Source organism: Muscardinus avellanarius (genome assembly GCF_963383645.1).
Source record: "Muscardinus avellanarius genome assembly, chromosome: 9".
NCBI lineage: Eukaryota > Metazoa > Chordata > Mammalia > Rodentia > Gliridae > Muscardinus > Muscardinus avellanarius.
The window spans coordinates 56,376,727-56,448,815 of NC_137795.1; the positions used below are offsets into that span (position 1 = coordinate 56,376,727).

Genomic DNA, 72,089 nt, shown 5'->3' on the forward strand with positions numbered 1-72,089 from the left:
TTATGCTTAGATTAAAACTATACCTTAAATTATTTGGCTTTAAACTGGTAGGGTCAGGCTTCCCGTTTAACTTTTCTGCTTTTTTTTTTTTTTTTTTTTTGGTGGTACTGGGGTTCCTGGAAGCCCTTCTACCTCCGGGCTACACTCCCAGACCTATTTTTGCATTTTTATTTGGAAACAGGGTCTCCTAAGCCAGCGCGCGGGGCTAGCTTCGAACCTGCGCGATCCTCCTGTCTCTGCCTCCCAAGCGCGGGGATTACAAGTGTGCGCCACCACGCCTGGCTAACTTTTCTGCTTTTAACAATTACATTTAATTGATTAACTAATGATTTCATTCAACAATATTTGTTGTGTATCTACTATGTGACACAGGGTTCTAAGAGGTTAAACTTTCAGAGGCACCTCTGTTTCAAAGACTGTACTAAAACGGAGCCAGGGGGATCAAAGCAAGAATGAAAAGATAAATGCTGCTAGGTTTAACTTATGATTTAGAGGATCGCAATATTGCAAGAAAGATAATTTTAAGTATATTTGTATCTATGCATGCAAGTATATATAGTCACTTTCAATTATGATGATAAATCCCACCCCAAATATTATACATTTTTACAGTTGAGCTCTACTTGCTTGGAATAGCAAATCCATTTCTTGGATTCTATCATCCAAGAAAGAACAATATCGTATGTAATTCCCTGTTTCAAGTTTTCTGAATAAATAAAGAGAAGATTGCTAGTTGAGAAAATATAAAGTGCTATAAAAATAATAAATTTATATGAGGCCAGAATTTGAACTTCTGAGAAAATTGGAAAATAAGGGAAATGATCTATGTGGAATGTACTTTTTTTCAGCTGCTAATTAGTGATGGTAGCACACAAATGGCTGTTACATGGGGAAGGAAATTTTTATGCCAATAATAAGTATATTTAGGAAGATCTGTGGCTGGGAAATATGCACTGGTGTGGAGAAGAAAGAAAAACAGTCTGCTATTACATGGGATGATGGCACTTGGGAAACAAAACTGCAACAGTGGCTACAGAACTATGGATATAAATATGTTCTGACCACTTGCCAGTTATTAAGAAGAATCTGGTGAATATGCATGGAAAATTAGGGGGTACTCTGGGATTCTGAGTCACAATATGAAAACCACATCTCTAATATTTGCTGGCACCATGACATTCCTACAACTCTTGTTTTTTTAAGACTTCCCAAATGAGAAACACTCATGGGCCCAGTAGCATGTTCTCCCACATATGTCAGCATGAGCTCCAGCTAAGTGAATATTACTTATCACTGCACTTTCTAATTCATCCAGGCCTCCGGGTGAGCAACACTTCCTATTTATTAATTTACTCATTTTGTGGTACTGAGAATTGAACCCATGGGCATTCTATCTCTGAGCTACACTCCCAGTCCTGTTTTCATTTTTATTCTGAAATAGAGTCTAAGTTTCTGAAGGCCTCACTTCGTTGCTGAGGCTGGCCTCAAACCTACAATCCTGTCTCAGCTCCCCAGGTCGTGTTATTGCAGGTGTACACCACCATGCCTGGCAACACTTTCAATATAAATGTTATGTAGGTATAAATCTGTTATAATTCACAAGATCCAATAAATAACATTTCTCTTTTCCTTATCTGAGTTTTGAAACAATTAGACCTACAGGAATAGGAAGAAGGGAAATTTGATTTTTTTTATTTTTTAACTCTTCACTTTTGGGAGCTTTTATTTATTTATTGGTGCATTATCGTCATACATCTTAATGGAGTACAAGATGGTAGAGGCATACGTGCACACATCACTCATTTAGCCCTTCCCCAATCCCCACCCCATTTCCTCCCTCCCCCCTCCTCCTGTTTGGCTTAGTGACTAACTTCTTGATATGGTTGCGAATGTTCCCATCCCCCTAAGTGAGTTCTTTATTCATCTAAGCTTTCTCCTTCTTTTTCTAGAGTCCCTCTTATGTCCCATGTTCTCTCTAGCTTCTGCACATTAGAGAGAACATCTGACTCTTCACTTTTTATGACTGGCTAATCTCACTTAGCATAATGTTCTCCAGTTCCATCCATCTCCCTGCAAATGACATAATTTTATTCAAGAAGGGAAAATTTAAATGTCTTCTTTCAGTATCCTAATCTGTAGGTGTGGACGTCTTCATCTTCACCCAAGAATTCAGCAGGTTCCTTAACATAGTTGCAGGCATATATGTAAAACCACAGGTGCTACTCAGGAGGCTTCTTACCTCCAAGCCACTAAGTGGCCAGGAACAGACCTGAGGCCCTAGCTCTACATTGAAAGAAAGATCCCAAATGGAGGTGAAAAGGGCTTGACAAAGCAAGTCCAGTTTCTACTTCCAGAGTGACAGGTCACTTACGACACTTCTTGGCTCCTGCGCATGCACAAACAGAGGCAGAGAGAGGCCAGGAGAGTTATCCTACTCGGTATTCCTCCACACAGAGGGAAACATCAGGACCAGGAATCACTATCTTATCAAGCAAAAGCAAAATAGGTGGTTTTTGATCACAGACCATGATGGATCATCTGTGCATGATAAATGATCAATTTTTCACTCATTCGGAAAATATTTACTGAGTATCTGTTTTCTGACAGGCACTATGATATTGTCTGAAGTATAGAGCATATAAAACATGGCATTTAATCTCAAATACTTTTCATTCTATAACTGCAATGTATTCACAATGAATATTTAAAAGAGAATTGTAAAATCATGTGAGGTATTCAGAATATAGTAGAGACTCACAATAGATTATCAGAATCTTTGAATATCACTTAAAATATGAAATAAAATAAAGATAACATCTACGTGATGTTACAGACAAAATATGGCCAGATAAAGTAAGCTGCTTTAAGTTAAACCAATTTTAATAATTTGATTTTTATCTGACATTTTATCTTCTCAATACTTTCAAGATAAAACTTCTAAATATTTGTCTTTATAATAATCTGGATTTTTTTCTCTCTACCTCCCAGACATGTGATGCCTCTTATCAATGCCTATCCTCCATCATTTAACATAAATACTTTAAGCATATTGCAAAAGTGAAAAACAATAGTATTTTGTTCCATTTTTCTTTTCAAGATGGACTTTATTAAAACATGATTCTTTGGGTTTTTGCCAAGCAACTGAGATATAGATAAAATAGTATAACAAGAACCTTCTGGTTCTTTCTGTAACAAGCACCAATCAATAGGATTATGCTAAATTTCATGCTATAGCAGGTCATATTTTATCAAGGTTCCACTGAATTTACAATGAACAATAGTCTACTATGTAGATCCCTTTATTAACCATCCGAGTATTTCTTTAGATCTGGAAACCTTTCTCCACAAAACTTTTAATGTAAGTGCTAAAAATAGTATGTATTTAAAAATGAAATAAAGGAAGAAACTGGAGTACAAAATGTTACCAAAATTTTAAGTATCTTAAATATATTTAGTTACTAACATAATACAAAAGCCTAATAATTGCCCAGAACCATATTTAATCAGTATGAGTAATCCTGGATATAAACTAGGATTTGTAGAATTCCAGGACCACAGTCTTAAAATATCCTGCTCCTAATATGCAAACAAATGAAAGGGTACCTATTTGCACAAAGTTTGTAACTTGCTTTTAAATTCCAATAAAACAATATTTTATGCATCATATTATATATTTGTATATATATATATATATGTATGTAAATTATAGGCATGTGTATAGACATACTTGAAATTATGTATAGATTTTTAGATACTTAGATTACATCATGCTTATTTATCCCAAATAAATTCAAGCAACTTCACTGCCACAAAAGCCCAAAACCTTAGATATTGAGATAAACAAGCCCAAGCATATTTGAAAGAAATTATATAATTAATAATGTATAAATAAATTTGACATATTTTATGTACTTCACATGCAGTCAGTACTATAATACAAAATACCTGTTGACTACAGTTCAGAAGAAGAAAGACTTATTTGATCACAGTTCAGGAGGTTTCAGAAGTATTGGTCCTTGTTAGGCCAGGTCACATCTGAGAAGCTCAGGGCATGGTGGCAGGAAGCACAGAGACAGAGCAAGGGAAGGGAGAGGCACAAATACAATCTCTAAGGCCACACTCTCAGTGATCTACCTCCTTCAGCCACACTCAGCCCATGTACCTTACCACCCATGATCCAAATCCATTAATCCACCGAATGGATTTTATCCACTGATGAGATTAAAACACTAATGATTCAATGATAGCACTTCTGAACATAATTGCCAATATATCACCTCTTCTGGGGGACATTTTATATCCAAACTATAACCATGCACATATATATTTTTTATTACCTGACTGATGGAATAAGTAAATAACAAAGCCTTACAATGAAATTGAGTCTGGAGGAATGAGCATATAATGTTAAATATATATGTATACATACATACATATACACACACATACACACATACACACACATATATATGTATATATAAACTTTTATAATATGATTCTAAAAAATAAACAGCAGTATTTTTGTGTGTTTTAAACTCCCAACTGAAAAGGAGGAAAAAGGTAGAAACATTTTTCTGGGCTTATGGTAACTGTTTTTCTTGGCTTATAGTAGCTCTCCAACTTTAGTGGGTATCAGATTCATCTGGAAGGCTGATTAAACTAAATTGCTGGACAACAACCCCTGAATTTCTTATTCAGTAGTTATGGACTGGGTTAAAATTAATTGTCTTACTTGTTTCTAGTCTGGACTATTCTCTGAGAAATATTACTGAGACCCTCAAAGGTACAACATCAAATCTGGGCCTCTCCCCTGCCCCTCATCTGATCAAATCTCGGGGCAGCAGCTGCTACATGAGGACATAAGCAGGTGAGGGATACGCCCATCAGCAAGTAGTTAGAGTTGTTCTCAAAATCCAAATTTATTAGAATCACCTGAGGAGGTTTAAAAAACCGTTACTTAGCCCTTTCCCAGATTAAATTGGATTCTCTGGGTGTGGCATACATATAGTCATTCATAATTTCAAACTACCACAAGTGATCCCAAGGTGTTTCCAAGTTTGTGACTAACAAGTGAGAATAAGCCAGCAACTTTGCTTATCCACAGCACTGGCAAACATATAGTCCCAGCTATGGCAGGCATATTATAGATCTCAAGGACCTAAGATTAGAGAAATATATTTTTAATTTGTATTTATTTTTGATATTAACCCTTTTTATAATTGCATTGTAATTATACATCTTAATGGGGTAAAAGATGGTAGAGCCATATACATGCACACATCACTCATTTAGCCTTCTCTAATTTCCCACTCTTTCCCTCCTCATGTTTGGAAGTATATACATTAAATCAGTTACTATATTTTGTTTCTCAAATGCATAAAGTATTAGTTATTTATAACTTTTTAAATTTTTTTAACTATTCAAAGAAGCTTCACTTTTTATTTAGCTTTCTGACTCTATGCTTCTGACTTCAACACTTTCACGATGTTCTGCTCCTCAGGAAGGAGAGCACTCTGGGTCTTGTCATGGACACATTTAGCTCACATGGAACCACCCTAGGCCCTGCTCATGTGTGTTTTTTTTTTTTTTTCATTTTAGACAACCTCATAAAAACCTTATGTCTCACAGCATGAAACCATGTAGCCAGCCTAGGTACATATCACATGCAGATTTTGGTGCTTTTCCAAGATTCTGGTGCTTTTTCCCTTGGTATAAAGGTAAACAATTCTGTTGCCAGGGATTTGGTACAGCCTAGATTTGTTAGAGGCTGTATTGTAGGGAAGTTTATGATGATATGTCAAACACTGACCCATTCTGAGTGCTTCTGGGTGCCGTCCCCAGAACAGGAAAAAGTATTTCTAATTTTAAAGTCATACTTACAGGTTTTTGTTTCATTGATACAAACAACATTTAGGATAAATTATTATTTCTCCATTAACCTCTCTCTCTCTCTTTTTCTCATGCTCTCTTGTTCCCACAATTTTTGGATTTGTTTTAATTCTTTTAATATGGATTAGAATGTTGGATAGTGTTTCCCTGGCCAGGGTGACAAAACAGGTAAATGAGAAGCCATGGATCATCACTGAACATATATAATTCAGTATCCTGAATTAGCAATTCAAACTTTGGATTCACACTTAGGTCTATGAATGAATAAAATATGTCAACTTTTAAGCTATACAAAGTGGCCGTGACAACATCTTCTTCAAGAATTATTGTGTAAACTAAACAACACCAAAAGGACATTATTACATAGCATGAACTCAAATATAAGCTGTTTCAGTTTATTTCATCTTTTTGAATTGGTGTGTAATACACCTTGGTAAAAATATTTTTCCATAGTTACACATCAAATCTACTACTGGTATATATCTGATTATTTCATTTGTTCTGAATTTTATCTATTTATTAACAATTATGAACAAAAATCATGTTTTTGCCTTTAATAAAATTAAACGAATCTAACAATTTGTCAGGAGTATTTTTGACTAAGAGAAATGAACTCGGCCTACAAGTCTTTTTTAGTATGTTTTATATCATTGTCCCATAATGTTTGGGAATGTCCTTTAAAATCTTTAAATATGTGTTAAAAATCAGAAAAGAAAGATGGGCGTGATGGTGCAGCCTTGTAATCCCAGCATTTGGGAGGCTGAAACATGAGGATCGCGGTTCATGGACATCCTCAGCTACTTAGTGAGGCCCTATGCAACCTAGTGAGACCCTGTTCCCAAATAAAGAATAAAAAATTGGGCTGGGGGTAGAGCTCAAAGGTAGAATGCCCTTGAGTTCCATCCCCAGTAACAAACACACACACACACACACACACACACACACACACACACACACACACTATATATATATATATATATATATATATATATATATATGTAATATCTTTTATTTTAAAAAAGTTAATAAATCTTAAATATATACTCTAATGAGTATTTATGAATACATCTTTTTCTTATAATATAAAAAAGAGTTAATTAACAAAACACTAAAATGAAAAGAATGAATAACCAACATATTTTGTTGAGTTATTATTATGATTAAGTTAGTGTAAAAGAATTGAATAATCATGATGTGATAATCTAAAAATAGGGGTTGCAAACTTACTATAAAGCAGTGAAATAGCATTGTAGAATCTATGATATTTCTTTCTTTTAAACTACCATTTACAAACATAAAAATCTTTTCTGGAATAAAAACAGTATCAAAACAGTATGTGAGCTGGACTTAGCCCATATGCTGCAGTTTGTAGAGTCGTGATTAAAAACACTTTTAGAACATATTATCATTCATACCGCATAGATTTTGAACCAAGATTTGAGTAACATTGTCAGAAAGTTTTAAGTTGTGTATATAGAACATTCATGAATGTGAGGAATTGAAAAATGATCTCAAATCAGCATAATTTGTATAGAATTTAAGAAACACAACAACTCAGTAAAACAAAATTACACAATAGTAAAACTACCACAGAACACCTAAGATAGAGACAGCTGAGCATGATTTGTTTTAGTTTTAGCTATAAAATTCAGTATTGAGTGCCAAGAATCTGAATTATGAAGCAAGGAATAAAAAGACACAGACTTCTAGTAATGAAGTGTCACCCACAGAAAGGAGAAAGGAATGCAAACATTACATATAATTCAATATGAACAATATTCAATAGCTAGGAAGCAATTAGTTTTTTATGAATTCATATCCAAAAACATATGAATAGTTTACTTTTAAAGTACACATAATTATTTCTATTTTTGCCTAAAAATAAACCTTATACCCTCAAAATAGACATCATCTGGAATATTCTTATATTTTCTACATAAATATTATTGTTATAATATAAATACAGATGATAATATTTCATTAATAATATTCTGGCTGGTCCAGTTATAAGTTAATAACTATATTTATATGCTTTTTGGTGTATTATAATTTCACATCATAATGTAGTCCATGTACATGTGTGAGAATACATTTCTGGGTTTTTTTAAGAGCTGTTTTCTATTATTGTTCTTTGAAAGACTTTTAAGACACTGATCATTTATATTACATCCATTCATATATTTTAAGAATCACAGGGCTTGAAATGGGATTTTTTTTTCATAAAAGACAGACTTTACTCTTGCCTGGAAGCTTTAGTAATCATTATCAGTCTTCCATCACAGGGAGGGGAAATATATACTAGAAGAACTATTTCAAGACCAATTGATTTTATTGCCTGCATACTGGTTTTGTAGAGTTGTTTGGGAAATGAAGCGGAAGGAGGCTGCTGAGAAAGCACCGTGAGGACCCGTACAAAAAGAATTAATAAGAACTAAATCACATCAGCTTGATATATCACACCAGGCTGTGAAAATGCTTGAAGGAGGAACCATTTTACACTGGGAAACAAAAAAGAAAAAAATAAGCCAGAGTTATACATATACACATTTATGAGAGACAGTTTATATTATATGCATAAATGGCATGTGTAATATGGTATGTTCATTACAGTAAATTATATCATGAAATAGTTTACATAGATATAAATGTAAAATGTATACTAAAATACATGTAGAAAAAATTGCTACTTCCTGCCTTTGAAAAGTTTTTTAAGCATTTTAGCTGTATTCTTTAGGCTGTTGAGTTAGAGACATTTACCTTACTAATTAAAAACTGATCAGTAGCCACAGCTTATTGTTTGGAATTCATTGATTCAATGTTCTATTGATGCTCCAGAGGAAATTCATTATAAATTCTATATAAAACTTCTGAGTCCCCCAAATAATCTGCAATTTTATTTGCTATTTTATTTGCTAAGTTATCTGAAGAAAGCTTTAAATACTTTCCCATCCAATAGTTTGGAAGAAATTAAAGTGAAATATTTGCTAGACATATACAAGAAAGACACTGATGGCAGAAGGAAGGGAATGGTAAATTTTATTCTTTTTTTTTTTTTTTTTTTGGTGGTACTGGGGTTCCTGGAAGCCGTTCTACCTCCTGTCTAAACTCCCAGACATCTATATTTTTATATTTTTATTTGGAAACAGGGTCTCTTAAGCCAGCGAGGCTGGCTTCGAACCTGTGCGATCCTCCTGTCTCTGCTTCCCAAGCTTTCTGGTTATTCTGATTTTATCTAATGAAGAAACAGGCAGGTGCTGAGTACCTCTAATCCATTGTCTTGCCATTTTAATTTTTAAATACATTTTGCAGGCAACTTTTGAATTATGCTACATTTTAGTGTTGGAGAAAATTCTTTATAATAAATGTAAATGTCCTACACAAGATTAATTTTACTCTAGTAGACTTCTGTAGAAATAATTTAATGTATTTATTGTGATTCTCTTATAAGTAACCTTTAATGAAAAATTTGTAATATTTAAATACCTGTGCTCTTTTCTAATATAAATTATGCTTTCTGGTCTTTGGCTACCATTTTTACAAAAACAAAATAACAGAACATATTAAAAAATCTCTATATAGTAATATTTTTACTGGCCAAATATATTGATCCTTTGATACTCTAAACCTTTATCTTTCTTTCAGGTCTCATTTTTCTATATCTCCTAAATATCTCCTATTTTTCTTAAATTACTTTCTAGCATCATCTTCTCTTTAAAGTTGGCACTAATCAGTAAGAGTAAAATTGCCGGGCGTGGTGGCGCAGGTTTGTAATCCCAGCATTCAGGAGCCTGAGACCAGAGGATTGTGGTTTGCAGACAGCCTCAGCTACTTAGTAAGGCCATCTGCAACTTAGTGAGACCCTGTTTCAAAATAAAGAAGAAAAAAATAGGGCAGGGGGTGTAGCTCAGAGGTAGAATGCCCTGGGTTCCATTCCCAGATCTGCAAGAAAGGGGAAAAAAGGAGTAGATAAGAGACTTGGAGAACCCGAGACTTTGAACAGTAGAATGGTGGGAGAAATGGAGTGTCCAACATGGGTCACATGGCAGTGTGGCAGAATGCTTGGGTAGAGGCGAAGGATGGAGAGTCCCAGTGCCTATCACGAGCACAGGAATCAGCACCTTGCAGAAGTACAGTCTAAAGAGACAACAGACTTAGGAACTGCGAAGCAAACTGTTTCTGAAGATGTAAGGTGACATCTCAAGAAAATCCTGTCTGAGATTAAGGCTCTAAGGAGCCAAAGGTCCCTGCATGTTCCTGTCTCCGTATCCACGTGACAATATTACTACATTGGCTCAGCAGGTGACTGCCATGACAGTCAGTCTGGCCCTTGGGGGAGAGTCTCTGACACAATCCCACTAGGAATACAATGGGAATGTAAAACTGAACTCCAAAGTGTAAGAGAATAAAGGATGCTTCCACTTTAAAACCAGAGACACAGGAAGCCAGCTGCCAAGAGTCCAAAGAAGAGCAGTTCCATGTGATTTCCAGCAAGAGAGAAGTCTCTGGACACCAGAGTCATGGATGGTGGATTGCAGGGTGGGGGCACCGCCACTACCAGCACAACGTGTGACTGTCTTCACACTCAGAGCACTCAGAACACAAAGGCATGGGAGTCTTTGATATGCTGCAACTTCAGGAGTGAACAGCCCAAATAACCCCAGAGTAAATCTTTGCCTGGGGAATTCTGTTCTGTCTGCCCCACCTGATTTTGGCACACAGGGCAACTTGAGCCGGATTTCAACTAATTCTGGCTGCAAACCATAAGTGCTTGTAGCCTGGCAAGAAAACAAAGGAAAGAAGGTGAATACCCTAAGTATTTCCAGGGACATACAGATAAAAGATGTGGAAACACTGATCAGTGTAGGGTGAGACCGTTGTCTTTCACCCACTCAATGGAGCATGCTGGTGGAAAGAACCTCACTTTTATTAATATTTTTGTTGTTGTTTTCATTCATATCCATTTCATTATTTTTTTCTCTCTTTATCCTATTTATTTTTGAGTACTAGAGATTAAAGCTAGGGCATTCTACCTCTGAGTTAAACTCCAAGCTTTTTTTCTTTTTCTTTTTTTGGTGGTAATGGGGATGGAACACTTCTACCTCCGGGCTACACTCCCAGACCAGTTTTATATTTTTTTATTTGGAAACAGGGTCTCTTAAGCCAGCCAGGCTGGCTTCAAACCTTTGTGATCCTCCTGTCTCTGCCTCCCAAGCTTGGGAATTACAAGCATGTGCCACCATTTTGTTTTTTGAAAAAGGGTTTAGGTAATTGGTGAGACTGACCTTGAACCTGAAATCATCCTGTCTCAGCCTCCCAAGTATTGGGGTTATAAGTATGTGCCACTATACCCCACTCTTATTTTTCAATACTTGATTTTCATTTTTTCCTTTCTTTTGATATATTTTTATTTTTCTCATGGCTCTTTTACTTTCCATTATTTTAAAATTTTTCTTCCTTTTTTATTATTTTTTGTCCTTTCTTTGTGGTACTACGGATTAAACCAAGGTTCATTCTACCTCCAAAGTACACCCACAGCCATATTTTATTTTTATTTTGATTCAGGGTAACACTACATTGATGAGAATCTCAATACTTGCTAAGGCTGTCCTCAAACCTTTGATCCTCCTGTCTCAGCCTCCCAAGTACTGAGATTACCAGCATGTACCACCACTCCCAGCTTACTTTTCTTTTTAGTTAGCTTGTTTATGTACTTATTTTCAGGTACTGTATATTGAACCCAGGAAAGTTAGCATGCTAGGCCAATGTTTTATCACCAACTATATTCCCAGATTTTTAAATTTAATTTAATTCATTTTGAGACAGGGTCTTGCTAAGTTGCCCAGGTTGGCCTCTAAATTGTGATCCTTTTATATCAGCCTTCTGGGTAGCCTGGATCACAAACATGTATAAAATTGTTAAATTTATTTTCTTAGTTTTATTTATCTTTTTGGCCTAATTCATATTATTTTTGCCCATTTCTGATTTTGTCAGTGGTGTGGTGGTTGTTTTTATTTGGTTATTACTTTATTTCTTTGTTTTTTGATATTGTTGTTGTTTGTTTCTTTCTTTCTTTGCAATGTGTGGCTCAAGCTTAGTACTTTAAACACATTGGGTAGATGCGTTACTGCTGAACTACACAACCTGGCCAGCTCAGAGAACCTGTACTTTACTCTAGCCATGACCAAGACCTTATCAAACCTTGAAGGATACTTCAACTTAAAGAATAGAGTAAATAAAAGCCCTCAGGTATTGCCCTAAGTAGGCATTTCTTGGGTGATCCTGAATTCGTGCTCCTGGGCATCCATCTCCATAAGAACAGCAGAGAAAAATAATATAACATTTTGGAAACCATTATCTGCAAGGGAACTCAATATAAGATGCTTCCTATCAAACTACAAACTACTTATTGCTAGTGAGACTGGAGGAGTTACCACAGAGGGTGCACCCATATATCCTGTGCTCTACTTCACACCTACCTGAATTACCAGAAGAATTACACTGTTGGACGAACTATAGAGAAAGTGAGTCCCTCAGGCTCTGACACAATATACTTTGTGTCCAAATCCTCTAATTACAGCCAAAGAAAACATAGGGAAACTACACTATGAAGTCTAATTTGACTTAAACTCAATACTATGCAACAACTCAATATCCTAGGACACATTGTCAAAAAAAGTTTACTTACTAAAAAGATTCCAACACAAAAATGACAGGATTGCCCATTCCAACAGATGCACAAATTTTAACATAGAAACTAAGAAAATATGAAAAAACAAGCAACATGATACCTCCTAACATTTGCAACTCTCTGGTAACTGTTCCAAAGATATTGAAATAGATGAAATGCCAAAACATTCAATGAACTATTTTTCAAAACCTCAATAAATTCCAAGAAGTTGCAAATAAACATCTGAATTAATTAAGAAAGACAATTCAGGATATTAATGATCAACTCAATAAACAGAAATTCTGAAAAAAGTACCAAACAGAAATCTTGGAAGTAAAAAGCTCAACACATTTGATTAAAAACTCAGTTGAAAGCCTGACCAATAAAATAGATCAAAAGGGAATATCAGGGTTTGAAAAGAGGGTCAATAAATTATGTTTAAAAAATAAGAATAAATATTACACTTGATCTCAGCAAGGTGTGATGGCCTGCAATCCCAGTACTTTGAGAGGCTGAGACAGGAGGACTGCAGGTTAAAGGACAGCCTCAACAAATAGTGAGACATTCATCAACCTTGTGAGACCCTGTTTCCAAATAAGTTATAAAAAATCAGGCTGAAGCTGGGCGCAGTAGCACAACCTTGTAATCCCAACGCTTGGGAGGCTGAGACAAGAGGATCACACAGTTCCAAAGGCAGCCTCAGCTACTTAGGCTTTCAGCAACTTAGCGAGACCTTGTTTCCAAATAAGAAATAAAATAGGTTCAGGAGTATATAGCCCAGAGGTAAAAAAAAAAAAAAAAAAAAAAAAAAAAAAAAAATCAGGCTGAGAAGGCAGTTGGAAGGTAGAATGCCTCTGGGTTCAATATCCAATACCATAAGAAAAAAAGAAAGAATTAAAGAAGAAAGGAGAGAGAGAAAGAGAAAGACAAGAGACATAGAAAGAAAAATAAGGAAGAATAAACACAATATAACTAATCTCTGGGAAATAATTAAAAGTTTTATAATAATACAGATGAGGATGAAGGGCTGCAGGCTGAAAGCATAGAAAAACTGTTCAGTGAAATAATAGAAAATTTTCCTAATCATTTCAAAGACATGGGTATCCAAGTACCCGTGGCCTTTAGAACCCTGAATAGACATGAACAACAACAACAAAAAACTCTTCGAAACATACTGTAGTTGAACTGCTGAAAGTACAGAACAAAGAAAGAATATTAAAAGATACAAGATAGAAATGCCAAGTCATTTAAAAGCAATCCCTCATCATAATAATAACAGATTTCTAAGCAGAAATTTAACAGCCAGGAGAACATGAGGTGGTGTATTTCAAGTCCTGAAAGAGAATAATTGGCAACCTAGAAATATCCAATAAGAAAAATCAAGTCTCCCTCCTCCCTTCTCCTAGACCCTGTCCAATGCTCCACTGGGCTTTCTCGTCCTTGTCTAGGGCCCCTCTTACATCCGAATTACTTGCTAGCTTTCACATAAAAGAGAAAATATATGACCCTTCACTTAATGAGTCTGGCTAATCTCACTTGGCATAATATTCTCTAATTCTATCCATTTTTGTTTTATGTATACTTTTTGCTACAAGCTTTTTTTTCCACTGCCTTTACTCCATTCAGGTGGAATGGGTAGTTAAACTCGATTCAGCTGGCAATAGAAAGCAAGTCTGACACATATACTCTATACATATCTATCACACTGAAAACTATAAAACTTTACAATAGACTTCTCATTGATCTTTACATACTTTTATTGGTACATTTCGTTATACACTATAATGAGGTATATAGGATGGTAGAAATATACCTGCATACAGTGCTGGGTGTGTTTCTTTCCAGCTCCCACCCTTTTCCTCCCCTTCCCTGTATGTGTCATTGATATTGGTATTAATAATTTTATATGTATACACAGCATTATCTAAACTATTACCTTCATTACATTCCCATCTCCCCTTTTCCCTTTCTAAAACCCTTCCATCATTCCACTGGAGTTTCTATTACTTTTTAGGGGGTCTCTTTTGTTACCCAGTTTGTGTCTAGATTCTATATATGAGAGAAAACATACAACTATTCACTTTCTGAGGCTGGCTAATCTCCTTAACATAATACTCTGACTGTCACTGATATTTCTACTTGTAGAGAAAAAATGGTAATAAGATTTGTATATCATTTCATAAAGCACATGACCAGCAAGGAAAGGAATGTTATAAGAATGGCCTTTCTTGAACTGATATTTCTAAATACTAAACTCTTGAGTTTTGCTTTATTTAAAACAGAACATATTTGTTCTGTTCAATATTGATGTCTCAGACTTAACTAAAATGGCTGGCTTCCAAAAACATTTTAATGTGTTCACTATTGGTTTAAACAGAGATACAGGGATGGCAGTGATAAATGAGGATGACAATGAATAGAGAAACATGTTACAAGAACTGCACCAGATACAAAGGTGGATATTGACCTTATCTTTAAAATTTATTTTTTAATATACTGAGCAGCCAGGACCTGGTTATATGCATGTCATCAAACAATTTTTTTCTCTACCAGAAAATGTTGCTTAGAATGTTTTCAAGATGCAAAAGAATACATCAATTAGAAAGCGGAGTTATCTTAAGTTTCTAGGGAGAAAAACATTAATAGCACTAATTCATTTTACATTCAACATTTTTACTTTTTACATGCCATACTTTCTATATTTATAAGGTTCTAATAAATTATTTCAAGTGTACAATTAAAAACACAAACAATGGTATTAAGATACTTCCTTTGTGTATTAAAAATCTGTGTTTTAATGAAACTGATATAAACTTAAAAATACATTCCTGGTATTGAAATCCCATGACTTAATTTCTTAATCAACTGCTATTAAAATGTCACGTTTTTTCCAAGTTGAAGAACCACTATTAGGAAATGGAAACAGAACATGTATTTATTTATTTATTTATTTATTTATTTATTTATTTATTTATTTATGGTGGTACTGGGGATGGAACCCAGGGGCCCTCTACCTCTGGGCTACACTCTCAGACCTATTTTATATTTTATTTGGAGAGAGGGTCTCTTAAGCCAGCTGAGGCTGGCTTCGAACCTGCACGATCCTCCTGTCTCAGCTTCTCAAGCGTGGGGATTACAAGTGTGTGCCACCACGCCCAGCTCAGAACATGTTTTAAATAGCATGATCCAGCTGGGCGTGGTGGCGCACATTTGTAATCCCAGCGCTTGGGAGGTGGAGACAGGAGGATCTAGAAGGTTCAAAGCCAGCTGTGCTGGCTTAAGAGACCCTGCTTCCAAATAAAAATATAAAAGATAGGTCTGGGAGTGTAGCCTGGAGATAGAAGGGTTTCCAGGAACCCCACTACCACTAAATAAGTAAATAAGTAAGTAAATAAATAAATAAATAACACGATCCACTTCATTGCTACTGAAAGCTTCCACTTTAGGACATGTTTTAAATAACACCATCCACTTCATTTTAACAATGATACAATTAATTTGAATTTAGAGAATTAATATCCTTTTATATTTTCCACTGAATGGCCTTCATTTATAATTTTATATTATGCAAAATTATACAATACTTTAGATATAAAAATGTTAGGCTAAAAAAAATGACAGGCTCTCAGTGGTACATTGCAACACCTTATGAAATTCATTTGGAATTTTGGCCTTCTCTTACAAAGAGTAAGTTAGAATCCATAAAACTTCTGAGCCAATAATTAGAACTATATATCATGCTTCCTGTAAATCTCTCAAACTCAATAATTACTATTTAAACTAAAACACATATATCATTTAAATTGTTAAGGTTCTAAGTGTTTTGTGAGAAGTCATAGTTTTATATTTAGAAACAAGTAAAAATTAATTAGGTTAATAATAAACTAAAAAATCCTGTAATATTTAATAAATATTCATAAGTTAAAAATCCTAGGAGCTGGGGATGGTGGTGCATGCTTATAATTCCAGTACTTGGGAGGCTGAGACAGGAAGATCACATTTCGCAGTCTCAACAACTCAGTGAGGCACTCCACAACTTAGTGAGATGCTGTTTCAAAATAAAAAATTAAAAAATTGAGCTGGGGGTGTAGCTTGGAGGTACAATGCCCCTGGGATCAATCCCCATCACTACAAAAAAAAATTTAGGATATCCAGGCCTCGTGGTGCATACTTGTAATCCCAGTATTTGGGAGGCTGAGAAAAGAGGATTTCAGATTAGAAACCAGCCTCAACAATTTAGCAAGTCCCTGTTTCAAAATAAAAAATAAAATTGGGCTGGGGATGTAACTTTGAGAAAGAATGCTCCTGGGTTCAATACCTAGTACCATATACACACAAAGAAAAAAAAGGAAAAGAAAAAATTATAGGACAAATGTCTCTCATTATTATTGAGAGTATTTAATCTATATAAAATTATATAATCTCATTTGGTTTTATTTTACCATTCCTTTGTTTCCTTGTCTACAAAGATACCAGATAGGAAGCACTTCACTAGATACATTGATCTCTGTGATTCTCCTCCAAATAAAGTTAGTATTTTTTTTATAAAGGAATCCTGTAAAGACTATTTAAACCAATTGTTCTTAAAGTGTTTGCATGTTGCATTGTACCTTAACTGTGTAATGACTATTGTATTTTATTACCAGAATAAGAGGTGAGATTTGGACTTCTGACTAAAGTAAAAGCTTTGGCCCCAGTACTCTGCTGCCAACTACCTGTGATCTCCAATGGCTTATCCTCCCCTTATTCTTATTCCCTCACTCTGTCCCTTACTCTGGGCTGAGTGACTCCTATAATACCGACACATCCCTTCTCATTCATATTCAATATAAAGAAAGCCATATTTTTCCACCCATAATATCTAAGAAAGTACTATGTTTCACGAAAATTGCATGTCTTTCCTCAGTCAATCCCTGTAGTCAAAAGAATGAATTTATTCTGCTTGATTCAGTCCTATTTAACGGGGTGATGTGTGCATGTATATCTACACGAGTTTTTTTTTTATTCCATTAAGATGTATAAATTCAATGCACCAATTAAAAAAAAGAAAAAATTTAAGTGGGAAAAAAAAGAGCTGGGAGTAAAAATAGATTCTCCTTAAACACTGATGATCAAAATTAGACATTCTTGTTCGATGAGACAAGACTATGGAAAATAATTATAGAAATCAAGCAGTCAATCCTTTATATTTACATTTGTAATTAATTCCAGGAAGCATTTCTCTCTGTGCTAATTTCTATTATAAAGGTTCAGCATTCTAAGTCTGGTATGGTGGCATACAGCAGTAGTCCCAGTATTTGGGAGGCTGAGAAAGGAAGATCGTAGGATCAAGATTAGGATACGAAAATTGCTGAGACTCTCAGCAACCTAATGAGACCCTGTTTCTAAACAAAAAATAAATTTAAAAAAGGATTCAGAAGTAGAATGCCCCTTGGTTCAATTTCTAGTACGAACGCACGCGCACACGCACACACGTCCATCATTATAAACAGGAAAATATAATATTAGAATATGCAGTAATAATAAATTGCTACAACAAAAATTTTGAGCACCAAGTATTTCATAAGATAAAAAGAAAACCAAGCCGGACGTGGTGACGCACGCTTGCAATCCCCTCGCTTGGGAGTCAGAGACAGGAGGATCACGCAGGTTCAAAGCCAGCCTCGCTGGCTTAAAAGACCCTGTTTCTAAATAAAATATAAAATAAGTCTGGGAGTGTAGCCCGGAGGTAGAAGGGTTTCATCCCCAGTACCACCCAAAAGGGAAAAAAAATCAATTTAATTTTTCTGGCTCTTAGTAAAATAAGTTTATTCCGAATATTTATTAAAAGGCTAAAAAAAGTTATTTTCTTACTGTTTTCTGATTTTTTCCAAATGCTTATCATAGTTGGTTCCATATGAAATTTAAAATAGAACCTAAATGATAATTGTCTTTTGTAACTGAATTTTCACAGTGGAGGTAATCAATAAAAAAAATCAAGTTTTGTATACATGTTATTAAATAATATATAAAATACCAGCTTTCAAATTATAGAAAATATTATAGATAATTCTGACATCTAGTTTTTAATTCCATAAACATGGCTTAATGATAATATAAATGACCTAATAATAAATGTATACATAACTAAAAATTAATATACTTTTATTGTTTCTGACCTTAAACATTATTTTATATGATACTTTTAATTGATTTCTTCTATACTTTATTTAAAAAGGTCTAGAAAAATTACAATGATTGTTTTATGTAACTAGATTTTATAGAGAGAGATTTTTCTACATAAAATGCCTAGGTATATTTTCCCAGTGATCAACTTAAATTAAAATCATATTCTCAGCAGCGATGTGAAAATTATCTTTCTTTTCTTATAAATTTTAGCACTGTAAAATAATAAGTAAGTGGAATCTTGTTATACAAATTAACACTTCTCTGGATGTTTTGAGATTAATTACTTTAAAAGTAAATTTATCTGTTTCATCATTTAAATAACTTTAACAGAATTCATTTACTTTTAATGAAATTACAAATAAGTTCATAACTTATATTTCTGAACACCTAACTGAAATGAATTTTGAGAATTTTCCTAATTGAAGGTTTAATTTTAAAGTATTAAAAATGATTAAAGAGTTTATGAGTCCGGGGCTCTAAACACAGTAGAAAATGGCAACTATATATAAAAGAAAAATTCGAATGTATCTCAAGACTGAATTGAAACTCTAAAGTGAAAAAGTTGAAGAGAAAATGATAAGAGAACAAGCACCTGCAGCAGAGCAAAGTGTGGTAGAACATCGCTCCTTACACATCTTAAGCTTCCATAGGGCCAGGCGTGGTGCTGCCAACTTCCATGTTATCGATTCCTTTGAAGCTTTAACATAGGAGAGAGAACATATGGGATTTGTTGTTCTGTGCCTGGCTTTCTTCAATTTACATAATGCCTTCCAATTTCATCCATATTGCCCAAAATGACAGAATTTTATCCCTCTTATGGCTGAATCATATTCCATTGTCTATATATAACACATTTTTATCCATTCATCTGTGGATGGAAAATCCAAGGAGAATTAGAGATCAGAAGTATGTTTTACAATTGGAGACTGATTCAGAATTCAATAGAGGCCTGCAATGGACATTTAAATTCAGGAATCACCATGGTGCTTAAAATTATGAGAATAGCCTGGGGTGGTGGCGCAGGCTTGTAATCCCGCGCTTGGGAGGCGGAGACAGGATAGTGCAGGTTTGAAGTCAGCCTCACTGGCTTAAGAGACTCTGTTTTCAAATTAAAATATAAAAAATAGGTGTCTGGGAGTGTAGTCCGGAGGTAGAAGGGTTTCCAGGAACCCCAGTACCACCCCCCCCAAAAAAATCATGAGAATAAAAAAAGAATACTAAGAGAAGGACAAAGCTGGAGATGAATACTCAAAGCTGAGCCTTATGACCCTTTTGTTAGCCAGGAAATAGATAAAGGGGGAGGTCAATAGTGCTAAAATGTTTCTGATAAGTCAAGTAAGACAAGAACTGTGACTCACAATTGGATTTCTGTCTTATGTGTTCAGGCAGCTACACCAAAATTCCTTACACCAGAAAATTTATAAACAGCAGAGTTTTTTTTTGTTTTTAATCAGTTTTGGAGCCTGAGGGACCCAAGAATAAGGTACCAGCACATGTGATGCCTGATAAGGCCCATCCCTCATAGACAGTGCTTCTTTCTCACATGGTGGAAGGGGTTTGGAGAATCCCTCAAGCCTCTTCAACAAAGACCTTAATCACTCCCTAGAGGCCACACTTCTAAATATCAAAGTGGGTATTGGGTTCTAGCCTACACATTTAGGGGATATCAATATCCATATTATAGCAAATTATTTATAATAATAGGTACATTACTTTTTATGGTTTCAATAACAAATTACTATAAAGTGGCTGACATAAACAAGAGAAAAGTACTTTTTTTCATAATCCAAGAGGCCCAAAGTCAGAAGATATCTGTAGGGCTGTACTTCATCCAGATTCTATAGAAGAAAATCTATTCCTCGTCTCTTCCAAGGAGAAGCAGGTAGAGATGCTAGCAGTCTTTGGCTTTTAGCCTTAAACTCCAGCACTGGCCTCTGTTTTAACATAGCCTTCCATCATTGTGTGTTCTAATCTCTCTTTCCCTTGTAAAAAGACATATGATGTCATTTTCATCCTAACCAGATACTCCAGGATAATTTTATCTCAATATTCATAAATTATCCATAGCTGCAAAATAATTACCGTACCATGTAAGTCACAGATTCTATAGATTGGGACCTCATACATATCCTTGGTAGCTAGGATCAGCATTCCACAGTAGAAAAATAAATGAAGCAATTTCTATTTCCCCATAATCCTGGCCTTTTTAACATGCTGATGTCAATGGTAAAAAGTACCGTTTTGAGTCGTAATGCATGAAATAAACCAGCATTAAAATACTATATCATACCTCCCTTCTGCAGAGATTTTTTAGAGATTATTGAGAAGAGAGTCACTTTGTGTACTTTCTTCTCCCATGGCCAAATAAAGGAGTAGAAGAAAAAAAAAAGGAAAGTAGTTAAAAAATTAGAAAAGACAAGTCACCAGAATGAGAAAAACAATATTGCTTCAGCTGAAGGTTTACAAAACTGCAGAAACTAAAAAGCCCAAAGCCACTGACAGGCTGCCAGAGACAAGAAGTGTCCAACATTGGCATGTGTTCTCTTGAGCAGGAATATCCTTTACTAGGGGTGAAGCTCATCAGCATGACAAGATTAGGAAGGAGAGGAAATGAAGAAAAACAAAAGGCATGGAACTCTGTGTGGGATAAATGGACACAACAGACCTTATCCTGGTCCAAGCCCCCTTGAATGAACAGGATCTGAGAGACATGGCTGCCTCTTGGCCTGTGTAAATTTTAACAGAATGTACTTGGAAGCACCAGGACTGGAGATCAGATAACTACAGAAGCTCAGTGTGAAAACGTGCACCAGGAAAGAGGGAACTCCTTGGGAAACCAGAGCAATGGGACATTCTGGGTGCATAGTCCCCACAACTGAAATGCAGAAAAGGCAAGCCTGAGCTGCTTTAAATATGAGGTAAACTGGACGTTTTCTTTAGATTGGACTGCACTTTTAATGAGAATGAGGTATTTCCAGGTATTTGGTAATACCTGGAGAAAACTGAAAACCTATAAGAACCACTGGATGAAAAAAGATATTCTACAGTGTTTCTAAGAGAAAATATTGAAAGAAATGATTTAAAAATAGTGTTTTCTAGTCAGACATGGTGGCACACGCTTGTAATCTCAGTATTTGGGAGGCTAAGACAGGAGGATTGCAGGTTCACAACTCTGTTTTCAAATAAAAAATAAAAATTAGGGCTGGAGTTAAAGCTTTGAGGTCAAATCCCCCTGGGTTGAATTCCCAGTAGCTGCAAAAACAAAAAGTGTTTTCTATTTGTATAATCTCGAGTTCAGAACTTTTTTATGTAAACAAATATATAATAGTAACATATGGGCCTATTCATTTGTGAATAAGTATACTCTCCCTAATAAATCGACCAGTTCATTAATTTCAAGCACCATGCTGTGCTTAGACTACCTTAACATTTTGGGTCACTTTTTATCATGACCATGCTCTCTCCATCACTTTCTTCTGTGTACTGTCACTAAGGAATGTAGCATTCTTTAGAATGTAGCATTTCTTCTCATTTTACAGAAGGAAATTGATGTGGAGTTCTTCCTATACTGCAAAAGAAATACACAAGAAACATTACTCTATGTCCTAAACTGACCCAAACATATTTTCAATTATGTTGAAAATGTCAAATGTGCCTTAGGGATAACTATGGATATGATGAAAACATATATATATATATATATATATATATATATATATATATATATATATATATATATATTCATTTAAACTGTAGCAATAATCTAAGTCATTTTTCTAGAGTTGGAAGAAGCTGAAATCTTCACTGTAGAAACACAAGACTTGCAGCCCACACATTTTGCTGACTGAATCAATGCATGGAAGGAATCTATGGCAAAATGTAGAAAAACATTAAAGGGCCTCTTGATGTAGCAGAAGTTAGCAATCAAAATAAGCTTCACTAGTGATTTGTGTGATTTGGGGAACACAGCTGCCCATCCTGCCAACTAACTCAGGAAAGGTAGGCCAGCTGTTTCCAGTGAAGAACCGCAACAATGGGAATCCTGTTCTCTGGGAGACAGGAGGATTAGCTGAGGATGATCTGGGTGGTGTGTAGACCACCCACAACTTGATTCAAGCAGAAACTTCAAGTGCTGCATTTGTGTGCCACGATATTTATAAAATACAAACAAATCCCCTAATCTAATACTCCATTCATGAAAATAATTATAAATAGAGTAATACCACTACCTATTATTTTTAGAAAGATGACTTCAAAAATGTTCTCTGGTCTCTTAAGTTGTTTAAATAGCTGCCTATTTTGGTTTTTCAAACGCCCATAAAAGATTGAGACGTTTTCCCTCTTGAAGATATGTTTAGAAGTCAGCACATACAGAGGAGCAGTGCCTGTCTCAATTGATGTTACTCCAACTAGTTCATTGCATAGTTAGCCTTTTCTTCGAGCATTCATTTTTTTTCTTCCTTATGCCTATTTAGGCAAATAAAATTTGCTTCTATTTTAATTAAAAATATTCCTTTGGAAGAAGAAAATTATGTTTCCTCTAAAGAACAAAAGGCCTCATATAAGGATAGGAAATTAATGATGGGAACAGGGCTGATTTTCATCTTTTACACTTGTTTAAAGTAGTTCAGTGGTTCTTCAAAATCCATAAGAGGACTTTCAAACTCTGTGAGGAAATAAAGGACCTATTTGCTATAACTCGTCTTCAGCCACATCTCCATCTTCCCCCTACTTTAATCAGTTACTTCAGTTTTCCTAGACTTTTTTCCTAGACTATAATAATTTTTATTCTTTTGTGGATTCTGACATGCAGTGTCCTCACACTAATGATCGCCTTTCTATAAACTCCAATTCACCTAGCAGACTTCTGTTTAATTTTCAAAAGTCTACCTCAAATTTTACTTTCTTAGATAAATTTTTCTTGAGCATCAGAGATACTATGCCATCTCTTGGGTTTTTATATATTTTCATAATAGCCTACCATACTCTATTGCAACAGATACATTGTGGGGGTGGGTGTCTCTCTTCTGTGGATTTTGAGTTCTTTGAAGACAATGATTTGCCATATTATTATCTATTCCTCTTCAACTCCATGTTGATCGCTTAGGTTATACAAGACCTTACATAAATATTTCTTGTATTCATGAAAAACTGATTGTGTCGATGCGTCAATGTTTGATGCTTCAGTTTCAGCCATAAGGTGCTGTGCTGTCTCTCATCCTAAAGCCCACACCTATCCTGCCTGTGTGGCCAGTACTGTCAGCAAGAAAGATGGCCATGCCATTTGATTGGCTTAGCTCTTAACATCAAGTGCAAAGCTGAGCTAATGTGAACTGTCCCCAAGTGTTTTCCTGCTGTCCATTTCTCTCTGCAGTATGTTCTACGTAGAAAAAGTTAAACCATTACCCATTATCTATGGAGAAAAAAAAGAGAGTTTTGTGATTTTTTTTGTTTTATTGTAAAGTCATATTTAAACAGTACTGAAGTATGTTACTACTAAACTTTTCATTTCCAACATTTCATTCTTTTTATGACTTCAATACACCTACGATGTGTAAAATACTCATTACAATAGTCAAAATAATATACTTGTTGACAGAAACATGCCTTAAATATACTTCTAATTCTATTTTCTAAAGTAACCAGGATATCCAATTTAGACTCTCTAATCTATGTATTTTTTTGTTTTGTGTATATGTATATTTGCTGTGTTTTATTTATTGATAATGTTGAGATTCAATATTACTACATTTATTTCCTTTTAGATTTCACTTTTTTCTAGTTTTCAAGAAGCCTGAAACATGTCAGGACTAGAACTCCTAAAAGGTAGTAAATATTGGAGGACTTTCTTCCTTCTTTCTTAAACAGTAAATGTGACATAATTTTCCCCACCTTATAGCCCTTCAGTCAACTAGGAAATCAAATAGGATTATAATCTTTATACTTCAAAGGGTGCCATTTAACCACTTTACACAGAAACATCAGACAAGTCTGATTAGGTTTGTTCTCTCTCCTCTGCAAAGGTACAGCATACCCTACTTAAAGGTGGATGAGATGTATACTCACAATTTTGCTCAGTCTCTATTTACTTTTTTAAAGATAGCTCTGTTGGAGGGAATTTTTAGTGAGACAGAACTTACAAACCTATTTACTACAGGGACTATTGTATGTCATATTAACCTCCACAACAGTATTATGGTATTTTACACATTATATGTGTTAAATAAGTTGTTAGGATGAATGAATGATTTTTACTATATCCATCCTCTTTCAGTTTTCTTTCAGGATTATAAAATTCATGGTTTTCTGATAGATCTATATTTTCTTTCTTTTTGATTCTCTCTCTCTCTCTCTCTCTCTCTCTCTCTCTCTCTCTTCTCTTGTATGTGTTTGTGTGTGTGTGTGAGGGGGGTACTGGGGATTGAACCTAGACGTGAGCCTCTGAACTATTTTATTTTATTTTGAAACAAAGTCTCACAAAATTGGAGAGAACCTCACTATTCTGCAGAGGCTAGTGGCCAACTTGTAATCTCTCAGTCTCAGCCCCCCAAATACTGGAATTACAAGTATGTACCACCATGCCTGGCTCTATTTTCTTTCCCTTTCTCTCTCTCTCTCTTTCTCTCTCTCTCTCTCTCTCTCTCTCTCTCTCTCTCTCTCTCTCTCTCTCTCTCTCTCTCTCTTTCTGTATTAGGGAACAAACCCAGGGGCATTGTACCTCTAAGCTACACCCTGGACCTTTTTATTTTTTATTAGGGAACAGGGTCTCACTAAGTTGAATTGCTGAAGACTCCACTAGTTGCTGAGACTAGCCTCCAACCTCCTGCTTCAGCCTCCCAATAACAGAGATTATAGGCATGCAACATCTCACCTGGATTTCTATTTTTTTTAATGATAATCAATGTTTAAAATATTTCTAAAGAACTCTTTGTTGATGCCATACAAAGCTATACATACAATATATATTTCATGCAAATGCAATTAAAATTATTTTTTATCAGAAAGAACTCTATGAATACATACACACATGTATATATGAGGCACCAATTTTAAAACTAACTGGGTGGAAAAACAGCAAGCAGACTTCGCAGATCAGTTGAGGTAGTAGGTGGAAGTAAGACAATGTAATATGATGTTTATTTTGTTTTTGTTCAATCCTATCATTTTTATGGTTATAATTTAATCTATGATCTTCCTTTCCTTATATCTGTTTTGCCTTTTATCACTATCCATATTCTAAAATGTTCTATTTTGACTTCTCAATCATTCTTTTTCCTACTGCTTTCATTCCTCCCTAAATGAATATATGATTAAAAAATAAAAACACTATCCTGCCAAATGCATTTAATTTTTTCCTATGTTAGTATATATCTACATCTTTGTAATCCAAAGAGACAATAAAAATATAAAGTGATTTATCTATTTTTACATTTCATTTTATAGCTGAAGACACAAACTAAATGTCATATGGATGATAAAATAGCTATTTCAAGTTGATTCTAACCTAGAGATGTGTCCACTGACATTTAGTCTGTGTTTCTTCCACTATACTTTATCATCTTTCAAATAAACCTAATATCATTCCAAGATCACTTAATTTGACACTATGGGTTAAGTTTGTATTATGCTAGTATTAAATATTTATTAGAAAAAATAAATTTATATAATTTCATTAAAAGTAAGATGTAGTGGTGATCATTCTTCCCTGTTATATGTTTCTTTTTCTTTTTCTTTTTTTTTTTTTCAGGTCTGGAGATGGAACCCAGAGGCATTCAAACCCCAAGCTATACCCGCTGCCCTATTTTTTATTCATTTTAAGACAGGGTCTCACTGAGTTGCAGAGGGCCTCACTAAGTAGCTGAGGCTGTTGGCGAACCATGATTCTCCAGTCTCAGTCTCCCGAATGCTGGGATTACAAGCTTGCACCACCATGCCCAGCTTTCCCTATGTGTTTCTAATAAGAAAAAATGTAATCCATAATCTTAAACATTTCATATTTTACAAAATAATTATATAATAACTTCAATCAATATTTTCAACTATCAGACTAATATGGACATGTTTGTAATAGTTTATAAATTATGCTTACAAACATAATAGTTTTTACTAAAGAAAAAAATTAACAGGATACTTTAAGTATGTCCTGTAACTTATAACAGAAAGAACCATAGACATACACTAACAGCTTTAAATTAATATTCAGAGGTTTTCTAAAGTATCTGGGTATATAAAGTTTTAATCATTGGCACAAAATGATAACCATAAACACAGATGATGTTTATCATTAGTAGTTTTGAGATTATCTAAATATTAAAAATTATCTGATTATGATTTTTCATCTACTATTCTAGTATGTTGAACATTTTATTCTAAATACTTTTTTTAATAGTCTGATCTAATTACCTCATTATGTAAAAATGCCCATTTATTCCATGACTCCTACTTTAAAACTATTTGGGATTACCAGAATGCTCTCTAGGGCTATTAATTTCTTAGGGAAGAGATATAAAAATTAATAAAAAACAGTTGTAGAATTTTGATAAGGATATTATCTAAACTTTAAAATCTTAGAGTGGATTGCTTTTCTTTTAAAGACGATGAACACACACAAATACACACATGTATATATACACATGTTTATATTTGTGTGAATATATGATACTTGTATTTACAACCCCAAACAATAGCTGCATAGTTTTCCCAGCTATGCTCAGGTGACCTATGACCTTTCACTTGCCAAACCAAATTACCAAAGATTTTAGCAGCATAAACTACTACATAATTTATGTGCAACAATACAAACTAGTTCTAGAAGCTACACTCTCATTCCCTCCTGAAATAATAGAAGCATTTATGAGCATTTAGGAAACAATGTGAAAAATTAAGGAGTCTGTTTCTCAGGCTTACGGAAAGTATAAAAATAAGGAGATAAGTATAAGTAAAAATGAGAAAAGGTGACTACCCCAAAAGCATTATGTTTATAAAATAAAACAGTATGAATTAAGAAACGTTTTATATGGAGTACAAAAAATAAGCCATCTCCTGCTGAATGTGCCGCTCTTGTGCTAGTTTGGTAACGGCAGTAATCCAGCAGCTTCCTTGTTAAGTCCATAATATGAGAGGTCTACTCATAAAAGCAAAATGCAGCCCCTGTTAGACTCAGTAGCAAAGGAAGATTTTAGAGATACAGCAAGATAGAGCCAAATTCCGACAGTGTTTATCTTGACTTTTTTCTAGAAGTCAAAATAATTATAAAAAAACACATGACTTCTAATTTGAGAGATAACAATGATATTTTTTATACATGGAAATTATTTTCTGTGGGTTTTTTTCCTGGTAGTGGCTATGAAAATATCAAAGAACACATTTAACATTTTTAATATACATGAAATATATAGACCTACATATGCAGGTTCTCAAAAAGGGAGCCTCCTCCACAATCATATATTCATTCTTAAAGGCCATCCACAGACATTTTTTTTTCTTCATCAAACTACTTTTAGTGTACCAAAACAGACTTGATACTTTGCCAGTCTTTGGATGAATGAAACACAGATTTGGAAGTACTGCGTGGCTTGCTTCATAAACATTTTCCAATCAAATATTATTTGCTGTGGGATACTTCATAGATGCCTTTTTTATATTCCTGACTATTCAAAAATATACATTTTTTAGGGCATTTAACCAGACATTGCTAAGCAATTCTTAATAAAACCAACTAAAGATATCACGTTTATAAATCTGGGAAAATTTACTGAGCATGTAATCTTCAATAAGTTTGACCAGCCAGGCCTTCAACACCCACTGTTGTCTGTCTGTGGTTCTACGTGGTTGTTTAATTCCTCATTCTCATTTCTTCACACTTTCTCAGTAAATGTTCTGGCTTTACTCTTTAACTTTTAAATCACAACATGCATACAGGTATTACTAAGAAATACTAAAAATTAGAACACTTTATGGTTTATTTATTTTTTGGTGGTATTGGGGTTTCTGGAAGCCCTTCTACCTCTGGGCTACACTCCCAGACCCATATTTTATATTTTTATTTGGAAACAGGGTCTCTAAGCCAGCATGGCTGGCTTCGAACCTGCTTGATCCTCCTGTCTCCACCTCCCAAGCGTGGGGATTACAAGCGTGAGCCACCACGCCCGGCAAATGGTTTATTTTTTAAATACTTTACATGGCATATACGTTAGGGTTTAGTATATAGATATCTGATACTAGTGAGTTCAAAAGGAAATATGCCTAGCAGTATTTTCCAGAAAAAAGAGATTTGCAAGAAGATGAAATCTAATATATAAAAATTTACACTTCAACAATATAGATCCAATCATATGCAGACATCCAAGTGTCTTCTTTTAAATTTAAAGGCAATAAGATCTTGCCACCACCCCTCAAAATATTTGCTCGAGATTTATGGCAATTTATTAAATTAAGTGGTTTTATAATAGATTTAAGAAATTTTTACCATCCTATGTATTTCTGTGAGCATTTTGTAACATGAGACACAAAATCTTTACCATATATACCCCAAAACTTATTTTGAATTAATAAAAACATAATAGCTTATTTTATACCTTATTATAAAAATAATTTACATTTAAAAAGCACACGTTTATGAATACATTTTGGGGGGGTTGGTAGTACTGGGGATGGAACCCTTCTACCTCTGGGCTACACTCCCAGACCTATTTTATATTTTTATTTGGAAACAGGGTCTCTTAAGCCAGCAAGGCTGGCTTTGAACCTCTGCGATCCTCCTGTCTGTGCCTCCCAAGCACAGGGATTACAAGCCTGCACCACCAGGCCTGGCTATGAATATATATTTTAAGGAAGAAAGTGGACTAGCTAGGAGTTCAAAGTCAATTAAGTGGTGTTTTTTGTAAATTACTAGCAGAGACTAATCAACAGTTTGACAGATTGAAAAAGGTGGAGTCCAATTCTCACTTCACTGAGGCTTATGCTATTTGAGAAAAGGACTTGTCACTTGTTTGCTGGAAAGCTGATAAATTTGGACTTGGAGAAAGAGTATGTGATATGTTAATTAATTTGATTGTATTTTGTAAAGTGATTACATATGTAGCATACCATCTCTAATCCATAATAGTTACCTCTTTTTTAACTTGCTAATTATCACATTAATTATTCATATGGGATTATCTCATTTAACTGACAAAACTCCCCAAAATGAGATTTTACATGAGTATCCTCATGTATAAAAAAAGTGAAACTCAAGATACATAGGCTCAAGATTCCATCTTTATAGTTGGGTGTGGTGGCACACGCGTGTAATCCCCGTGCTTGGGAGGCGGAGACAGGAGGATCAGGCAGGTTCGAAGCCAGCCTCGCTGGCTTAAGAGACCAGTCACAAAAATTAAGAAATCAGATGTTTTCCCTAATATGTGAAAGCTAAGGAGAAATGGGCGATACGAAGAACTCTAGATGAAAAAGGAAATCCTATAGAGGAGCAAACAAGACAACCTAAATGAGGGGATGGGAGGGGGGAAGAAGGAAATTCTCTAAAACACGCAATATACTTAAACATACCAAAGTCAACCACTAAGCCAAGCAAGGAAAGGAGGGATGGGGACGGAATGGGGTGGGCATTAGGTAGGGGTTAAATTGGTGATGTGTACATGTATGTCCACACACGTTTTTTACCCCAGTGTGATGTATGAATATAATGCACCAATAAAAAATAAAAATAAAAATATATAAAATGAGTCTTGGAGTGTAGCCCAGAGGTAGAAGGGTTTCCAGAAACCCCAGTACCACCACAAAAATAAATAAATAAATAAAAGATTCCATCTTTATTAACAAAAAAGAGATGTGATCACACATACCATAAAACTTCAACAGAGCCGGGCGTGGTGGCGCACGCTTGTAATCCCAGCATTCGGGAGGCTGAGACCTGGAGGATCATGGTTCGCGGACAGCCTCAGCTACTTAGTGAGGCCCTCTGCAACTCAGTGAGACCCGGTTTCAAAATAGAGAATAAAAAATAGGGCAGGGGGTGTAGCTCAGAGGTCAAATGCCCCTGGCTTCTATCCCCAGACCTGCAAAAAACAAAACAAAACAAAACAAAACAAAAAAAAAATCTTCAACAGTAGTGCTTTTCATGGAAAAATAATGGGGGAAAAGATCCCAGAATCACAAGCTGAACAGAATAATAAGGCTAAACTAAGTTTCTGATTTTTTTTTATGTATTTCTTTGGTGCATTGTAATTATAATCATAATGAGGTATAAGGTGACAGGAACATACATGCATACACTACTTAGTGTGTCTCCCTTCAGATCCTATCTCACTCCCTCCTCTCCTTGTACTTGTCATTGAGATTGGTACTGATAATTATGTATATGTGCATATTATTATTTAAACTGTTGCCTTTATTATGTCTATTCCTCCCCCTAACTTTCTCCATCAGTCACTTCACTGAAGTCTTTCCTTTACCTGAAGTATCTTTTGTTACCCAATTTCTCTCTAGCTTCCATATATGAGAAAAAAACTGTTTGCTTCCTGAGCCTAGCTAATCTCACTTAGCATAATGTTATCTAATTTAATCTATTTTCCTACAAATTATATAATTTTCTTCCTCTTTGTGTCCCAGTAAAATTCCATTATGTGTATATATACCACAGTTTTGTAATTGATTTTTCTGTTGATGGATACCTAGGCTGGTTCCATAATTGGGCTATTGTGAATTGTGTTGCTAGAAACGTGAATATGCATGTATTGTTATAATAGCCTGACTTTAATTACTTTGGAAAGATATCCAGAGGTGGTATAGCTGGTTCATAAGGTGGTGTCATTCACAATTTTCTGAGGAACCTCCACCATAATCTCCATAATGGTTGACTAATTTTCAATCCCACCAACAGTATATAAGGGTTCCTATTTCCCCATATCCTTGCCATAATTCCCTATTTTTTATATTCTTGATGATTGGCATTCTAAGTGGAGTTGAATAGAACCTCAGAGTGTTCTTTGTTTGCATTTCCCTGGTTTGCTGATGATACTGAACATTTTTATATATTTATTGGCCATTTGTATATCTTCTTTACAGAAGTGTTTATTCAGTTCAATTGCTCATTTTTAAATTGTTATTTTTCTTTATTTAATGTTATGTTTTTCAAGTTATTTATATATTCTAGGTATTGATCCTCAGTCAGAGAATTAGCTGAAAAATATCTTCAGTCTATAGGTTTTGTCTTTAGACTTTTGAAGGTTTCTTTTGCTGTACCAAAGATTTTTAACTTAATGTCATCTTATTTATTCTCTGTTTTATTTCCTGAGCTTTTGGGATCTTATTGAGAAAGTCTTTACCAGTGCCTATATGTTGGAGTGTTAGTCCTATGTTTTCTTCTACTAATTACAAAAACAATGATCTAATTTCTAGGTCTTCGATTCATCTTGACTCTTGTGCAGGTTGAGAGCTTGGGGCTTAATTCTTCTACAAATGGATAACCAGTATTCCTGACAGCATTTGTTGAAAAGGCTGTATTTTCTCTAGTGCATATTTTTGGCACCTTTGTCAAAAATCAACTGGCTACAAATGAGAGGATTTGTTTCTGTATCCTCTGTTTTGTTCCATTGGTCTACATGTCTGTTATTGACCATTTTCAAACATTAGAACAGAATTAATGCAGTTCAATTAATGAATTCCCAACATTAAGAAAGGGAGATTTTATTAGAAGATGGATGTTGGGGCCTCCTTTATAAGTACCCTATTTAGTGCTCTGATTAGTATAACTCTAACTACTTTGGTTTTTTTGTTCAGTGAGAGTTATTTATTTTTGTACTGTAGTTTCTAGTCATATAAGTTTGCAAATATTAGTTAAACCATTTAAATATTCAGGAGTTATAGCCTTCTGATCTAAGGGTCTAAAATATTCAATCTATGTAAGTTTTTGAGCTTATAATAATAAAAGCTATAATTATCCTTTGTATAAAAAGTAAAGCATTTATAGCCTATAAAATATAGAATCATAATCACAAAATGATTGTTCTAGAAGTCCAAAGTTATGACAATAATCCTCTTGTCAAAAGGAATTAGGTAATTGTTAAAATGCAAGCATGTTCTTTATATTGCATTGTGCAATATAGATTTCTATTTTACTTTTAGTGACTCTTCATGTGTTTTAAAAAACAGAAATAAGTAACTGAAAACATTCATACATTCATTTCTTTATTATTACTGTTTCCAAAAGGTAAACCAGTATATATTCTTCATGCAATAATATGTGTTTTTGAGGAACCAATAAATCTTTGAGAAGGTAGCTTTATATGTACAGCAGCGTCTTATTTTCTCACATATTCTAGTAGCAGTAGTTAATACATTTTTATGCAGAAGCTATTAGAAATGTATAATGATAATGCATATATATCCTTAAATATACTAGTCTATATCCAATTCACATTACTTTATTCCAGATCACTTTCTCAAACCACTAAAATCACTCCACATACATTTCACTCAGCAATGGTTTTCAACATTGAATAGCCTGTATGTACTGAACTTGGTTAAGTATTCTCTTATATTTCTATTCTTCATATTTTGGCAGCTAAACTTTACTCACTGACATATGGAATTTGCAATCAAAACTACCTTAAATGAGCTCTTTCAGTGAACATTAATGAAGAATGATGAAATCCACCAAACACAAAAATGTCCCAGATTCCTTTTTTCTTTTTCAGAAAACTATCAAAGTACCAGCATTCAATGCAATTATAATTCTTCTACCACAATTGAAATTAATGCTCACACAATAATAATTTCCAGACAGAAACATCAGGGCTGAAAGAAATCCAAACAGTGATGTACAATGGTTTCCATGCCTGGTAGTAAGGCAGTTAAAATCTCTGCTATATTGTTAGTGTTTGCATTCCAGTTTCATGCAATAGAGAGATCTGTAACTTGTTTTGAACTCCAGTGGTGCTGTACTATTTTTGTTTTTATTAAATACGCAAAATAGAGAGGCAAATGAATTAGTTGATTTTCATCAGGCAACTGGACACTTCCCTAGAATGGTTAAAGTGCACATACTGTATACCTAAAATGTATATTCACACACATGATTGAAAACCATACTTAAAATTTGAAATACTATACATTTGAAAAGAATAAAAGATCAGTGCTTTATATTTAAAACATGTTCACTTTATATCCTTTAAAAATTTTAATGGTGATAGAAAAAGTATTTTCTCATATATAAAATACACAAAAGGAGATAAATCACAAATTAAAAGAAATATTTGGAAAATATATTCCTGATAAATTTGTTATCTAGAATATTTAAAGAACTCTCAGAATTTCATAGTAAGAAAACTAATACATAGGCAAAAGATCTAAATCAAAGCTGACACACCAATGGCAAACAAACATAGAGGATATATCATTAGAAAGTTACAAATAAAAAATAATGAGTTTTAGAAGATGTTGATGGAATAACACCCGAAGGCAAGCTTGCCTCTAACTCATCTAAGGAGCCCTAAGTTGAGCTGCATCCCATATCCCAGACTACCTTCATGGGGGCTGGGAACTAAAAACAGAGGAACTCAAAAATATTTACAAATATGTTTTTAAATATCAAGTCTGAAAAAGAAAAAAATAAGCAAAAAATCCCTGAGTGAGTGGAGACTTCAATAAAATTAGAACAATAGTGTGCACCCCCAAATGGCAGGAATTTTGGAACCCCCCCAAAATCTCATATCCATCAACCTGAGACTCCACAGACTTACTCCACAGTGAGGGATCAAAACATAGAATTGTACAGCCTTGTGGTGACACCAGAGAAAAAGATGGCCAGACCCACAATCCTGTTCCTTCCTACCTTTCCAGACCCTCTGCACACCCAGAGGCAGGAGTGGACAATGGAAGGCAGGTCTTCTGCCATTAATACCTGTGACCCATCAACGCCACTATTTCAGTAGGCAGAGTTCTAAATTAGCTTCAAGGCAAAGCTGTTGGGCTACAAGCAGAACAACAGAAGGGTGATATGGGACACAGACTGCAGAGTGGCATTGTTGTGTAATAAATACTCAACAGAGGCTGGGTGTGGTGGCACAGGCTTGTAATTCCTGCACTTGGGAGGCAGAGACAGGAGGATCACACAGGTTCGATGCCAGCCTCGCTGGCTTAAGAGACCCTGTTTCCAAATAAAAGTATAAAATAGGTCTGCGAGTGTAGCCCGGAGGTAGAAGGGTTTCTAGTAACCCCAGTACCACCACAAATTAAATAAATAAATAAATAAATAAATAAATAAATAGATAAATAAATAAAATACTCAACAGAAAGCTACAACTACCAACACAGCTGAGACAATTTAGTTGTAAATATACCTTGACCTGTAATCCCAAGACTTGAGAGACTAAGACAGGAGGATTGCACATTCAAAGACAGCCTCAGCAAGTAGTGAGACTTTCATCAACCCAGCAAGAGCCTGTTTCAAATAAAAAATAAATAAATAAAATAGGGCTGAGGTATAGCGTGGATGTAGAATGCCCCTGGATTAAGTCTCTAGTCACACACACACACACACACCACATACAAGGCATACCTTGAGGTAAATATTTGCCTCCAGAACAAGATATTATAAAGGAAGAGAGTTTAGACATATGAAACCCAGAATGAGAGAGAAAAAGCCTGAAAATGCAACAAAGATACAAGGTGAAAAAAACCTGAAACAATGAGATAGAAAAATTGTAAGAAAACAATAAGCCCTCACAATCCCACAACAGAATGCACCAACTCAGAGCTGCAAAAATGCCAGGAGAATTCATAACTTTAATAGTGGAAATTATTCAAGATTGTAGAAAAGAATTCAAGGAAAGCCTGAAAGATATGAAAGATAACATAAAAAAAGAAACTGATATCCTAGATGGGAATCAAAAGAAGCTCTTAAGGAAGTGAATGATATAATAAATAAAATTAAAAATCAATACAAACCATCAATGGTAGACTAGACCACGTGGAAAACTGAATCTCATTTCTAGGAGATGATCACTCCAAAAATGAATGTATAGTCTATAATAAATTAGTAGTCTGTAATAAATAAATAAATAGTCTATAAGAAATAAATCAATTTTATAGCATGAACTGAACATCCAAGATATTTGGGATAACTTTTTTTTAAAAAAAAAAAAAGTAAAACTAAGAATAATAGGCATATAAAAGAATCTAGAATTTGAAACCAAAGGAAGAAAAAAACTCTTCAGAAAAAATAATATTAGAGAATTTCCCAAACATAATAATGAGATTAATACATAGGTATAGAAAAACACAGAACTCCAATTAGACAAGATCAGAGAAAAGATTCATCATACAATATAATAATAAAATTTACTAAAATAAAGGACAATAGAGAATCTTAAATGGGATAAGGATAAAAGACTAAGTGACATTTAGAAGCATAACAATAAGACTCACTCTAGACTTTTAAAACTAAGTTGTGCAATTCATAAAGGCCTAGAGCCCCAGAAAGAAAACAACTTCCAGCCATGACTACTCTATCCAAATATCTAAAAATGTCTTTCAAATTTGATGAAGAAACAAAAATTTTCTATGACAAACAGAAACTGAAAGAATTTATGTTTTCCAAAATATCACTAGAGAAAATATTCAAATAAATATATTACAAATTAAAAATGAAGTGCCTGAACCAGAGAAAGAATGATTTATATCAAATGAAGAGTTCAACAACAACAATAACAACAACAAAACACTACCTCAAACACAAAATACAAGTCAAAGTGATAGGAATTAAAAATTATCTCTCAATAATTACACTGAATATCAATGGCCTAAACTCCCCAGTGAAAAGACATAAAGAAGCAAAATGGATTAAAGATCATAATCCATCTGTCTGCTATTTATAATCAATGTGCTATACAGGTAAAGATATTTACAAACTAAAGGTTAAGGGCCAGAATAAGGTAATCCATCCAAATGTAACTAGAAGATAAGCAGGAATAGAAACTCTCATATCAGAAGAAATAGACTTCAAGCCTAAATTTATTGTAAGAGACAAGGTCATTTTTAATTGGTAAAAGGAATGGTTCAATAAAAGGACATAACAATAGTCAATAATTATGCTTCATAGATGTAACCACTTTTACAAAACAAAGTCTTAAAAAACTCTTCATGATATTATAATATTGTCTCAAATAGATCCTAATACAATAATACTGTGAGATTTCAATTCTTCTCATACCTCTAGACAGATATTCCAGACAAAACATCAGCAAAGATGCCTCAGACTTAAAGAACACCATAAACCAAATGGACTTACTAGAGATAAACAGAATATCCCATTCAACTACAGCTGAATATACATTATTTTCAACTGTCACAAAATCTTCTCCAAAATAGACCATATCTGGGGCCAGGAAGCAAGTACTAGCAAATTTTTAAAATGTGGATTGTTTGTACCCTAGATATGATGTGATAAATTGTGCTTTCCCTCTGTTCTTCAAAGAGTTATAGCTATATTCTAACCTGAGTAAACATCAGAGAAATAACAATTGAACATTCTATAAAATATTTAACCACTATTCCTCAGAACTGTGAAGCCATCAAAAGCAGGAAAATCTGAAAACAATATTACAGTCAAGAAGACCCTTAAGGAGATATGTCTACTTAATGTCATTTGATGTCCTAGATAAGGTTCTAAAACAGAAAAAAGACATTAGGTAGAAACTAAGAAAATAATAATAAATAATGGGTTTTATTTTATAATACTGTACCTGTAGTAGCTCATTCATTATAACAATACTAATGTAAGATACTCATAATGGGGGAAACAGTGTAGGGTATGTGAGATCTCTCTGTATTACCATTTTAATCTTCTTTTTCTTCAAATCTAAAACTATTCTAAAAACTAAAGTTTATTTTTAAAATAATGTTATTGAGGAAAGTCTTATAGTATTAAAAAAGCCAGGCATGTCTATATTTGGTGGGAGAGATATTCCAATAATAAATAACACCAAAGTCTTAATGGAAAGATAGGCCTAATGATTTTACATCCAAGTAGCAGAAAGAATACCACGTAGCTTGAATGCTATTTGTCTGGAGAAAATAATAAAAAATATAGTCCTGGAGGATTTGGGGCAATGAGGAACCATATAACTCATGATTAGTGACTTGGATATTCTTCTGAATGAGTTGGGAAACAATTGGAAGATTTTGACAAAACAAGTTATGCATTTGACTTCATTTCAACAGGCTAACTTTAGACATGTTTGTACACTAGACTAAGAGATTCCAATTCTGATCTGACTGCTCGGGCAGCCGGACCCTCACACAATTGACAAGCCTATGTTTGAGACAAAATAAAAGAAAGCAAACACAAAAGTCTGAAGATTTTTGAGCATGAAAAAAGCTGGCAGATTCTGAAAGAGTGTAAATACTTGGCAGATGGTATTGGAAGAGTGTGAGTTTTCCCTTTTGTGGCCTTAAGCTAAGAACTACAAGAAAAAATATTCATATGTATTCTTCCCGGACAAAAGAAACTTTCTGGACACAAGAATGGGAGTTCAGAACAAATGTTACCACTGAAGAGAAAGAGAGTTTTCATCAAAGAAAGAGATCAGCAATAGCCAATCTAATTCTGTATATAAATTGTGCCCAAATCTATGCCTGGCTTCTGAAGTACACGAATGTAGGCAGATGGCAAAGTGCCCACTCAACTGACAAGTATTTGTAGTTTGAATTTTTTCAAGTTAACTTCTTTCTAGTGTCAAAATATGAACTCAATTTGAAGCAACAGAACAGAATTCAAGGTCTCTATAACAAAACATCCATGACGTCTCAGATACAATCCAAAATTACTCAACATATGGGCTACCAAGAAATGTGTGCCACTACCAAAAATAAAAAATAAAAAAATAAAAAAAACTCAGATGTTAAATATAAGGCCACAATAGAATATCTATAAAATATAAAATATATAAAATTAAACAAAATACATATTTAATTCACATCAAAATTTCATAAAGGCCACTAGAAAACACTTTGAACTGAATCACAAAATCATACAAAATTTCTGGGAGACTACTTTGAATAGTGCTTAGGGGGAAATTTGTAACTTTCAGTGTTTATATTTAAAAAGAAAAGCAGCCTGAAAGAGTATAAAATAAGGTGGTCATAAATAGCTTGTGAGAAGCCTCTGCAATGATGTAAGACAGATGTTGGTAGTTTGGGAAAGTAACCCAACAATGGAGGTAATAAATGATGGTTGGGTGAAAATCTGGAGACAGATGAAGTTAGATCTGATGGGCTTGGTTGCAGCATTGATGAGGGATGAGAGAAAATTTGAAAAGTAAGGGTGATTCTAAATGTGTTGCATCATCTGCTTAAGTGTGATGCATTAAAGGAGCCTCTGATCAAGACATGGAGAAAAAGTCATGTTTTGATCATTGATAATTGTGCATTTGTCTAGTGACACACTAAACTAACTTAAACCCAAATTGGTCAAAAAGTTAAGGTTACCATTAGCCAAAATAGACAAGACTGTAGCCAAAGTGAGCTTGAGGAAGTAGCATTTTACTCTCACAGGCCAAGATGGACATTCCTATTTGATAGCTACAAGGAAATATAAAATACTTAGTAGGACAAATGAGTCTGGAGATAGGAGAAGTACTAGGTAGGAATGTTCATTCTGCAATTATCCACATAAATATTGTAGTTTAACTTATGAGACAGAATAATATCACCTAGGGAGAGAATGGAAATAAGGCCTTAAAAAAATAAAAACCTACCATCTTATACTCCATTAAGATGTATGACTACAGTGCACCAATAAAAATAAAATAAAGACCAAAGGTCAACCCTACAATGTCTTAGGAAAGAAAAAACAAGTAAAGGAAGCTAAAATGGAGCAACCTTAGACCTGGGAAAGAAACCAGAAGAATATAGTGTCTAGAAATCTAAAGAAACACAGTTTCAAGGAAGAGGATTTATATATTAAATAAATAAAACATGCTGTTTTATTTATTTAAATTTGGGATATTGAGGTGTTAAAATAGCTGGTTAAAGTAAGAGTAAATGAAAGTAAAAGTGTACAGCAAAGTACATAAATTTTAAGTCCAAACAACTAGATATCTACAAAGTTTAAAAATGTGGTTTAATTTTAGTAAACCAATCAATTAAGTTAGCAAAGTCATGGAAGCAATAAGCTGGAACATTTCTAAAATGTCAACTTCTTTGGCAAAAATTTTAAACTTATAAAAAGTTGCAAAACTGGCAATGTTATAAAGAACAATCAAGTATTCTTTTCTCAGATTATTTTATTGTGAACATTTAAGTCATTCTCTTTATAATCTGCTATCTATATACATGTATTCATTGATTTTAGAAATATGAATAAGACCATATCCATTTGTCATTTGGTAAAATCAGTTTTAAATGAAAATGTACTTACTGTAAATCATAAGAATTTTAAACTTTATATTTTTGTTATACCTTTTAGTTGGCATGTTGTAAGAATTGATACATATACTGAAAAGAAAATTGTTTTATGTATTTTTAAATTTTTCATATTTTTACAGTACTAGGAATGGAACCCAGGGGCATTCTACCTCTGAGCTACATCCCCAGCCCTATTTTTTATTCTTTATTTTGAAATAGGCTTTCAGTATGTTACAGAGATCCTCACTAAGTAGCTGAGGCTGGCTGCCTGAGAACCTGCAATCTTCCTGTCTCAGACACCCAAGTACTGGGATTACAAACATGTGCCATCATGCCTGGCCTAAAATTTGTATTCTTAAAAAAAAATTCAGTGTTATTTTATATCATGATAAGAAATATAAAAGTTTGTGTGACTTGATGTGAAGATGCTCAAATCAGAACATCTTCTACCAGAAAAAAAAAAAAAAAAAAAAAATATATATATATATATATATATATATATATATATATATATTTAGCAATGTGTGGGAGAAAATGGTGGCAAGGTAAGTGTTCTGTGGCTCAAGAAATGTTATTTTTTGGGGGGGTTATACATCTGTTACATTTAGAAATAAATAATTCCATAAACTTTAAAATATAATAGATGATAGATGTTAGACGGGCATGGTGAGGCACGCTGGTAATCCCTGCGCTTGGGAGGTGGAGACAGGAGCTTTGGACAGGAGCATCGGGCAGGTTTGAAGCTAGCCTCGCTGGTTTAAGAGACCCTGTTTCCAAATAAAAATATAAAAATAGGTCTGGGAGTGTAGCCCGGAGGTAGAAGGGTTTCCAGGAATGCCAGTGCCACCAAAAAAAAAAAAAAAAAAAAAAAAAAATATATATATATATATATATATATATATATATATATATATTAGATGTTAGAAAATTGGTGAAAAAACAAATCATGCTTTTACATTTTCTTTTGTATTCAACCTTCTAATGCCCATTCATATATTTTAGATTCATGTTTTAATAACAATTCTGGTTATATAATCTTGTTCTACAATTAAACAGCAGATTAAATATATCCTATTTAATATTTAGAACTAATATAATCACAAATTTTGCTATTCTGATATTTCACACTGAATCTATTTTAAAAGCTTATTAACTCTAGCACTGAAAATTTTAAAATATGAGATTTTAATTTTCTAGAAAAAATGCTTCAAATCTACATCTCGTTGTTATAGCCCAAGTCTCAGTATTTTTATCAAAAAAAGAAAATAAACATCAAATTATGTAATAAAATTTTCTAACTAAATCCTATAAATAATTCAAAATTTTAGCCAACTTTTATTCCCACAGTTTCCAATCCCACCCAGAATTCATATATTTATGTTAAAATGCAATTAAGGATTATCATCATTTAAAAGAACAAAGTTAAAACAATTTTCCAGAATCTTGTGGAATAAAGTCAGCTAGATAAATCATATCAATATTTAGCTTAGTTTGAATTTAATTTTTTTGGCCTAAGAATAGCTATTAGTATTTATAGTATGAGGTGCTTTGTGATATTGCATGCAAAGGTGTCTCAGTTGCTTGAGAGTTCTGCTTAACATATATGAGTAAGTGAGATTTATCAGCAGTAGTTCTAACTCATTCTCAGGATGAATTCTCTCCAGCTAAATGGCTTCCATTTGAATTTAACCATTTAGAAAAAGAAGTATGAGAGCTATTATTTTGTTCACAATATAAAATCTAGTTATATTATTAAATTGGTTTTACACAACAAAAATTTTAAAGCCTCCAATATGAAAGACCAGTACTTCCTGAGCTTTGACTTAATTGAACCTATTGCTGTTGCACTTATAAAATGCTCTTTTAGGAAATATAATAGCATAACTCTGGATGCTGCTGGAATTTTATTGCCATCTGTAAGGTAAAATAATAACTTGAAAAAAAGCTCAGATTTCATTGTAATATATAATTCTACAAAAATATCAGTCCAGAACAACAGACTTTTTTCTCCAATTCATAAATTAGATTGAACTTCTGCAAGAGCAAAAAGTTACATGCTATGAGTTTACAAACTTTTGAATTATTGAAGTATGCGCTAAAAGACTGTTGAAGGGCAAAAAGGAAAGTATTCTGGTTTTACTACATAAATGGAGTGGAGAATCACTGCTTTTCCAATCAGACTAAATGGCACAGCAGGGATAATATTTCAGGCAAGAGAGTTTATCTGAAGAAACAACTCCTTGATTAGAGCGGTAGTGATAAATCAGCCACACAATGTTCTCAAGTGCAGCACCCTGGTTTAGTCACTCAAAGGAACGGAAACTCCATTAGAATTAAGCAGTAATGAAAGTTATAGTGGAAGGGAATTCGGTAATCCACAAAAGTAAAGGTGTATGGGAATATTTTATTTCTTTCTTTTAAAGCTTTTTTTTTAAAATTTGTCTCTTCCCAGAAGTTTTCAACAAAGTCCTTAAATCTCATTCAAACACACTACATCGTTTGATTTAAAATATTTATAAATTATTGTTTTTAATATAAGTGATTGGCAGCACAAATCATTGCTTATTCTTTGAACAGCTTTTCCAACAGAACCCAAATGATCTTTAATAGGAAATGTAGTTCATTCAAAGAAACACTTCTGGCTGGGGGGAAAAAAATCAGGATGTGTTTGCACATTTAAATAGAAGTTAAAATTCAGAAAATTTGCCAGTAAGTATCTTCCTCATTCTTTGGGAGAGGTATTTGTTAATTGTCTGACAATTTACTATATTTTATGTACACATGGCCAAGGAAGAAAATGAGAGGAAAGAAGAAAAAGTGTTCTTTCCATCAGTTAGAGATAATCATTTGTAAAAAAAAAAAAAAAAAAAAAAAGTAGATACAGCTAAATTTATTGCTGCTGCTTCTTATTAAGCAAAGGTAAAAATTACTCATTTGCCTGATCTTGATATTAGATATTAGAATAAAATGCGTAACTTTCTTTCTTTTTTTTTTTTTGTGGTACTGGGGTTCCTGGAAGCTCTTCTACCTCCGGGCTACACTCCCAGACCTATTTTTGAAACAGGGTCTCCTAAGCCAGCGCACGCGGCTGACTTTGAACCTGCGCGATCCTCCTGTCTCTGCCACCACGCCCGGCTAAAATGCATAACTTAGAAATTTAGAGTTATTATTTTTCTTGCCTAAATTTGATTTTGGCTTCTAGTGGATTTATAAGTATTCATCACCATGTCTTTATTTTGTGCCTTCATAAAGAAGTCAAACCTTGCAATAAAAGACTCCACTCGGCCATCTCCTCATCAGCCCAATGCAGAGCCCTCCACTTTCACCATCAGCCTTGCGCCCTACCTGTATTCTTTATGACACATGTACAAGTTAACTGATGAATAGTTATATTTTTGTGTGAAACAAAATTGTGTTATAAATTTGATCACTATGTCACATATCAGAAAATAAAGATTTACAAGCTGTATAAGAAAGTTATTATAGAGAAAGAGAAGGGGAACTTAGAAAATGAGAACTCAGGCAACTTTTAGACTATTGAAAACAGAATGAGAAGCTGGGCATGGTAGAGCACACTTGTAATCCCAGCATTTAGGAGTCTGAGGCAGGAGGATTGAGGTTCACAGACAGCCTCCGCTACTTAGTGAGGTCCTTTACAACTCAGTGAGACCATGTTTCTAAATAAAGAATAAAAAAAATAGGGCTAGGGGTATACCTCAGAGGTAGAATGTCCCTGGGTTCCATCCCCAGTACCACACACACACAAAGAGAAAACGGCCTCAAGGACTACATTAGAGCCCAAGAATAACAGTTATTCAGTACTTAGTATACCACCCTTTCACATACAAGGAAGCTTGCACAAATCTTTTGTTGTTCAAATCTCCCCCTAAAATGATGTAATTTAATTATTAATTTTGCTATTCTACAAAAGAAAAAAACTAAGACCCCAAATATTATAACTTAAAATTTTTCACGTAGTAATAGTAGATGAAGAGCATTCTGAATCCAAACACTCATAAGTTTTATTACAATTTACAAATAGGTAATGTTGCAATGGGCATCTTTGTTTCTTCTTCTCCAGCATGAATTCTATTATCTGATAACTGCAACTTGCTTATCTTTTGGTAAAGTCTCCTTTATGCATAAATTTTATAGCATTTTAGATATTCCTGGCTTCCCCAGGTCAAGACTCTAAGGTGAGGAGGAAGACATGAGTAGTAACACCGGGCCAAGATGCCTGAGTGGATTTATCGAGATGTGGTCATCCTGAGGACATTGTCCATTAGATTCTGTTTCTCTGCTCTCCAGGGCTGCTTTGCTTTCTGTCCTTTCCCAGTACTGGTTCTAAATACCTTTTTAACTTTGTGGACACTCCTGTTTTCTTTCACTAAAGTCAATTTCCCCACGAATGTATCAGTGCTGGTTTACATGTTGGTGACTGAAGAATCACATAGGGTAAATGTGATTAGCAAGGGTAATCATACCTTGCCCTTGCTGGGCAGAAACCCAGTCTGTACCTGAGATTCTGGTTTAATTACTAATATCCATAAACTTCCAAAGTACCTTCATTTAGATGATGAATTGGATGATAAACTCTCAAGGAACTCTTAATTATAGGCAGAACTTAAAAGTCAAGCTTGTCTCCACAGTCGTGAGGAAGTTATTAAACAGTCTTTCCTATAAGTTGTTCCTACCTTTGTAGTGGCCTTTCTAAGGTTATTTTGTTTACAAGCTTGTTAGGGTAGTTTAAAAATGGTAGAAGTGTCTCGAGTTTGAGGTGATGAGATGATAAATACACAACAGACAGAATCAAAACGCAGTCTTTGAATCAGTTCCATGACCAGATGAGATTTCAGGATAATTTTTGCAGGAATATATAAGTACATTTTGAAAATTGAAAAAAAAATGAGTGAATATTTGTGGTCCAGTGGGAGGAGCACAGTTTCTCATATAATCATTTTAATTGTTTTATTATCTAACCTCGCTGGAAGATGTTTATTCATTTCCACCTATTGTCATTTGCTTGCAATGGCTTCTCATGAAAAGCATATTCTTTGAACGAATCCGCATGAAGCTTGTTTTGATCAATGAAATGTGAGCATAACTGATACACACTTGGTGTGAAGAGAAGCTTTTAAGACTCATTGGTTGACATTTGTACTAGATATCTTATTTTTGTTGTACTTTTCCACTTGTTATGATAACAGTATGTCCTTTCTGCTTGAATTCTATAAAAAGCCTCAGATAATACCTCCAATCTTCAGTCAAGTATACTGAACGTTATTGTAGGCATTCCAAAATTTGGGGATTCTTACCACTGCCATATAATCTAACAAAAACTTCTAAATACAAGTGTTTCTTCACTTGGGCAAAGTGTAGATATTAGTTGACATAAAATTGCACATTTACAAATAAGTGTTTCTAATATATTCACATGTAAATAACCAATTTGGAGAAATTTTACAAAGAATAAGATTTTTAGCAAAAATGTCATTGCTAATTTATGTATGGGAATAAAAAGTATAATAAAAGAAATCTTAGATCATTTTTGATAGAAGTGTATATGTAAGTTGTTAAATAAGAAACCAATAAAATATATGAGGATAATTTCTTAGATTTCAAAGAATTATATTCTATAGCCTGTCTTGTGAAAGTCTCAAAAGATTTATTATAAGTTATATACATTTTTCACATAAATGAATGGATTTTCTCTTCATTTTAATCATCAATATAATTTCTGGGTATTAAAAAGGCTTAAAATGCATGGGAATAACATGTTTGGCTGCCAGTTTTATTACCTACATAATGATGTCATCAAGAAAGAGCAAATAAAGATGTATTAATTAAACATATATATAAAATACTGATTTATTATTGACAATGCTTTTAAGTGTTTCCATAAACTTTCTGAAAATCTTTTTCCTAAGTCTTATAAGCCAATTTTTGAATTTTAATGAGATCCAAACCATACTTTTAGCAGCAAGCTTACAGAGAATAGCTAAGTAGAAGTTTATTAATTTAGTTCAAGTTTTGCATCAGCCAGAAAAATTATTCATCTAATTTTAGCTTACAGTAATAGCCAAACAGGTAGACAATATAAATTAGAGATTAGAAAGGCCAAACAAAAATTGTAAATTTTCCCTCTGTTGGTAAACCATGGTAGTTGAACATGTCAATTCAAAGACAAATACCAGAGTCATATTTAAGTGTTATATATTTTTAAATAAATTATAAACATATCTGTTCTTCATAAAGACAATGAATTGCTAACTCTCTAGTAAAATCATTACTGATACAGAGTTATGCTTTATTCTATTAATTACACTTGGGTAATATACAATGAGAAAATATAAATTTTATATACAGATCGTGACTAAATAAAAACTAACTGAATTCTTTTTTCTTCATCAATGATCTAAATGTCCTAGATAAAATTGGTTCATGGCTCAAATCATTTGGGTCATTTTCTACACTTCATTTTATTCATTAGTTCCTTGTTTATTACTCAAGTCCAACTTCCTTAGCCATGCTTTCAACCCCTCTATGATCTATAGTATTCATCTCAATAAGTATCAGATCTTGTTGGATCTTATTGCAAAACTTGAACTGAACTAAATACTTTTTCTAACGTGTAAAAAAAAACTTCTTACCCAAAGTGTGGTCTGTGAATCGCATGCCACATCTCATTCATTAGCATATTTGCTATGAAGGAAATAAAGTTGGAGTTCAGAGCTCCTCTGGCACAGGTCCCTTTTGTAGCCATAGGAAAGAAATCTAGTTTTGTGTTCCAATGGTCAAATGTTATCTTTAAAAGTCATAATATTTTAATAAGAATTGGTTCTGGAACTGTCTCCTTCTGCCCTGACTTCCTTCATCCCATTTCTACTCAAGGTAGGGGCAGTTAAGTGGTCCAAAACATTTAAGATATTGCATGCTTCTGTTAAAGAGGGCTCCCCACATTGTTTAAGATGATGACTCCACAAAATTGGCATTTTACTTCTGATTTCTAGCCATGGCTACAATTGTTTCCAGCCAAATTGAGATAATGGTTGTTTTATTACATTGTTTTCTGTAGTAATTATTGAACCCAGGGGCCTTCTGCCATTAAATTACATCTCAAACTTTTCCATTTTTCATTTTGAGAAAGGGTCTCAGTAAATTACCCACACTAGTCTGGACCTTGCTATCCTGTCTCAGCCTTCCCAGTAGCTGGAATTACAGTTGTGTACCACCAAGCCTGGCAAAATAATGGTTCGGAATAAAATCTATCTATTTGCTTTTAAATAGATGAATCCCATAATTTACTAAGATTCAAATAAAAAATTATATTCTGTTTGAAATATACTCCTGTGCTCAGGTTACAATAAACAAGTTCTTAGAAAAACCTTTACAATATTCCATTTATAAATTTGATCTAATATGTAATATTATATTCTCCAAAAAAATAACTTAGAGTAATTAATCTTTTCATCCTTAATACCACTGTAGAGTAACTGACACATTAGATATTCAATAACATTTGCTTAAAAAGCTGACATAAAAATACTTTCATAGGTTTGATTTTTCTAATAAACTCAGGTAACATGAAAAATCTTTTCCTGATTAGTCTCCAGATGAGAGTGGTATCAGCTTATACCTTTGAGCCTTGTGATATCTTTAGCAGAAGAAAAAAACTATTTATATTAGACTACTGACCAACAGGAACTCTGAGATAATAAATTATCTCATAGCTAACTTGGTGGCAATTCATTACATAGCAATTGAAAAATAATGCATTTTATTTCACAGTCAGCCCAGTGTGACACATAGATAGACAAGAATGCTGTACTGGAAATTAATAGGTTTCAGTAAGGAGAAAATGGTGGAGCCAGGTACAGTGGTGCATGCCTATAATACTAGTATTTGGGAGGCTGAGACAGGAAGATAATGGGTTCGAGGCCAGCCTCAGAAATGTAGTGAGACCCTGTTTCCAAATAAAAAGAACTGATGTATAACTTAAGAGGTGGAATGCCTTTGAGTTTAATCTCCAATGCCAAAAAAGAAAAAAAAAATTGATCATATGAGAAAAGTATTATAGCAACCAAATAAGATAAATATTGATAAATACTGAATATATTATTACAACTTACACTAAAGGTGTCATTAGCAACTATTGATAGGCAAATCACCCAGGAATTAGAAAGTACGCTTAAATTTGCATACAAGGAATTACTGGGGATATCTCCAGGGAAAAAATGCCTGTGATCGGTAAGGGAATAAAAACTGAATGAAGGAAATAGAATAGTTGAATTGCAATATGCCTGCAACAGATGCCTCAGATCATACTTGAGAGAATTCTGACAATGGGATGGCCTTTCATAGTGGCTCAGCTTGAAGCAAAGGGGCTTCCTCCTTATACAAGAACTTCTGTCAATAGGGTCTAAAAGGTTAGATTCCTGTGCAAAGAAGACGTAACCTTGGGGTCAAATGGCTTGTGGCTCTCTTCAGCCGAAGTTCAACCTTTTTAGTTGAGAGGAATTTACCTAAGGGTCATATTTAGCTCATAGTCTCAGAAGCCAGGGAGGCGAGTGCCTGAAAGTGATGGGGAAATGTGGGTGATGCATAAGAACATCTTACCAAGCTGTTCTTTTGCAAGCTGTAACAACACATCAGCATTGCTTAAGAATTTTTTAGGACAAAGATTCTTGATTCAGAGTAAGATTTAGGGTCTGAAAATCTTATTCTTTTACAAAGTCTTACATGATATTGATACTGCTATTTCATGAAAGACACATTTAGAAACCATGTACCATACTAATAATTATAAGAATTAGTGGAATAGTGAAATCAATCAGATGTTATAGCTGAAAAGGTTGAAGAATAAATGAGAAGTGAAGGAGAAAAAATAATAAAAATATATAGATAGACAATAAATAAAAATTTTTAGGAAGCTTGACATAGAATAAACAGAAAAGATAGAAGAATAAAAACTTGGAAACAAATCTTTATGTAGTTCAGTTTAACACTGAAAAGGACTGAACATTTATTGTAATGAAGACTTCTTACATTGATATTTGCCAAAAGGAAGTCTTTGGTCCTCACTGCAAACACAAATTCCTTGTTACCTCAATCTCATTCAGTAAATAACACCACTCAGTACTCAGTGAAAAGTACTGGTCATCTTTGACTAGTCATTTTCCATCCACTCCATAGTTATCCTAGCTACGAATTTCTCAGAATTGATCTCAAAACAAACAACTTCTCTCCATCTCTCCTGCTACTCCTGCTACCACCATTGAGAAACCATCACCAATACTTTTTTTTTTCTTCCCGTGGTACTGGAGATGGAACCCAGGGGCATTCTACCTCCAAGCGACACCCCCCTGCCCTATTTTTTATTCTTTATTGTGAAACAGGGTCTCACTAAGTTGCAAAGGCCTCACTAAGTAGCTGAGGCTGTCTGTGAACCATGATCCTCCTGTCTCAGCCTCCCAAATGCTGGGATTACAAGAGTGCACCTCTAAACACAGCTCACCCACTTTAAAAAAATTTTTATATACAGAATGGTACTGGGGGTAGAGCCCAGGGGCATTCTACCTCTGAGCTACACCCCAGCCCTATTTTTTATTTTTTGTTTTGAAACAAGGTCTCACTCATTTGCAGAGGGCCTCAGTAAGTAGCTGAGGCTGGCTGCAAACTACGATCCTCTGTCTCAGCCTCCCAAGTACTGAGATTACAAGTGTGTGCCACCATGCCCAGCTCACCACTATTTCTTGCCCTAGATGCGTGCAATTGATTCCTTAGCTTCAACTCTTGCAGTTACAACTCATTATCCTACTACAATCAAATAGATCTTGTAAAAATATAAATCAAACTGTTCCTTTTCTTTTTTTCTTTTTCTTTTTTTTTTTTTTTTGGTGGTACTGGGGTTCCTGGAAGCCCTTCTACCTCCGGGCTACACTCCCAGACCTATTTTATATTTTTGAAACAGGGTCTCTTATGCCAGCGCTGCTGGCTTTGAACCTGCGCGATCCTCCTGTCTCTGCCTCCCAAGCGCGGGGATTACAAGCGTGCGCCACCACGCCTGGCTGAAAGATTCTAATTTAAATGAGTATCATTGAGGAGGTTGGAGGGCTCAAGAAAGGAAATTTTTAATAAAAGAACAATTGTTATATGAAGCAGAACAGTAAACCAACTAGAATGAATGGAAGGTTTGCTGCATGACTTTGATAGTCTAAGTAAGGTTACAGTGAATAAAACTTTAAGGGTACCAATATTAAGTGTTGTGAATTTTTTCTTATAAATTCACGATAAAAATCCAGATTGGACTATTGTTTATATTGCTTCATAACTGAGATTTTACAAGAAATTTAAAGAAAAGTAAAGAAGTAGGAAAAGTGTCATCAGCAGTAAAAGTGAAAAAAGAAAGTGTTGTGTTGACTTTCAGATTGGATTAGGGAGCCAAGAGTAGGTAATAGAATGGAAATTCTGTTATGAGTAAGATATTGAAGCAGTCCTAGATAGACCATTATGAGAACTAAATATGCTGCGTTTTGTATTACAGGAGAACTTACTGCTGATAACCTGATATTTAGAGATAATATCTATCTGCTAACTTTGAACAGAAATAATTAAACTATGGAAGCTTGACAAGTAGTAACAACTGGTGGGCTTCCAAATAAAATATATGCTAAGCAAGACAATTTTGATTGGAGCTGTAGTTCAGTGGTACAGCACATGCCTAGCATGTGTGAGACTCTGGATTCAATCCTAAAACTGCAAAAAGAAGAAAAAAGAAAAAAATATTTTTGGCTTTTTTGTTAACTTTTAGGCTTAATTAATTCTCTTAGGCCAGAAGATAAATCATGCATCCAGTGGGTGGAAAAAGACATATAAGAGGAAAGAGAATGTGAGGAACACTGACCAGGGTTTAAAGGGGCACTTAGAGAACAGCCCAGTGACCTGTGTCTGGCACTATATCTGCTCACATGGAACATTCCTAGGACCTAAAGCTGAGAGGAGTGATCCAAGATGGTGAGATTTAGTGTCAATATTATTATTTTTTTCTGGTGGCACTTGGGGTGGAACCCAGCTTTCTACCTCTGGGCTATACTCCCCGACCTATTCTATATTTTATTTGGAAACAGGGTCTCACTAAGTTACTGAGAGCCTCACTAAGTAGCTGAGGCTGGCTCTGAACCTGTGTGATCCTCCTGTCTTAGCCTCCCAAGCGGGGGGATTACAAGCATGCGCCACCACGCCCGGCTTCAATATTATTTTAATTGAAAAATCACATTGTATATATTTAAGGGCTATGATGTGATGTTTTGATATATGCTTATTATGTAAACTGTTTAAATCAAGTTAACAAACCCTACTTACTCAACATTTTTTTTTTGTGGTAAGACATTTGAAGTTTACTCTCAGCAATTTTGAAATATATATTGTTATTAACTGTGGTTACCCTGCTCTGCAATAGATCTCAAAAACTTATTTCTCCTGTGTCACTGAAACTTAGTATCCTTTGACCAACATTTCACCAAGATGATGGTGGTTTTAGATTTAGAAAGAGATCACAGTCTATGATAATGTGATTTTCTTATAAAAATGTGTCTTTTCAGAGACAGACATGTCCTGAAAAAAAATTCTTTTTCCCTACCTCATGATCATGAGGATTATTTCCAAAAGACTCGACCACCAGCACATCTGCCCTCTTGTTGGCTTTTAGATCAGTAGACCAGAATGTAATAAATCCTTCAAGACTGGAGTATGCTAGGTTAATCTATGGCAATGCAGTGTGTCACCATAGCATATAAGTTTACTAACATATTATAGGCTTCTTCTGAGGTTAAAGAAAATGGGATTCCTTCAAGTCATCATCCAGAGGAAGATTTATTCCTGTGGCAGAGGAACTTATGTGAATGTACTTTTCTTAGCCATAATCATGAGCGCTCAACTTTATTTTTAATTATGCTTTCATGTTTTTCAACTTTGAAGGGTTCAAATGATGATGGATCAGTTAATATAACTTTTTATCTTTTATTACACATTTGGAAAAAAAATAACTTCCAGAGTAACTTCTTCAAAAGCAGAACATTTTATTTCAAAGACTGAGAATAAATAATATAAGTCAGTGACCCTTGTTTTAAAAGTATGTGGTAATGATAAATTTGGATATTGTTAATGAGCCCCATGTTACAGTCTAATAGTTTTAGTCAAAAATTTATTTTCCTTCCAGAGTTGGATTAGATACAGTCAATATATGTTAGACATTTTGATGATGTTGGTTATTAAAAACATAAAGTTGGTAATAAATTAACTACATAGTAATAAGATTTTTTTATGTTGGTAGCTCCATGTTTTGAGAATTTTCCTGTAGTATGTAAGAGGTCTGTTAAATTTTCACTATAGGCAATTCCATATGAATTCAATTTCAGTTAAATTTTAAATTAATGTTCTTTATTTTTAGAGTTTCATGATTGTCTTAAAAATGGCTTCATTGGAGCCATGAAAAGGAAATGCTTATGAATTTTTCCAAAGCTACATGCGTAAAATATTACTTTTTCTCTATTAATTAGACATCATACAGGATTTCAAGTTACTAATACTTTAGTATTCACTGAAAATAAGACTTTTTAACAAAAATCTGATCAGCAAGTTCAAAATTCAAGAAAGAAAAATAAAAAGACCATACAACTCTTCAATGTCAGAGGCCATTTCCCAAGGAAATTCTCAGGATATTGTGAGGTGCTTCTTCAGGAATACTTGTTACCTTGATTCTGTGATGCCAGTTAATAGCTCTTGTTTCCTATTCCTTTTTTTAAAAATTTTGAGCCGGGCCTGGTGGCACATGCTTGTAATCCCTGAGCTTGGGAGGCGGAGACAGGGGGATCGGGCAGGTTTGAAGCCAGAAGCGCTGGTTTAAGAGGCCCTGTTTCCAAATAAAAAAGTATAAAAATAGGTGTGGGAGCGTATCCCGGAGGTAGAAGGGTTTCCAGGAACCTCAGTACCACCAAAAAAATAAATGAAATAAAAATAAAATTTTGAGATACATGTAAATATAAAAACACTTGTATAATGTTTAAATAACAATAATGAAACATACTCAACCATATTTCCATCAAAGAATTTTTGAAATAGAACAAAAGCAACAGATTAAAGTCTTACATGTTCTTTCCAAAATGTACATTTCACTCTCTCAGCCTCTGTACTAACGTTGCACTCATCATTCTTATCTTTTTCATTATACAAAATAGTGTTAGAAATATTTACTGTGACTACATTCTGTCATAGAAGGCATGCAACATATGTTACATAAATTATATGTATTTTATAAGCGATACATACATGTAACTCATGTGTATACAAATTACAATTACCTGTAAGTATTAAAATTACATCTAAAGAAAAAATAAACTCAGAAATATTTAGCAAATTAATCTAGTTTTATCTAATTTTAAAGACTTGAGTCCAGCTCTCCTGACACTAATCCTAGAGCTCTTTCAAAGGAACTGTATGATATATTTAGAATTATCTTTGGCAAATAAATACTTGATAAAATATCACTATAAATTCATTTATGTTCTTAAATCCAGGCAAAATATTTTGTTTATCCAGATTATGAGTAATTCTTAATGTACATCTGGATTTTGGCTCCTCTTCACCTAAGTCCAAAGATCCCCCAAAATTCTTGACCTTCAAGTTGGGAACATAACTTTAATCTAATCATTTCAGTTTTGAGTTCCTCTGGCATTACAATAAAGTAATTAATTTTATATATTTATTAAAGTAATGAATCTTTTGAAGACAGTCTTTTTCATAATCAAGCCAAACTGAGATGTCAAATTCTACCTCATATTGGAGAGGTCTCTTTCCAAAATCCCATATGCATGCATAAATCATAAAATCCTACATCTAATTAAGAAAACAGACTATGATTAGATTTCTGCTTCATATTCACAGACGGTCTTTCATTCTGCGCAGGGAAAGACAATAGTAGGTCATTTTATTTGGGAACACTTTCTATTATTGAGCATTCTTTTATACCAAGTAGTCATAGAATGGGAAGAAAATATGGATATTCGAAACATTAATTTCATAGTAACCTAATTCTAGTAAGCAAAGAATATCCATATAGAAAAACTAATCTATAAATAAACAAGTAATATATAGTGAACTTGCCAGGTATGGTGACACATGCTTATAATATCAATACTTGGCTGATATAGAAGGATCACGGGTTCATGGCCAGCCTCAGATGCTTATGAGGCCCTCCACAATTTAGTGGGACCCTGTTTCAAAATAAAGAATAAAAAATAGCGCGATCCTCCTGTCTCCGTCTCTCAAGCGCAGGGATTACAAGCAAGCCTGCGCCACCATGGCTGGCATCATCATTATAGGTAACATGAATGAAATACTTATGTAAATATGACCCTAATGCTTTAATGCTTGAGATTTATTCATATATTTCATCTTTGAAAAATTTGAAATAGCTACTATATCCATTCTTAGTTCTAAAAAAATCCCCAAACATATGGTAATTAAATATATAAGTAGTTAATACTTCAACCACATTTGTGCACAAGTCCTGTAAGACTAAAGGATAATAAGTATTTTCTGCAATGACCAGTCCATTGTATATATTAAACAGACCATTCAAGAGGTGAAGTATGACTTGAGTTTACTTATCCTAGATTTCAAAGTGTTATAATAAAATACTTTCTAGGTCTTGATAGTTCACATATTCTTTCTTTTGTAGTAATTTTATTAAACTAATTTATTTTGGAAGATAATCCCATGGAAGAAAATCATTATTTTTTGCCGGGTGTGGTGTCACACTCTTGTAATTCCCGCCCTTGGGAGGCTGAGACAGGATGATTGCATGGGTTCAAAGCCAGCCTCCGCTACTTAGTGAGGCTTTTGGAAACTTAGCAAGACCCTGTTTCCAAATAAAATATTAAAAAAAAAGGTCTGGGAGTATAGCCCGGAGGTAGAAAGCCTCTGGGTTCCACCCCTAGTACCACCAAAAAAAAAAAAAATCATTATTTTATATTTTTATTCAAACTTTTGACTTCTTGAACAGCATCAGGGATGAACACTACATTTAATGTGTAATTGTTTACCAGCAACTAGATTTCTGTGTACTTAAAAATCGTAAAAATTTCATTAACACATCAAAATATAGAATGTATATGTATCTGTGTGTAGGTATACTTATTATAAGCATAAGTATGCATTTTAATGTATTATTTCAAAATGAAATAGTTGGCTTTTTTCTTTTCCATCTCTCTTTTCAAAAGTTGGTTATTGTTACATTGAAAAAGCCACTAAAATAAACAAATGCATTTTAAAATAAAATGGAAACTATACTATTTTTGATGGTACTGATTGTGATACTTCTCAGTGTACAAAAAATAATGTTTTGAAATTAAGGCACAGCTAAAGAAGTAAAAATTTGTCATGGTTTGAGGTATTAAGACATTGACATTCACATCTATATTTGGTGGTTTATGAGATGCCAAAATATTTGTTCACTGTCAGGGAGATTCTTCAAGTGCTATATAAATTCTGGCTTAGTTTGTTGCTCTGTGAAAATTATAACTCTCCCAGATGGAAAAATCTGTTAAAGTATATATTTTCGCATCACTGTATATATTTTTCAACTACCAAATATTATAAAAATTTATGTTTCTTAAAGAAGGTCACCTAGGAGTGCTAAAGAAATAGCTAATTTATTCCACATATTAAGAATCTTTCAACAGATGGAATATTTTCAGTAGATAACACTTAAGTTATTATTTCTCAGATGATCAACACTTGATAGTAGGTGACTAGACATATCTATTTAAAACCTGAGACCTTATATCTAGATAAGGAAATATTCTGAAACTTTTATAAATTTCCTTTTCTATAATTTGTATTTATGATGCATAATTTAACATCTTTTCTGTGTGTGATACTGGAGATGGAACCCAGTGGCACTGTACCTCCGAGCTATATCCCCAGCCCTAGTTTTAGTCTTTTTTTTATGTATTTCTTTTTTGCGAGCCTGGGGTTGGAAACCAAGGCATTTGACTTTTGAGCTACACTCTCTGCCCTATTTTTTATTCTGAAACAGGGTTACAGAATAAACTTCACTAAGTTACAGAGGTCCTCACTAAGTAGCTGAGGCTGTCCAGGAACCTCAATCCTCCTGTCTCGGCCTCCTGAATGCTGAAATTACAAGCATGCACCACCACGCCCAGTTTATGATGAATGACTTATATACACATGTAAATTATTGAGTGTCAGATGTCTTTATTTGTCATGTCTTTATTTGTACATTTATATGAGATTAATACCTACACATAATATTTTCCATAAGTCTCTTAAATGATAACCATGCTAAAGGTTAAATCTATTTTACTTAATAATCTATTAAAATATTTTTAGACGTTCTAAATTTAAGAAATAAAAGCAAAGGAAATTGGTACTTGAAAGAAACATCTCCAATCTCATGGCTTTTTTTTTTTGCAAGACTTTTCACAGTAGCCAAGAAATGCACACAAGCATCCATCTGATTATAAATGGGTAAAGAAAATGTGGCATATATACAATATAATACTACTGAGTCAGATAAAACAAAGAAGTCCTAAGTCCTATTATTTACAAAACCATGGATGGAATTGGAGATTATTGTTTTACATGTAATAAACTAGGCACAGAAAGAAAGTACCAAATGATACTACTCATATGTAGAAATCTAAAAAAGTTGACCTTCTTGTAAAAGTTGAGAGTAGAATGGTGGTTGTAAGATGCTGTGAAGACTAAAGGAAGGGAGAGATGTGAAAAGGTGCCCATTGGTTCTAAGTTACATAGAAAAGAGGAACCCTGGTGTGTTAATATACTGTAGGATAGCTATAGAAAACAATAATAGACCGTATATTTCAAAATTCTAGAGTAAAATATTTTAGATGCTTTCACCATAAAGAAATGATAAATGTTTGAAGATATAGATGTTTACCCTGACTTAAACATTGATCAATACATACATGTAACAAAATATCACATGGTACCCCATAAATATGTACAGTTTTTATGATTTAATGGGTAAATTAAAACAAAATTTATTTATTGTTATTATAATTATCAGCAGATAATAAATATGTGAATTAATGGGCTTTGTTGTGATATTTCTGTACATGCATATACCATGCCTTAATATATCCACCCTCACTATTATCCTCTTATCCTTTTCCATATCTTCTTCCCCAAAAGGTCTTCTTCTATTCTTATGTCATACTTTTAAACAATTTTTCTATAATTTACATATGAAAGAAAACATGTGATGCTTGTGTTTCTGTGTCTGGTTTATTTTACTTAGCACAATAATGTTTAGCTCCATCTATTTTGCTACAAATGACGTTTTGCTGCAAATTCCATTCATATTATGACTTTATTGTACTCCATTGTGTTTTTATACCTTATTTTCTTTATCCATTTTTGGGCATCTAGACTGATTTCATAATTTGGCTATTACAAATAGCGCCACAATATACATGAATATGCAGGTATATCTTTTGCACCCTAGCTTCATTTCATTCAGATAATAACCTAAGAGTGAATATAACTAGATCATACAGTGGTTCTGATTTTAGTGATGACCCTCCATACTGTTTATCATAGTGGCTTTATTAACTTACATTCCCACCAATAGTATATACAGATTTTCTTTCCACAGCATCCTAACCAGCATTTGTGCATTTTTACTTTTTTGATAATAGTTATTTAAATGAAAGGAGATGAGATCTCAATGTAGATTTAATTTGCACTTTTAAGATGGTTACAGATATTGAACATTTTTTCATATTTTTTACCATTTTTTCTTTTGTTTTGAGAAATATCTGTTCAGTTCATTTGTTCATACATTAATTATTGCCCTTTGGATGTACTTGTTCTTTTGTGTTAATTTTTTTTGAGTTCTTTTATATTCTAGATATTAATTGTCTGTCAAACATATAGCTGGCAGAGTTTTTCCCATTCTATAGACCATCTCTCCACTCTGTTTATTGTTTCTATTGTTGCAAAGAAGCTTTGTAATTTGATGTAATCTCATCTGTCATTTCTTTTTTATATGTACAAGCTTTAATAAATTATTGCTTTAAAGAAGAAATTCATCAATTATTTTACAGTAGGGAAAGAAACATGGACATTGCATGTTGTTATAAATAAAAATTCAGAATTGTTACGTCTCCAAGCAACTTTTCATGGCTTTAGAAATTAAAATTGAGTCATCATTCTATTAATTTCTGAATGCCCAAGCCATGTAAAATCTCCTTGTATTAAATATTTGAGGATGCAAATAATACAGGAAACAAATTCCTGGTGTATGTGTTTCAGTATTCCCAAACCTCCCTTCTAGACAGATTGTACTAAGACTTTTACAGATTCTTCTGCAAATCCCAAGCATTCTCTATGGGTCTCTGGCTTCTGTTGATAGTAGCCAGACTTGTCAAAGATCATCATAAAGACAGACTCCTCAGAATATGCCATGGCAGTCCTCACCACAGGGCCCAGGGCCTCATTACAGCCAAACCCCTTTACCTGTTTATCCACACCAACAGAACTACCAGCCTTCTAAATATTCTCCAAAACAAGAGAAGATCCCTCAGTCTTCTTACCATTCACCACCTCCTTCTCAGTGTCCATCACCCTTCGTCTCTCCACAGCACCAAATACAGCCTTTCCAGTTGGGCTACCTGAGCTCCCATGTGTTTATGCCACCTAGTCCTTCAACTATTCCACCCCATTTATATCAGCAAGGACCTCCTAGCTATCAGAATCAGGGAAGCCATTTGGTAGCCTATCTCCCATACACACCATCTAGCTTAGCAAAAGTTTCCATGAAGAAGATAGAAATTACAGTCAAACCTCCTCAAAGGCCTGAGACAGCAGTCCCTAGGAGTCCTGCACCCAGTAGTAATTAATCATCTCCACAGAATCAGCACTCACTATACACAGCCACCACGACACTTTGCAGTTCTCCCTCATTAGGAATATCTAGTCAACCCAAACCTCCATTTAGTGTTAATCCTGCATATGTCACATATACAGAGCCAACTGGACCTTCAAGCACTCCATTGCCATCTCCTCAGGTAATACCAAATCCGACCACAGTTTTTAAAATTACCATAGGCAGAGCAGTAACTAAAAATCTCTTAAATTTAATGGACCAAGAAGAGCATTCCAGAGCACCAGAACCAATTCAGCCCATTTCAGTGATACCAGGCCCTGGGGGAGAAAAGAAAAGCCATAAATATCAAGGAGTTCTAGTTCTCAATCAGATGACTATGCCTGTACACAAGCCTCATTGTTACATCAGCGAGCAAGGATGGAAAGGTTAGCAAAGCAATTGAAACTTTAAAAAGAGTAGCTAGAGCAGTTGAAGGCAGAAGTTAGCAGTATGGAGCATGATCTGATACAGAAATAGCTCAGAGAGTCAGCTGCACCACCGTGATCTCCACACCAGAGGAAATGACAAGATTGAGAAGCATGAACAGACAATCCCAGATAAATGCTGAAGAACACTGAAAGAAGTAGACCTCCTTCAACATAGAGGAAACTTTGATCCAAAAGCCATGAATAATATGTATGATAACACAGAACTTGGTCCAGTTGTACCACCAAGCCATTTATAAAAGATTCCTCTGACCCCTGCACAATTGAGAGAGAAGCCCAAAGAATTAGTGTGACCTCCAAAGTACAGGCAGATGTCCACGACACTCAGTCATTGGCTGCAAATGAACATCTGAGGCTGCAAGCAGAGTTCTAGGACACAACCTCCAGATGAAGACAATGAGGGGTTCCACTAAACAGCTGCACCATTCTTAACCACCAGCACTCAATCGCTGTGTGAGATGCTATGGTACACTTGAAGTCACAAGAGTTCCACCAGCTTAAAACTTTGAGCACCTGCCAGAAGCAGATGCACCAGATTTTTCATTTCCAATCGCCCGGTGAAGGAATGGTACCATAGCCACTGTGCTCACAAAAGGAAAAAAGAAAACGTGCCTAGGTCTTTCTTTTTTCCTTTCTTAACTCATTGCAGGGTGAAAAGTAAAAAGGGATACTTGAAACCGGGGAAGGATTCACTCCTGACAGAATGTACACAGAGAAATCAAGAGGTCTTCTGTGTAATTCCAATTGTTAAAGTTACTGCTGAGTAGCCCTTATTTTTTTAAAGTTGAACATTGAATCGGAGTATGAAATTCTACAGTTTATGCAAACAAACTGTGAATTCCAGAGAGAGTTTACCTGGTCATAGCTTTCTGGAAAAACCAAGGCTCCCTCTGCTTCTTTCTGCTTCCTTATGAAGGACAAGAAAAAGCATCCAGAATATGATTGAGTGAGGGCAAAGTAATAAGGATATTTGTAATTGTTGCTTTGTTCAGGGGTAATTTCAAACACACATATACAAACAAGACTAATTAAAATGTGATTTGTTGCAGTCAGGGACTAGGCATATGATGCCCATTGTTAAAATATATGATCAATTCTTACTATTATTTCCTGATGTAGTGGCGTTCCTATACAGGAAACCAGTACCTGGCCCAATGTCTTGCAATGTTTCCCCTGTGTTTTCTTCTACTGGTTTCAAAGCATTAGGTCTTACATTAAGGTCTTTGATCCATTTTGAGTTGATGTTTGTACAGGGTAAGCTATGATACCTTAAGGCCTCTGTGGCTAGTGAACACCATCAATGAGTCCTAAGTTGAAAATGAAGTGAGTTTAAGCAATAATTTCTATTGATTATGTACAAATGTAATATTTCACCCATCCTTAAATATACTATTTTAGTTTCTTAGGTTTCAACCTAATTTATTTTTATGTTCTATTTTTAGGATAAAGTATGTCCTGACATTGAAGAAGATGGTTTGAGGTGAAAGAGATGAAAGGCTGCAAAGACAAGAGAAGAGATTTACAAAATATGAAGCCTTCACCATATACTAAGAAAAAGTAATCATATTTTTGTCCTATCGCTTTTTTAAGAGAGTGAGTTATTTGGAGTCTATAAAAGTATAATAATTGAAAACCCTTAAATAAAAATCAAGAAAAGTTAATCTGTATGGTTTTCATCAGTTTACTCTAGACTTATTAGAATGTCTCTGGTGTTAGAGAAATAGCATGAAAGCTACCTCTTTGAAGTGGGAAATCCTATTTCTAGAGCAATGAATCAAATTTGAAGTGTTAAACTCACTTCAATACTTAGAACTTATAGACTGTTTCCCTATTCTAACTTAAATTTGAATTTGAATTGGATAAAAATAAGTTGAAACAGATGGATTTTCAAATACCATTTTTATGAACATAAGTTAGGCAACACAGAAACCATAAATATTATTTAGGTTTTTCTATACAATAACAAAATATAAAAGAGAGTATAACACAAAGGTAGGGCAAAATAACAGTGGAAAAATTCTTTAAAACAAAGGAAATTGAACATAGGTCAACCATGTTAACCTAGAACTTGAAACCCACATAACAAAAATAAGGTAGCAGTTAAAGAAGTATGAATTAAGTATGTTCTAGTAAGAAAAGTAGGCTTTAGTATTACAAATTAATTTACCCAAATATAACTTATTCTCATTTTTTCAATATGTCATTTACTTAGTTTTCTATATATGATTTTCTGTCTTTCAACCTGTCTGCTACAATTTTATAGCTAATATAAAATTTTTAACATTTACTGCTCAATCCAAATCAACCCACTTTTACTGAACATTCTTTGGTCAATATACACTTTGCTAGGATTTGAAAGCACAAAAATATAAATCTCTTTACTAAGGCAAATGCAGCTTAGATGTGGAAAGTGATGGTCACAGTTTAATATTTTGTGGTCATTGCTATGAAAAATATGTTTAGACAATGATGGAGAGATTGTTTTTGCAGAACTTATGAGCTGGATATTGAAGCCTACAAAAAAGCTAGCAGGATAAAGAAGACAGGTAAAAGAGTGTTTCCACGAAAGAAACATTGATGAAGATACAGAGTTATGAAAAATCATCTGATAATGCTGGGCGTGGTGGTGTACGCTTGTAATCCCCACGCTTGCGAGGCAGAGACAGTAGGCTCGCACAGGTTTGAAGCCAGCCTTTCTGGCTTAAGAGACCCTGTTTCCAGACACACACACATCCAGACACACACACACACACACACACACACACACACACACACACACGTGTGTGTGTGTGTGTGTGTGTGTGTGTCTGGGAGTGTAGCCCAGAGGTAGAAGGGTTTCCAGGAACCCCAGTACCACTAAAAAAATAAAAAAAATCATCTGATAAAAAAAATGTAAAGTAGCTAAGTCAATAAGCCAAAGAAGTTTGGCTGAGAGAGATAAGTATTTCTTGTTGACTTGGGTTGTACCCTGTATGTGATGGAAACCCAATGAATAGTAAGTAGAGAATAGAACAAACCTTGGCTAAAAGGGAAGAATAACAATAGGCTACTCCATCCACGCCCATGCCCATGCTCTTTCTTTTACTTTCTTTTATATTTTGGTGTACTCTTCTCTCTGCCTTTTGAAAATAGTTTCTTTCTGATACTCTTTATTCTTTTGATCATAATCAACCTCACAGTTGAAAGTGAAGCATTCTTAAAGTCATTCCTGGATACTGAAATGTGCTAGAAAAAGGTAACTTACCTATTTAGAAATCAAGGGAAATTGGAACAGCAAATAAAAATACTAGATCTTCTTTCACAGTACTAGAATTTTGTTAAATAGAGGACTTTGAAATACTTAAAAAGTGGTTCAAAATGTTCCACTTTATGAAAGCTTCCAATTGATTTTATTTATACATATTAAATTCTTTCTGAGTGTTATATTAGAAAAAACATGACCAGCAAATACCTGAATATAGAAAAAGTTATATAAAATTGAATGCAGGATGGAAATAAAAAGCAAACATTAATACCTTAGTAATGCATTCAAAGAATGGTTTCTGGAATTCTATGGAACTATAATATTTATGGTATAGTAACTCATCTGTTTGTATCCTTCCTAGACAGGTATTTTTTTGCTATAGGTATATATATAATTTAGCAGTTTCAGTAATTTATTACTTAGAACCAATTTTAAATTATAATTCAATATTTATTGTCTTTATTCTATGATTTTAGAAATGAGTTCTCTTAATTCTCCTCCCTAAAAAATATCATGTTCAGGTAAAAAGAAGTTTAGATTGTACTTTCATATTTATTGTATCCTATAAATATCTGTCATAGTATGCCAAAGACACAACAAAAGAAAACATAATTGAGAGAATTTGGCAACAATCAGAAAAATTATATATATATATATCTGAGCTTTAACAGAAATCCCACTACTTATACTCATATTTTGATAAGGATATTCATTTACTACTATGTACAAAATTAGATTAAAAAAAAAGTAAATGAAGCCCAAAGGGAGCTACTAATATAAAATATGAATCATTCACACCATAAAATATGTTACACTATAAGTGGAATGAAGAAAATCTTTATATAATGCTGTGAATGGGCCCTAAAATATATTGCTAAGTGAAAATAGCTGTACATATATATGTGTGTATATATATATATATATATATATATATATATATATGTGTGTGTGTGTGTGTGTGTGTGTGTGTGTGTATACATATGTGCATACACACACACACACATATATATATATGTGTGTATATATATATATATATATATATATATATATATAATTTTCCAATAGCTTATCAAGGAAGAGAGGAAAAGGGAAGCACACTTGAATATATATTTAAATGTATATGATTTTATGTGTGTATATGCATATATACAGTATGAATATAAGTATGGGCATATTTACTTATATTTAAAAGTGGAAGAAATAAACTATGTATTTTAAAATTTTACTTATAAAAATATTTACTTATGGAGAAAGAAGAAGAATATCATGCAGAGTATGTTCGGGGCCACACCTCAATATCTTTAAATGTGTCTTGTTTTATAGATATGACTTTAGAACCACATAAATATTTGCTTATTATAAAACTTAGAAAAGTTAGTTCTCTAAAACATAAAGCAAAATACAGAAAACAATATATGAATTAAGTTGATGACATAACTGCACAAAGAATAAATGTTTCAAGTAAATTTTAAATCCAAACTTTTATTTTATATCCTCAATAGACCAAAGGAAAATGAAAATTTTTCTTATAACCATATATCCAGTGTCTTAGTTTCCTTTTACTGTGTGATGAATTGCAACAAATACCACAACCTAAACTATCACAAACATCTCAAAATCTCAATGGGCCAAAAATACAGTATATTTTCCCTGGGTTCTCTGCTCAAGTCTTATAAGGTTGTAACAAAGTTGTTCAACTGCTGTCTTATCTGCAAGCCCAGCAATGGAAAGATGGTGCTAAACTCCCATGGTCATTGACATAATTTGGCTCCTTACAGTTGTAGGACCATGTCCTGCTCTCCTCCTAGCTATTGGCTGCAGGCTGCTTTCAGTCCAAAGGATGCTCCCTGACCCTTGCATGTGGCCCCATCAATCTTAGCAACAGAGAATCACTTTCATAATTTTGAAATTCTTTTTCATGAGTCATTTTCTGCAACCAGATGAAGAAAACTCTGCCTTTAAAAGCTTGTATGATCAGGAGGGGGATTCATAATGGTGACTGAGGGACATAGCACTTCTCAGTAGCTGAAACAAATAAAGTTCAACTACTTAGAAAGCAGTGTCTTAATCAACAAAATAAATACATTCCAGGAACCAAAACAGATCCAGGTACCTCGGCGGAAACCCTGAACTCAAAGAAGAAGATCAAAGATCGGACACCAGACCTGCTGCAGATACAATCTGGACGTCCGCTGGCGGGCTGCCTGCGCGGGCTGCCTGCCTGCCCAAACTGCACTCCCGAGCCCTGACTGAAATCAACGCGGCAAGATAATCCGAGACTGAAAATAGACATAGGGCCTCATCTTAAGCATCGAGCAGCACCCACATCAGAATTCTGTGTGCTCACCAGCGACTGGATCACAACAGCACAGGGACTCCCATGGATGCCTGGACCAAGGAAGCCAGGTACCCGAGTGCGTCCAGGGAAAGTGCAGGTCCTAGCATGCGCCCCAGGCCCAGCACTGGCCCGGGGCATCTGTCCCATGCCTCAGAACCCAGCACTGTCCTCGCGCACCGTGTCTGCACCCCGGAACCCTGCTAGTAGTCAGTGCCACCCCTAAAATCGGATCTGACCTTGTGTGCCTAGCCCCCGCCCCCTCACTGGAGCCCAGACACCCACCTTGCTGGAGGCCTGCTTTCCAGGCAGCAAAAGCTCTGTGCACCCGTGAAATCTCCTCGGGCCCCCAGCTTCTACACCCCACGGGAGGCAGAGAGCATTGCTGGACACCGCGCAGTGCCTGCACCCCCGGACCCTTGTGCACCTATCCCGTGCCCCTGGCCCACCGCTGGGAGTTCCCGCCCACCCGGTAGCCTGATACTCAGTTCTAGTCTAGAGCACAGCTCAATGTACCTTGGAGGAGCATAGCAGCAGGCACTAGGCAGCCGCACCCACTCACATCTGGGCCCAGTAATAGCAGCACACCCAGCCTGCACTCTCAGAATAGGCAGAGCTCTGGCAGTAAGTGTGGGCATCTAGGAATCAGCATCCCTTTGCCCAGGGTACATCTTGGGACTACACCGGCTAGCCCAGTTAGAATTTCCAGAGACACAAGAAAATCCATTGAGACACACTATCTGCACAGGACCTCAGGGGGAGGTTCCAAGTCTACTTTGGACATCCTCCACTCCTGCTTTAGGGAAGCACAGGCCAGAGTCTAGGGTGGTGAGTGCAGAGGTGCTGACTACAGGTTGGAATTATGCAGAACCTGGGAATTGTACAGAATCTAATAACAGTGATACCAGACATCCTGACACATAAACCCAAAGCAGTTAAAGGAAAGAAAGGTGTCCAAACACCCAGAGTGACCTAAGAAGATAAAAATAGAGTACAAAGAAAACTAAGAGACATTGGATCCAATTCTGAAAACTACCAAAGCAATCAGATACGCAAATATTATATGGACCTGACCCCATATTCATAAATAAGTAGGACTGTTTTTTTTTGTTGTTGTTTTGTTTTTTTACTTTTATTGTGGATGTTTTGTTTTGCTTTTACAGTGCTTTTGTTTTGGTATGGTTATTGCTGATTTATATATTTTTTCTTTCCCCATCCTTCTTTTACTTTAACTTGTGTATGTATGTATATATATATATATATATATATATTTGATAGTTTGCCTTATTTTCTGATTTCACACAGCTGCTAGTTCCTTTTATTTTATTCTTGTTCTTTTTTCCTCTTTCTTCCTCTTTCCTTCCTTTTTTTGTTCTCATCCTTTGATTGGTTTTTCCTTTCTTTTTCTTGGATTACATAATAGTCTTGGTACCTTATGTGGATTTTTTTTTAATGTTTGTCTGCTCCTTTCATCACCCCTCTCACAAACTTCCCCACACTAACCTATATACTCTTCTCCCCCAAAACTTTTCCCCATAATATACCTACTTTTTTAATACTCAAAGTATTTCATATCTCCATACTTACTCTACTAACGACAAGAGTCCTACTAGTTAACTCTCTTCTCATTCTCAGCAAGATATTACCTTATCAAACTTAAAGTCTTTCTCAACCTAAACATATCCTCTACCTAATCTGACTCCTTTACCCATCACCCCAGCTCCTCCCACATCACCCACCCTCAACACTGGAAAAGTTCTGCTGACTTGCTGATACCCCTAAACTCCTAATATTAAGATTGGACTAAGCATAATACTCAAAAACGATGGGTAGAAATTAGAAAAACAGGACAAAGAATGCTATAAATATGAGAACCAGGAATTATGAAGAGACAGCAGAAATCATGAATACTGACCTACTAGAAATGCAAGAAGGGGAGTTCAGAATCTTGATGTACAATATGATGAAAGGATTTAAAACAAGTCTAGAGGAGGTAAAAGGTGAGTTAGAAACACTAAAAAAGAATCAGAAAGAGGTCTGGAATGAAATGAAAGAGGCAATAAGTGAAATGAAGACAGCAATAGAAAGAAATTCTGGAAGATTAGATGAAATGGAAAACAGAATATCAATATTAGAAGACAGTATATCCCAAACTGAAAACACAGTCAGCGATATACAGAAATCTTTACAGCAACAAAACCTAAACACCCAGCAGATATGGGATAATATGAAGCATCCTAACTTACGGATAATAGTCATTGAAGAAGGGATAGAGGTACAGACCAAGGGCATCTGTAATCTCTTCAAGGAAATAATCTCAGAGAATTTTCCAAATATAGAAAGAGACTTGGACCCGCATGTCCAAGAGGCATACAGAACTCCACTGAGACAGGACCAAAGAAAGACCACTCCACACCACATAATAACCAAAATGACCAACATAGAGGCCAAGAAAGGAATCTTAAAAGCAGTGAGAACAAAAGGACGGGTGACATATAGAGGCAAAACAATAAGAATCACCCCAGACTATACAACCCAGGTCAGGAATGCTAGGAGAGACTGGTACGATATGATTCAGACCCTGGAAGAAAATAACTTCCAGCCCAAATTAATCTATCCAGCAAAACTACTATTCAAGATCAATGGTGAAACCAAAGTCTTTTAGGATAAACAGAATCTCAAAAAATTCATGAATTCAAAGCCAACACTAGAGAAAATTCTTAAAGAAATAAGCCATAAGGGAGAAAAAAGAAGCAGACTTCAGAATCAGAGAAGAGAGGAAGTTAATATGTGGGCCATTTAAGTAAAGAAGAAAGATCAAACCACCCAAGAGTAGACAGAACACAAAATGGGAGAAAACAAAAATCATATTTTAATAATATAAATTAATGTCAAAGGACTTAACTCACCAATCAAAAGACATAGACTGGCAATGTGGATTAGGAAACATAATCCAATATATGCTGTCTGCAAGAAACTCACCTTACAGCCAAAGACATTCACAGACTGAAAGTGAAAGGATGGAAAAAGATATACCATCCCAACTGTGACCAAAAAAAGCAGGGGTAGCAACCCTGATATCCAACAAAACAGACTTTAAACTAAAACACATCAAAAGAGACAAATCAGGGCACTTCCTTTTTCTAAAAGGAACAATACACCAAGAAGATATAATGATAGTAAATATTTATGCCCCAAATGTGGGTGCAACCACATTTGTAAAACAAACCCTTCTGGACATAAGATCCCAAGTAGACCCAAATACAATAATTCTGGGAGACTTTAATATGCCTCTCACACCACTGGATCGATCTTCAAGGCAAATGATGAGTAAAGATGCTTTAGAACTAAAGGAAACCATAAACCAAATGGACCTAATAGACATTTTCAGATTATTTCAACCAGGAATAACAGAATACACATTCTTCTCAGAAGCCCATGGAACCTTCTCCAAAAGAGACCACATCCTGGGACACAAAGAAAATACCAGCAATTCAAAAGATGTAATATAATTCCTTGCATCTTTTCAGACCACAATGGAATAAAAGTAGAAATCAACAACAGGAAACTCGAAAGAAAGTATTCAAATTCATGGAAAATGAATGATACACTATTGAATGATGAATGGGTTAGAGCAGAAATTAGGGAAGAAATAAATAAATTTATGGAAACAAACGAAAACAGAGACACAACCTACCAAAATCTATGGGATACCATGAAGGCAGTATTAAGAGGAAAGTTTATTGCATTGAGTGCCCACATAAGAAGGACAGAGAACCACCAATAAAGAACCTAATGACACAACTCAAGGACCTAGAAATTCTGCAACAATCTATTCTCAAAGCCAGCAGAAGGTAAGAAATCATTAAAATTAGAGCAGAAATAATGAAATAGAGAACAAAAAAACAATTCAAAGAATCAATAAAACAAAAAGTTGGTTCTTTGAAAAGATTAATAGAATTGATAAACCCCTGGCCAACCTAACCAAAAGAAAAAGAGAATCAACTCAAATTATCAAAATTAGAAATGAAAAAAGGAGATATCACCACAGATAGTGAAGAAATTCAAAAGATTATCAGAAACTACTTTAAAAATTTATACTCCAATAGACTTGAAAACCTGAAAGAAATTGATAGATTTCTAAGCAAAGCTAACCTTCCCACACTCAGCCAAGAGGATATAGCAAGCCTAAACCAATCAATAACAACCAAAGAAATAGAAACAACAATAAAAATTCTTCCACCAAAGAAAAGCCCAGACTCAGATGGGTTTTCAGCTGAATTCTACAAAACCTTCAGTGAACAACTAATACCAATACTTCATAACTTGTTCCGGGAAATTGAAAGAGATGGAACTCTCCCAAATTCCTTCTATGAGGCCAGTATCACATTAATCCCCAAACCAAATAAAGACACCTCAAGAAAGGAAAACTACATACCAATATCCTTAATGAACATAGATGCAAAAATTCTAAACAAAATACTAGCTTTACGCACTCAAAACTATATCAAGAGAATAATATAATACATCATGACCAAGTCGGTTTCATCCCAGAAAAACAAGGCTGGTTCAACATACGCAAATCAATACATGTTATTCACCACATAAATAGAACCAAGAACAAAAACCACATCATTATAGCAATAGATGCTGAAAAAGCATTTGACAAAATCCAACACCCATTTATGTTAAAAACACTGCAAAAAATTGGGATAGAAGGAAAGTACTTCAACATCATTAAGGCAATATACTGTAAACCCAAAGCCAACATTATATTGAATGGGGAAAAACTGCAAGAATTTCCACTAAAGTAAGGAACAAGACAAGGATGCTCACTATCACCACTCCTTTTCAATATAGTCCTTGAAACTCTTGCTGCAGTAATAAAACAAGAGAAGGAAATCAAAGGAATTCACATAGGAAGAGAGGAATTAAAATTATCCTTATTTGCAGATGACATGATCCTTTATCTGGAAGACCCAAAGAACTCAACTAAAAGACTTCTGGAGCTGATTGACAAATTCAGCAAAGTTGCAGGTTACAAAACCAACCTAAAGAAATCAGTGGCTTTTCTTTATGCCAACAACGAATCCACAATGAAAGAAACAAAGAAAATAATTCCATTCACTATAACCTCAAAACCAATAAAATACCTAGGAATAAACCTAACACAAGATGTAAAAGACCTCTACAACAAAAACTATAAAACATTAAAGAAAGAAATTGAAGAAGACCTTGGAAGATGGAAAGATCTCCCATGCTCATGGATAGGCAGAATAAATATCATCAAAATGGCCATTCTGCCAAAACTGATCTATAAGTTCAATGCAATTCCCATTAAAACACCAGCTACATTCTTCAGAGACATAAAAAAATCAATCATGAACTTTATATGGAGAATGAAAAGACCTAGAATAGCCAAAGCAATTCTCAACAATAAGAAACATGCAGGAGGCATTACAATCCCAGACTTCAAACTATACTATAGAGCAATAGTAGTAAAAACAGCATGGTACTGGCACAATAACAGATATACTGACCAGTGGATTAGAATAGAAGATACAGAAACAAACCCACACATCTTTAGTCAATTAATCTTTAACAAAGGGTCCAAACACATATGCTGGAGAAAAGACAGCCTTTTCAACAAGTGGTGCTGGGAGAAATGGCTATTTGTAAAAAGATGAATCTAAACCCCTATATCTCACCAAACACAGGAATCAACTCAAGATGGATCAAAGACTTAGACATTAGACCTGTGAGACTGTGAAGTTAGTAGAGGAGAGCATAGGTTCAACACTACAACATATTCGCACAGGCAGTAACTTTCTCAACAAAACCTCCAAAGCTCAGGAAATTAAAGCAAGAATAAACAAGTGGGATAGCATCAAACTAAAAAGTTTCTTCTCATCAAAGGAAACTATCAATAACCTAAAGAGGAAGCCTACAGAATGGGAAAGGATCTTTACCAGCTACTGTTGGGAATCCAGCCCAACAGTGGCGGGGCTTGACAAGATGATGAATACTGACGGCCCGATCATCACACAGAGCCGGGAGATACGTCAAGCAAGATCTCATTTATTTCTCTCCAAGCAATAATATATATATAGCACCAAACCACGAGGGGAATTCCCATGGGAAATAGCCTAGCCTATCGGGGATAAAGATCACTAGCACGTAGTATACAGCCAATCCCAGGCCAGTACATGAGCCATTCATGTGTGCAGAAAGCTCCTTTAAAGGTAGAAAGGGAAAAACCCGCTCAGTCTCCCCACCCATAATGAATGGGGAAACCACGCCTTCGTAGCTTCCTCCAGGCGCCATCTCAGCCCATTTTCTGCTGAATCACTTAAAATTTTGCCTTAGGCTGTAGGCCACTCAGGCCGAGGGAGGCTGCATCTCCTTAGGTGCTGTATGGACATACACCATCAAGCCACCATTCTGATAGGGGGCTAATATCCAGAATATACAAAGAGCTCAAAAGACTCTACACTAGCAAAACAAACAACCCAATCAAGAAATGGGCAAATGAACTAAATAGACACTTCACAAAAGAAGAGATACAAAGGGTCAATAGGTACTTGAAAACATGTTCTTCATTACTGGCCATCAGGGAGATGCAAATCAAAACTACACTGAGATTCCATCTCACCCCAGTCAGAGTGGCAAGCATAAAGAAATCAAACAACAACAAATGCTGGCGAGGATGTGGGGAAAAAGGAACTCTTTTACACTGTTGGTGGGAATGCAAACTAGTTCAGCCATTATGGAGTTCTGTGTGGAGATTCCTAAGAAAAGTGGGAATAGATCCACCATATGATCCAGCTATACCACTCCTGGGTATCCTTCCAAAGGGGTTGAATTCAGAGAAATACAGCAACATATGCATACCTATGTTCATAGCAGCACAATTTGTAATAGCCAAAATATGGAACCAACCCAGATCTCCATCAACAGATGAATGG

General features: G+C 34.6%; 1 pseudogene across 1 annotated transcript; it reads left to right on the plus strand.

Annotated features, from left to right (window-relative positions):
* Positions 1–9,965: 9,965 nt before the first annotated feature.
* LOC308266792 (TGF-beta-activated kinase 1 and MAP3K7-binding protein 3-like) lies at positions 9,966–60,046 on the plus strand (annotated as a pseudogene). The gene is made up of 5 exons: positions 9,966–10,078; positions 12,006–12,135; positions 13,554–13,656; positions 50,959–51,142; positions 58,458–60,046. The product of its transcript is annotated as a TGF-beta-activated kinase 1 and MAP3K7-binding protein 3-like (transcript).
* The last annotated feature ends 12,043 nt before the right edge of the window (positions 60,047–72,089 follow it).